We start from the raw sequence: 72,089 nt of genomic DNA, 5'->3' as shown, positions 1-72,089 counted from the left end.
ATCCTTGCATCCCTGAGATAAATTTCACTTGATATGGTGTATAATTTTTTTGGTGTGCTGTTGAATTTGTTTGCTAGTATTTTGCCGAAAATTTTTATTGTAGGTTTGTCAGGGATATTGGCCTGCAGTTTCTTTTTTTGTTGCACCTTTGCCTGGTTTTGGTATCAGGGTAATGCCAGATTCATTCATGAGTTTGGAAGAATTCTCTCTCCTGTAATTTTTTTCTAATAGTTTGAGAAGAATTGATGTTAGTTTTTCTTTAAGTGTTTGGTAGAATTCAGCAATAAATCTATCCAGTCCTGGATTTTTCTTTGTTGGGAGATTTTTTATTTCTGCTTCAATCTGGTTACTCATTATTGGTCTTTTCAGGTTTTCTATTTCTTTCTGGTTTAATCCTAGTAGGTTGTAAGCATCCAAGAAATAATCATTTTCTCTAAGTTTTCTGATTTGTTAGCATATATTTGTTCATGGTAATTTCTAGTGATCTTCATTTCTATGGTATCAGTTGTAATGTTTCCTTTTACATTTTTGATTTTATTTGGTTCTTCTTTCTTTTTTTTTAGTCTAGCTAATGGTTTGCCAATTATTTTTATCTTAAAAAATAAGTTTATTTTTGTTTGTTTGTTTTGTTGACCCTTATGATTTCATGGTCTCTATTTTGTTTATTTGTGCCCTGGTATTTATTATTTATTTCCTTTGTTTTTTTTTTTTAGGAGTTTGGTTTATTTTTGCTTTCCTAGCTCCTCAAGGTGCATAATTAGGTTGTTATTTGAAATCTTTCTACTTTTTTTGATGTACAGGTTCATTGCTATAAAATTCTTTCTTAGTACTGCTTTCTATCCTGGAGAATGTTCCATGTGTTAATGAGATGAATTTGTATTCTGCGGTGGTTGGATAAAATATACTGCAAATGTCTGTCAGGTCCATTTCATCAAAGTGAAGTTTAAATCTGATGTTTCCCTGTTTATTCTGTCTGGATGACCTACTCAATGCTGAGAGTGGAATACTGGTGCTTTTGGATGATTCATATCTCTTTGTTAATTTCTCACTCCAATCATGAATTGTATTTTTAATTTTGTTAAATTGTCTATCTCTTCTCTTATATCTTACTGAGCTTCCTTAGAATCATTATTTTTAATTCCTTCTTTGGCATCAGATTTCCTTTTCTTTGGGTTTTTGAAGAATTATTGTGTTCTTTTGGAGGTGACATGTTGCCTCATTTTTCCATGTTTCTTGTGTTTTTACATTCATGTCTGCATATCTGGTGAAACATTCACTGCCTCCAATTCTATAGAGTAGCTTTTGTACAGAAAGATTTTTCCTGTAAATGTGTCCTAATTATGAGTTTTATAGGATGCTTTGGCTTTGGTTCTGAGTGGGTGCAGTAGTATAGTCTCTGTGTGATTTCTTTGGCTGCAATCAACATCAGAGTGCCTCTATGGTCTAAAATGGTTTTGGAGAAAATGGCATGACTTTGCTAAGGGCAGGCCAGTTTTTGAGCCATTGGTGGGCATGCATCTGGCACAGTACCTCTACTAGTTATGGAAATTGTGTTGATGAATGCAATGGACACTAACAAGGTTTGTCTTCAGTTTCTGAGGGACAAAGCTGTATAGAAAAGCACAGCCAGCAATAATGGGCACTTTGTGAGCTGGTCTTCATCATCTTGGGGGGAACTTGAACCTGTGATGGTTCTGCCTCAGAGGAGGTGGGGTCGATGGCCAATTTGGGTGCTCAGTCCTTGCCTTATTTTCAACTGTAAATAGAATTACTGTCTATTCTAACATTAAGCATGATGACAGTTATTAAGGTGCCATAAATATTTATATCATTAATAAATTATTCTTTTTTGCTAAAAGTATTATCTTTAATATGAGTGGATATCAAGTTTATCAGTTACTTTTAGGCCATCTATTAAAATGATCTTTGATTTTATTCTCATTACCTATTAGGAGAATTAATTACAGTTGACCTTTGAACAACATGTGTTTGAATGGCACACATCCACTAATATGCAGGTTTTTTCCAATAAATATTTTGAAATAATTTTGCAGATTTGTGATAATTTGAAATAAAATTTACGAATGAACTATGTAGCCTAGAAATATGATTTAAAAATCTAGGTATGTTATTAATGCAAAAAATGTACATATATATTTGTCTGTTTTATCATTTGCTACCATAAATTATACATAGATCTATTACAAAATTAAATTTATCAAAATTTATGCACACAAACATAGACTGCATGTAGTATCATTCACAGTTGAGAGATATGTAAGCAAACATAAAGATGCAGTACTAAATCATAATTGCATAAAATTAACTGTAGTATATTACTGTAATAATTTTTTAGCCACCTCCTGTTGCTTTGGCAATGAACTCAAGTGTTTTAGTTTCTGCCTAAAACACCATGGAACACTAATTATCTCCACCAGACCAGTTTAACTTTCCATCAAATTGTGTATCACAGTAGAAAGAGATATTTTGTTGTCCTTGCATATTTTTCATTGTGTTTAGTGCAATACCATGTATTTTAAATATCACCATGTTACCCATATGAAATGTGACTAATGATGCTGGAAATGCTCCTAACAAGCAGAGAGAAGTTACGAGATTATGAGAAAAAGGTGAATTGCTTGATATGTGTCATAGATGGAGTCTCCCACTGTGGTTGTCCAGAATTCAAGATAAATGAATCTGGCGTAAGAACCATTGTTAAAAAGAAATAAAATAAAAAAGAGAGAAAGAGAGAGAGAAAAAGGAAGAAAATTTAAAAGCAATCACTGCAGCTACACCAACAGGCACAAAAATCTTGCAATTTTGGTGAAATATCTTTTTATCTTGTATTGAAAGTGCAGCTTTTATGTGGATGCAGGATTTCTATAAGAAAGGTATACCTATAGACTTTAATATAATTTGAGAAAAAGTTATTATCTGGCAACTTAAAGCAAAAGGAATATAGAAGATTAAAAGTTGGAGAATTTAATTCCAGCAAAGGATGGTTTTATAATTTTAGAAAGAGGTATGACTTAAAAAATTTCAAGACAATGGAAGTAGCTTCTGCTAACCAAGAGGCAGCATATAAATTAAGATGCCTGAAGAGGTTTTCAATGCAGAAGAAAGTGCTCTATTCTGGGGGGAGAAAGCAAAGCAAAACAAAACAAAAAACACTTAATAGAGATAAAAGAGAGTGATTATCAGTATTTAAGGCATAAAGGAATAGGCTAACTCTAATATTTAGTATGAATGCAATCAGGCTTAGGATCAGGACTGACCTTATCTATGAATTTGCTAACTCTCAAGCCTTGAAGAAAAATGATAAACACCAGTTGTCAGTCTTTTGGTTGTACAACAAGAAGGCATGAGCAATGACAACACTTTTCTGGAGGGGTTTCATTAATGCTTTGTCATGTTATGCTTGACTTTATGGGATTTAAAACAGAGCCAATAAAGGAAATCATGAAAGAGATTGTGGATATGGAGAAAAAAAAAAGCAGCAGTTTAAAGGATTTCAAGATATGGATCTTGAGAAATTCAAGATCCAACAGATACTACACCAGAAGAATTAGCAGAAGATGATTTGATGGAGATGAGTGCTTCCAAACTAGTGCCAGACAATGAGGAAAAAGCTGTTGAAGAACCCATACCAGAAAATAGATTGACACTAGAAAATCTGGTTGAAGAGTTTGGATTATTAAGAACTGCTTTTGATTTTTTTTTTTAATGACAGTGGCCCTTTTATGATATAAGCCCTTAAACTAAAGACACTAGTAAAAGGATTGGTACCATATAGAAACATTTTTCAGAGAAATTAAAAAGCTAACAGACAGAAATTACAATGTATTTGTATAATGTTACACGAAGTATACCTGCCTCTCCTGCCTCCCCTTTCACTTCCTCTACTTCTTTCTCTTCTGTCACCTTTGAGCTAGCAACACCAACCCCTTGTTTTCTTCCAAGTCCTCAGCCTACTCAACCTGAGGACAATGAGGATGAAGACTCTTATGATGATTCACTTCCACCTGATGAATATTAAATACATTTTCTCTTTCCTATGATTTTCTTAATGATATTTTCTCTAGTTTATTATAAGAAAACAGTATATAATAAATACATATAATGTACAAAATAAATGGTAATAAACTGTGCTTCTGGTTAACAGTCAGCTATTATAGTTAAGATTTGAGGTAGTCAAAAGTTATATACAGATTTCTGACTATGGTGGGGGTTGGCATCCAACCTTGCATGTTGTTCAAATGTCAACTGTATATTGATTCCTAACATTAAATCAGTTACGTTCTCTCTCTTTTTTTTTTTTTTTTTTGAGACGGAGTTTCACTCTTGTTACCCAGGCTGGAGTGCAATGGCCCGATCTCGGCTCACTGCAACCTCTGCCTCCTGGGTTCAGGCAATTCTCCTGCCTCAGCCTCCTGAGTAGCTGAGATTACAGGCACGCACCACCATGCCCAGCTAATTTTTTGTATTTTTAGTAGAGACGGGTTTCACTATGTTGACCAGATGGTCTCGATCTCTTGACCTCGTGATCCACCCGCCTCGGCCTCCCAAAGTGCTGTGATTACATGCGTGAGCCACCTCGCCTGGCCCTTACACTCTCTTTTTTATATACTGCTGGGCTAATTTGCTATTATTTCATTTTAGAATTTCCATCTGTCGTCATAAAAGAAATAGTTCAACCAGCCGCCTGCTCAGGAAAGTCAGGAAATCTATAGCAAAAAAAAAAAAAAGTTCTACTTTTTGTCAGTATCTTATGCCAAGGTTTGTTAATATGGTAATTTCATTGCTTTGTTTAGTACCTATATTAATTGGAAGTTCTTCCCTTTTTAATTTTATGGAACATTTTTTTTTTTTCAGATAGGATCTCGCTTGGTTCCCAAGGCTTGAGTGCAGTGCCACAATCATGTCTCACTTTAGCCTCAACCTCCCTGGACTCATGTGAAGCTCCCACCTCAGCCTTCCACGTAGCTAGAACTATAGGCATGCCCAACCATGACTGGCTAATTTTTTTTTGCATTTTTTGTAGAGACACGATTTTGCCACATTACCTAGGATGGTCTTGAACTCCTGGGCTCAAGTGATTGGCCCACTTTGTCTTCCCAAAGTGCTGGAATTACTGGGATAAGCCACCCTCTGGCTCTGAATAACTTTTTAAACATATAATTTATTATTTTTTCTTGAAAGCTCTGAATAATTTAAGTGTAAAATAGAATGGATCATGTAACTTTTGAAAAAAACTTCTTTTACAGGATTTAAAATTTTATGTTAATTGATCTATTCAGATTTTCTCTTCTTGACTCAGTTCTGAAAATTTTAATTTTCTATGGGAATCAAGAATTTCAAAATTATTATTATATAATTTTATATAGAACATTCACTTATACTTAAAAAAATCTGTTTCTATCAAGAAAAAGAAGTAAAGGCCATCCAAATAGGAAGACAGCAAGTCAAACTACCCGGTTTGCAGACAATATGATTTTATATCTAGAAATCCCCTTAGTCTTGGCCTCAAAGCTCATTCAGCTATAACTTTTGCAAAGTTTCAGGATGTGAAATCAGTATACAAAAATCACTGGCATTTCCATACCAACAGAAGCCAAGCCAAGAGCCAAGCCAGGAAGAAAATTCCATTCACAATTGCCACAAAAAGAAATAAATACCTAGGAATACAGACAACCAGAAAGGTGAAAGATCTCTACAATTAGAAATATGAAACACTGCATGAAGAAACCAGAGAAGACATAAAAAAATCGAAAGATATCCCATACTCATGGATAGGAAGAATCAATATCATTTAAATGGACATATTGCCCAAAGAAATTTATAGATTGAATGCTATTCCTATCAAACTACCAATGGTATTCTTCACAGAACTAGAAAAAAGCTATTTTAAAATTCATGTGAACCAAATAAGAGCCCCTCAATAGCCAAGGCAATCCTAAGCAAAAAGAACAAAGTTGGAGGCATCACATTACTTGATTCAAACTATAATGCAGGGATACAGTAACCAAAACAGCATGGTACTGGTACAAAAACAGAGACATAGACCAATGAAACAAAATAGACAACCCAGAAATAAAGCTGCACATCTACAGCCATCTGATCATTAAAACAGTCAACAAAAACAAGCAATAGAAAAAGAACTCCCTACTCAATAAATGGTGCTAGAAAAATTGGCAAACCATCCATAGGAGAATGAAACTGAACTCCTACTTTTCATTATAAACAAAAATTGACTTAAGATGGATCAAAGACTTAAAAATAAAACCTGAAACTATAAACTCCCTGCAAGAGAACCTAGGCAGTACCATCCCGGACTTAGCAACAGGTAAAGATTTCATGACAAAGACACCAACAACAATTGCAACAAAAGCAAAAGTTGACAGATGGGATCTAATTAAACTTAAGAGCCCCTGCACAGCACAGAAACTATCAACAGAGTAAACAGACAGCCCATAGAATGGGAGAAAATACTTGCAAACTATGCATCCAACTAAGTTCTAATATTCAGCATCTATAATCAACTTTAACAAATTTACAAGAGAAAAACAAACAACCCCATTAAACATGGGTGAAACACATGAACAGACATTTTTCAAAAGAAGACATACATGCAGCCAACAAGCATATAAAAAAAGCCTGAATATCACTGATCATTAGATAAATGAAAATCAAAACCACAATGAGATACCATGTGACACCAGTCACAGTGGCTATTAGTAAAAAGTAAAAAAATTACAGATGTTGGTGCAGTTACAGAGAAAAGGAACACTTCTACACAGTTGCTAGGAGTGAAGTTATTTCAACCCTTGTAAAAAGCAGTATGGTGGTTCTTCAAATAGCTAAAAGCAGTACTATCATTAAACCCAGAAATCCCATTACTGGGTATATACTCAGAGGAATATAAATCATTCTATTATATATGCACATGTATGTTTATTGCAGCACTATTCACAATAGTAAAGACATGGAATCAATGTAAATATGAATCACTGACAGACTGGATAAAAAAATGTGGTATATACACCATGAAATATGATGCAGCCATAAATAATAATGAGATAATATCTTTTGTGGAAACATGGATGAAGCTAGAGGCTATCATCCTTGGCAAACTAATGCAGGAATCTAAAACCAAATACTGCATATTCTCACTTATAAGTGGGAGCTAAATGATAAGAACTTATGAACACAAAGAAAGATACAACAGACGCTGGGGTCTAAATGAGGGTGGGTGGTGGTAAGAGGGAGAGAAGCAGAAAAGATTGGGTACTGACCTTAATGCCCAGATTATGTAATAATATGTAAAACAAAACCTCATGATACCTGTTTATTTATGTATCAAATCTTCACATATACTTACAAACATAAAATAAAACTTTAAAAAAAAGATCACCGATGGACTAGGGGGAGGACTCAAGATGGCGCTGTGAGAACAACCCAGGATTGGAGCTCTCGTTGAATCCGCAAACGGTGAGTCGGAGCTGCATCTCCAGACTGATCTTTGTTGCCCACAGAATGCGGAAACTCCCAAGTATAAAAAAGACACGGGATGCCAGGCAGTAGGTCTGCCTGGCGAAGCAGGCAGCCGGGGCGGCGACGGCCGGCCCTACCCAGCAATCCCCACAGGGCGCGCTTGTCTGGGTGCCCTGTTGAACCGGCAACCTGAGACTTGAGAGGGCTGGACTTGAGACTGAACGAGACTTGGACAGTAGGCCAGCCCAGGGGATTGCAGGGACAGATCGTCTGGGATACCCAGTGGGACAAACAAAACCGCGATTTCAAACTATCCCGAGCAGATGGTCCAAGACGCTCTGTGGGGGAGGGGCGTCCACCACTACCGAGGCAACCCGCCCCAACTGAGATACACGCCCACTGCTGACGCAGCCAGCCGTTGCCAAGGCAACCCGTCCCTACTGAGATACACGCCCACTGCTGACGCAGCCTGCCGTTGCTGAGGCAACACGCTACAACGAAGAGACTCGGCCGCAGGGCGTGGCGGAGACCACAGCAGAGCCTGCAGGAACAGGGCGAATCACACAACAGCAGGGCGGAGCCTCGGCAGCCAAACAGTGGCTAGTCTGCCTTCTAGCTGGGCAGAACACCTCATCGGACATCGAAAAATAAAGCCTGAACACCCCAACACAGAGCATTTGAGAAAAAAAGGTTTTTTTTTTAATGAGCTCTGTTGCAGCAGAATCAAACATAGCAGCCTAACAGCCCTGAATGAACAACAGAGCTCACAGCTCAGCAATAGAGCTCCAAAAAAGTACAGACTGTCTCCTCAAGCAGCTCCCTGACCCCTCTATATCCAAAAGACTGACATTTGGCAGGCATCATCCTGGGACAAAGATAGCAGAAAAAGAAAGGGGTAGCATCCCTCACTGTGCCACAGCTGCTAGAGGTGCACCCCAGACAAGCAGGGCCTGGAGTGGACCTCAGCAGTCATACAGCGAAGGGGCTAGACTGGTAGAAGGAAAACCAAGTAACAGAAATACTTCATCATCAACAATCTGGGTGTCCACTCAGAGACCCAATCGAAAAGTCAGCAACTACGCAGACGACAAGCAGATAAACCCACAAAGATGGGAAGAAACCAGCGAAAAAAGGAGGAAAACACCCGAAACCAGAACACCTCGCCTCCTAGAAAGGACCAAAACTCCTCACCAGCAAGGGAGCGAAGCTGGACGGAGAATGACTGTGAGGAAATGACGGAATTAGACTTTAGAAGGTGGATAATGAGAAACTTTTGTGAGCTAAAAGAACATGTATTAAATCAATGCAAAGAAACTAAGGAACTTAAAAAAAATATGAGGAAATGATAACAAGAATGGATAACTTAGAGAGGAATATGAATGAATTAAAGGAGCTGTAAAACACAATACGAGAACTTCGCGAAGCATGCACAAGTTTCAATAGCCGAATTGACCAAGCAGAAGAAAGAATATCTGAAGTCAAAGACCAACTCAATGAAATTAAATGAGAAACCAAGATTAGAGAAAAAAGCGCAAAAAGGAATGAACAAAGTCTCCAAGAAATGTGGGACTATGTGAAAAGACGTAACCTACGTTTGATAGGTGTACCAGAAGGGGACGAAGAGAATGAATCGAAGCTGGAAAATACTCTTCAGGACATCATCCAGGAAAACTTCCCCCACCTAGCAAGACAGGCCAACACTCAATTGCAGGAAATACAGAGAACACCACAAAGATATTCTGCAAGAAGAGCAACCCCAAGGCACATAATCGTCAGATTCAACAGGGTTGAAATAAAGGAGAAAATACTAAGGGCTGCCAGAGAGAAAGGTCGAGTTACCCACAAAGGGAAGCCCATCAGACTCACAGCAGATCTCTCGGCAGAAACACTACAAGCCAGAAGACAGTGGGGGCCAATATTCAACATTCTTAAAGAAAACAACTTTCAACCCAGAATTTCATATCCAGCCAAACTGAGCTTCAGAAGTGAAGGAAAAATAAAATCCTTTGCGAACAAGCAAGTACTCAGAGATTTTGTCACCACCAGGCCAGCTTTACAAGAGCTCCTAAAAGAGGCACTACACATAGAAAGGAACAACCAGTACCAGCCATTCCAAAATCACACTAAAAGTTAAAGAGCATCAACATAATGAAGATTCTACAACAACTAACAGGCAAAACAGCCAGCTAGCATCAAAATGGCAGTATCAAATTCACACATAACAATATTAACCCTAAATGTAAATGGACTAAATGCACCAATCAAAAGACACAGACTGGCAAATTGGATAAAAACCCAAAACCCTTCAGTGTGCTGTATCCAGGAAACCCATCTCACATGCAAGGATACACAAAGGCTCAAAATAAAGGGATGGAGGAAGATTTACCAAGCAAATGGAGAGCAAAAAAAAGCAGGAGTTGCAATTCTCATCTCTGATAAAATAGACTTTAAAGCAACAAAGATCAAAAGAGACTAAGAAGGCCATTACATACTGCTAAAAGGATCGATAAAACAAGAAGAGCTAACAATCCTAAACATATATGGACCCAATGCAGAAGCACCCAGATACATAAGGCAAGTTCTTAATGACTTACAAAAGGACTTAGACTCCCACACAATAATAGTGGGAGACTTTAACACTCCACTGTCAATATTAGACAGATCAACCAGACAGAAAATCAACAAGGATATCCAGGGCTTGAACTCAGACCTGGAGCAAGCAAACCTGATAGACATTTACAGAACTCTCCACCCCAAATCCACAGAATATACATTCTTCTCAGCACCACATCATACCTACTCTAAAATTGACCACATAATTGGAAGTAAAGCACTGCTTAACAAATGCAAAACAACTGAAATCATAACAAACAGCCTCTCAGACCATAGTGCAATCAAGTTAGAACTCAGAATACAGAAACCGACCCAGAACCGCACAGCTTCATGGAAACTGAACAACTGGCTCTTGAATGTTGACTGGGTAAACAATGAAATGAAGTCAGAAATAAAGAAGTTCTTGGAAACCAATGAGAACGAAGACACAATGTGCCAGAACCTCTGGGACACATTTAAAGCTGTCTCTAGAGGAAAGTATATAGCAATAAGTGCCCATATGAGGAGAATGGAGAGATCCAAATTTGACACCCTATCGTCAAAATTGAAAGAGCTAGAGGAGCAAGATCAAAAAAACTCAAAACCCAGCAGAAGACAAGAAATAACTAAGATCAGAGCTGAACTGAAGGAGATTGAGATACGAAAAACCCTTCAAAAAAATCAATAAATCCAAGAGCTGGTTTTTTGAAAAGATCAACAAAATAGACCACTAGCCAGATTGATTAAAAATAAAAGAGAGAACAACCAAATAGATGCAATAAAAAATGATAAAGGGGAAATCACCACAGATTCCACAGAAATTCAAACCATCATCAGAGAATATTACAAACAACTCTATGCACATAAACTAGTAAACCTGGAAGAAATGGATAAATTCCTGGACTCCTGTGTCCTCCCAAGCCTAAACCAGGAGGAAGCTGAAACTATGAATAGACCAATAACAAGGTCAGAAGACGAGGCAGCAATTAAGAGCCTACCACACAAAAAAAGCCCAGGTCCAGATGGGTTCACAGCCGAATTCTACCAGACACACAAAAAGGAGCTGGTACCATTCCTTCTAAAACTATTTCAAACAATCCAAAAAGAGGGAATACTTCCCAAATCATTTTACGAGACCAACATCATCCTGATACCAAAACCCGGCAGAGACCCAACAAGAAAAGAAAACTTCAGGCAAATATCCATGATGAACATAGATGCAAAAATCTTCAATAAAATATTGGCAAGCCGAATGCAACAGCAAATCAAAAAACTTATTCACCATGATCAAGTAGGATTCATCCCGGGGATGCAAGGCTGGTTCAACATATGCAAGTCTATAAACGTAATTCACCACATAAACAGAACCAAAAACAAAAACCACATGATTATCTCAATTGATGCAGAGAAGGCAGTTGACAAAATTCAACAGCCCTTTATGCTAAAAACCCTCAATAAACTCGGTATCGACGGAACGTATCTCAAAGTAATAAAAGCTATTTATGACAAACCAACAGCCAATATCATACTGAATGGGCAAAAACTGGAAGCATTCCCTTTGAAATCTGGCACTAGACAAGGATGCCCTCTTTCACCACTCCTATTCAATATAGTTCTGGAAGTTCTAGCCAGAGCAATCAGGCAAGAAAAAGAAATAAAGGGTATTCAAATAGGAAAGGTGGAAGCCAAATTGTCTCTATTTGCAGACGACATGATAGTATACATAGAAGACCCCATCACCTCAGCCCAAAACCTCCTGAAACTGATAAGCAACTTCAGCAAAGTCTCAGGATATAAAATCAATGTGCAAAAATCACAAGCATTCGTCTACACCAATAACAGACTTAAAGAAAGCCAAATCAAGAACGAACTGCCATTCACAATTGCTACAAAAAGAATAAAATACCTTGGAATACAACTCACAAGGAACGTAAGGGACCTCTTCAAGTAGGACTATGAACCACTGCTCAACGAAATCAGAGAGGACACAAACAGATGGAGAAACATTCCATGTTCATGGTTAGGAAGAATTAATATCGTGAAAATGGCTATACTGCCCAAAGTAATTTACAGAATCAATGCTATCCCCATCAAGCTACCATTGACTTTCTTCACAGAACTGGAAAAAACCACCATGAACTTCATATGGAACCAAAAGAGAGCCTGCATAGCCAAGTCAATTCTAAGCAAAAAGAACACAGCGGGGGGCATCACACTACCGGATTTCAAACTATACTACAAGGCTACAGTAATCTAAACAGCATGGTACTGGTACCAAAACAGAGATATAGACCAATGGAACAAAACAGAGGCACCGGAGGCAACACAACATATCTACAACTTTGATAAACCTGACAAAAACAAGCAAGGGGGAAAGGATTCCCTGTTTAACAAATGGTGTTGGGAAAACTGGCTAGCCATGTACAGAAAGCAGAAACTGGACCCCTTCCTGAAACCTTACACTAAAATTAACTCCAGATGGATTAAAGACTTAAACATAAGACCTGGCACCATAAAAACCCTAGAAGGAAATCTAGGCAAAACTATCCAGGACATAGGAGTAGGCAAGGACTTTATGAACAAAACACCAAAAGCATTGGCAACAAAAGCCAAAATAGACAAATGGGACCTAATGAAACTCCACAGCTTCTGCACGGCAAAAGAAACAGTCACTAGAGTGGATCGGCAACCAACAGAATGGGAAAAAATGTTTGCAGTTTACCCATCTGACAAAGGGCTGATATCCAGAATTTACAAAGAACTCAAACGGATTTACAGGAAAAAAACAAACAAGCTCATTCAAAAGTGGGCAAAGGATATGAACAGACACTTTATGAAAGAAGACATATATGAGGCCAACAATCATATGAAAAAATGCTCATGGTCACTGGTCATCAGAGAGATGCAAATCAAAACCACATTGAGATACCATCTCACGCCAGTTAGAATGGTGATCATTAAAAAATCTGGAGACAACAGATGCTGGAGAGGATGTGGAGAAAAAGGAACACTTTTACACTGTTGGTGGGAGTGTATATTAGTTCAACTATTGTGGAAGACAGTGTGGCGATTCCTCAAGGCCTTAGAAATAGAAATTCCATTTGACCCAGCAACCCCATTACTGGGTATATATCCAAAAGACTATAAATCGTTCTACTATAAGGACACATGTACACGAATGTTCATTGCAGCACTGTTTACAATAGCAAAGACCTGGAATCAACCCAAATGCCCATTGATAATAGACTGGATTGGAAAAATGTGGCACATATACATCATGGAATATTATGCAGCAATCAGAAATGATGAGTTTGTGTCGTTTGTAGGGACATGGATGAATCTGGAGAATGTCATCCTCAGCAAACTGACACAAGAACAGAAAATGAAACACCGCATATTCTCACTCATAGGTGGGTGATGAAAAATGAGAACACATGGACACAAAGGGGAGTACTAAACACTGGGGTCTATTGGGGGGAAAAGGGGAGGGCCAGTGGGAGGGGGTGGTGGGGAGGGATAGCCTGGGGAGAAATGCCAAATATGGGTGAAGGGGAGGAGGAAAGAAAAGCACACTGCCATGTGTGTTCCTACGCAACTGTCTTACATGCTCTGCTCATGTACCCCAAAACCTAAAATCCAATAAAAAATTAAAAAAAAAAAAGATCACCAATGTTTTTACAAAAGTAAATTAAAAAGCAAGTTTTTGGATTTATTTATTAATTTTATTCTTTTTTTGTTTTCTATGTCATTTCTTATGTCTGTAAAAGTACATTTCCCTCCAAATATGTTTCTATAGGGCCTAGGATTTGTAGCAAAAGCTATTAGTTGCCTACCCAATATTCATGCTCAACTTTTAAACTAAATAACAGAATTCTGATACTAATTTGGATAGCAATATGTCTTTTTTGAAAGCTGAATTTCCCATTCTCCTTTCAAGTTAAGTATGACCATGTCACAATCTTCTGGCCAATGATATGTAAATAGAAGGTGGTGAGTGAGACTTCCAGATAGGCTTTTAAGGGAGTTAACTTTGCCTTTCCTATTTCCTTCTGCTGGAGTATGAATGTGATGACCAGAGTTTCAGTAGCCATCTTGTGATTTTGAGAATGGCATCAATATTCAAAAGATTGTATAGCAGAGGGTTAGCAGAAGGAACTTGGGTCTCTAATGTCTTATGAGACCTCTAGACCAGACTTGGAATACTGGCCTCTGGATTTATTTTTTCATATTGGAGAGAAATAAATTTGTCATCTCATTCTGTTTCACCACAATCTATTGTCCAACCTAATAGCCACAATTACACTTTGAAAGTGAAAATCAGATTATGGTTCTCCTTTGTCCTAATTATTATTTGTCTTCACTTCTAATTTGGTGATTATTAATATTGGCTTCTTTGGTCTGATGCTTTTGGTTTAATATCTTTTATAATGCTTTAATTTTTCACCTTTTTCTGTCATTTGGTTTTAGATGTAATATAAATTGATTAGTATAAAATTTAACAGTTTAAATTCACTATTTAATAATGAGTACTTTCATTGAATACTTAGTATGTGCACTGTGCCAACCACTTTTACATGTTTATTTTTCTTTGTTGTACCTTGAAACAGTCATAGATTTTATCATAAGTTATAAGGTATACTTTTTATCATCATTTTATAGATAAGAGAATTGAGGCTAACAGAGGTAAAGTGACTTGTCCAAGATAAGGAAGAGAAATAATTTGAACTGAAATATCTCTGAGTCCCAACATTTGCTCTGCCGTCTTAGAGAGTCCATGACTTGTACACACGTATTGCACAAGTACTGTTTCATTACTATTTATGATTATCTTATAGTATGTGATGTTTTTTGTTGTTTAATATTTTTTTCCATTTTGTTTCATTCAAGTTTTCCTCTAACTTCTGTAATTCATCTACTGAGGACTGGACTCACCAATATAGTCAGAGAGTCTCTGGAAGAGCAGGAATAGTCCATTCTAGACTAGAGAACTTGGAATAATCACATTGTTACCAAGATGCCTGCACATGGGGCCCCACATGTTGTTGCAAAGAGGAAGGAGAAAGCAAAGGGGACACTCTTGGGCTCTTGGGTGGCTTTCTCCTTTTGTTAAAAAATTCGGAAGAGTAATTCCTAGAGGTCTGAGAAATTTACATTTGAACCTGCCTTCCAGGTTGTTATGGAGGACATACTTTTTCAGAACAGAATTGACATTTTATTTAACAGTTTGTTAGCTGGAATTGTAATTTTAAAATATTTGAAAAGATGGTTTGCCAGCTTCCATGTGTAATCTTCTTTAAATTATTTCATTAGCTTTGGGGGTACAAGTGATTTTTTTGTTTCAAGAATGAATTATACAGCAGTCAATTCTGAGATTTTAGTGTAACCATCACCCAAGTAGTGAACATGGTACCTAATGTGTAGCTTTTAAATTATAAATTTGGGTTAGTGATCCACCTCACTTTGAGAGAGTTATTGGGAAAGGTAGATCATCTGAAGAAACCCAGACTTCCATTTTGGTGGAGGAGAAGCTATAGTTGCCAGAAAAATGGCTCCCTCAAATAATTCTAATACTCTCAATCCCTAATCCCCAGGATCTGTGAATATGTTATTTTACATGGCAAAAGGGACTTAGCAGATGTGATTACATTTAAGAATTTTAAAGTAGGGAAATGATCCAGGATTATCTTGGCGGACTTAATCAAAATCACACTGGGGCCTTAAAAGGTGAGAGTCTTTCATAGTTTTGGTCAGAGAGAGATAACAACGTGAGAAGGATCTAATACCCTGATTCTGGGACATAGGGCCATGAGCAAGGAGCAGAAAGAAGCTTCTAGGATCTAAAGGTCCCCATTGCCAGTCAGCAAGAAAATAGAGTTCTTTATCCTACAACTCTGTAAAACGGAATTCTGCTCATAGCTAAATGATGAGGACACAGATCTCCCTAGAACCTCCAGAGAGGAACACAATCTGCCAGTTCTTTGATTTTTAGCCTGGTGAGAATCATACTGGACTTCTAACTTAAGGACTGTAAGATAATAGATTCATTTGGTTTTAAGCCACTACATTTGTGATAATTTGTTAGACCAGCAAGATAAAACTAACACTGGAACCACTGTGGGAATAAATTAAGGCATTAAAGTAATTTCCTGAACAAAGAATGGGAATTTTAGGGAAAACATTAAAAATATCTAGGGGGATACTGTCATAGGCTTCTTGAATTTCTAAAAAATGCATGGATAATTTATTTTTTAAGTGTCATACCTTCTCTCATAAAATTACATTGCAGTATAAGATTTCAAATTGTATATGTTAAAATAAAAATGATGTAATATGAAAAATTTGAAATATCAGTTTGACAATTAGTCCTTAAAATTTTTATAAGCTAAAATTAAGACTGTTTTTTATATTAATAAAATTTCACAAACCCACTGCTTTTTGTAATTAAAAAACACTAAATAAATAACAAAACAAATTTCATTTTTATTGCCATAGAAGATTGACAAAAATCAAAGTGATTAATTCTTGGCTTCCAGTTTACTATTTAAATCTAGAAATATTCTAGAAATGACTTAGTTTTAGCCTCAGGGTAAAGTCCAGCTCATATGACCTCTTGAAAACTGCTCAAAAGAAAGAAAAAAAGAAACAAAAACCAGACAAGAAATAAAAAAACCCTGCCTCTCTGCACCTTCTGTGATTTCATAACAAAGATAAGTTCCAATCCATCCCATTTCCATTCTAGTCCTGTATGCCCCACTGGTTTGGGAAAAATTGTTACTGACAGGGGGACAAAAACACATGTGAACTTGCCTGCATTTTGCTGAGGTGCAGAAAAGATCTTTCCCAGAATTTCCTTCTGGCAAAAGCAGATTCTTCAATTTACATAAAAGTGACTGTGTTTTTCCTTTTACAGGTACTTTTTTGATTTACATTCTTCCTTATTGACTCACTTCTTCCTGGTGTGTTAAAAATCACTCCTCAAATTCTAGAAAGACTGAGAGTCCTCTCTGGCTCTTTTCAAGCCATGCTTCTTCCTGACCACACTTTTTCTCATCAAAGGCTGCTTTCACTGTCATGAGTGGCCTAGAGAATGGGCTTCTGCAGGGGAGGTCTCCGTGGACCTATTCTCTCTGCATATGGGGGAAGTAAAAACTTACTTATTACACAAGCCCCTCTATGGCATTTTAGTATACCTAAAATATTTTAAATATTGTTTTTGTTAAAGAAATCAAATGTATTAAAAACAGCATTCTAGATAGGGGAATGTCAACTTTAAGAATAAAGAATGAGGATGATTTAGGGAGGACTTCAAAAGAAATAAATGCAGTAAGCTTTTGTATATTTAAACGGATGGGGAACACACAAGATAGTAATAAAAGGAGCATAGGTTTGAAATGAGACAGAACTACCTTTCATGTGAACACAGTTCCATAACCTGTTAGCTCTGTGATCTTTGGCTTAACACTTAACTTCTGTCAGTCTCAGGTTTATTGTTGCTGTTGTCTCCATCTGTAAAATGGCGATATCTACATTATAAGGCAGTTGTTGTGAGAATTAAAACAGAATAATTTCTGACACATAACAACTGTTTATTATCCTGTATGTGCGTTGAGGATGGGAACTATGTCTTCTTACTTTTTCTCATGCTAAACACAGCAGCCACTGGTAGACATGCAAAAAATATACAATGAATGACTGCAGAAGAGCAGCCGTGCAAATAACCTAGAATATCTGATAACTGGAATGAATGGTATTCGTAGTGGTGGAAGTTTCCATGTGCCTTTCCCTGGAATGACATATACATGATTCATGGTTAGCCAGTATTTGCACTTAGATTGCACTGCTTGAGAATACAGAGGTTGAGCAGAAGGCCACTCAAGACCTTGCTGAAGAATTAAGGGGCAACTTGCCCAGGACTAACAACCCTTATGCAAATTAAATAGAAGTCAAGAATAATGCTAGTCCTTTTATCAGGATTCTCTTTTTAAGTTTTTAACAGTAGAATCAATGAATTCAGGTTAACACCTATGCAATATTATACTGTAGTTAGAGCTTTTCTTTTGGTGTATTCAAATGAAGTATTTGTAAGTTTTAGGGCATTTTTAGCCCACTCTGGGATTTTGATTCTTTTCTCCACAAAATCTTCAATCTCAGAGTATGAAAAGAACCCTAAAATCCAGAATTGAGCAAAGATTAATTGCAATGGCAGCTTTAATTTATAATGTCTAGATCCCGTGGTTCTTATAACAGGCTATTACTTATTTAAAACACTGTAGTGGGACTATCTTTAAGCTAATAGTTGGAGATCTTTTATTTAATAAATATGGTAACCCAAAGAATAAGATAAACTTTACCAGTGATTAGTAAAGTGATTGTTTTGAAAACAATATTATGGGTTATTATTATTATTTTTAATCTGGCTTGCTGTGGGTTGCACATAACCAAAAATTACTCATAAATATTTTAAAGCCATATATGTTGAGGACATTTGATTAAATCTAAATGATACACTTGTTTTAAAATGGCATATTTAAGCCTCCAGCTACGAGGGCTCTTTAAACCTTAGAATGACATCTTGTTTTTGTGGATCAGTTGCACCAGAGAATAAATATGAACCATGCGTAATTTTATTAATCTATTTATGTTGCTGCTTTTTGTCTGAATTATCAAAATATTCATGGCTTTTAAGAAGCCTAATGTCTTGCTGTTCTTTTGTTTGCAATAATTTAAGAAATTCATATCATATGTCACTTGTAAGTGCCTACTGTGAGGGGGAAAGTAATTAAAAACTTGTGATGACAAATATTTCCGCTCCTGATAGCATAAACCCAATGGATTTAAGCAATTTAACAAATAATTTAGCTTGTAATTTTGTAGCAACAAATATAATGAAGAAGAGAGTCAGATTATATTTTTAAAATAAAATAGAACAAACATGTTTTTATTTAATAAAGTTGATTCATAAGCTGTATTATCATCACTAGCACACTAAGGAAAGTAATTGTTAAATAATTAAATATAGAGGCACTCAGTAGTACAATATTGCATTGTTTTAATCAAAGTATCAGCTCCAATAATATAAATAACAATCTGTTAAAGACTTGAGACAAGGAAAGCCAAAAAGTTTTAGGGGACAGAAATGGTGGAAACATAAGGGGTAGAGATGATTCAGTGGTTAAAGCTGAGCTAGGGTTTGGAAAGAAAGTACAGAAGGTAGGCAAGATAGAGGGAAAGAAAAGAGAGGAGCTTTACAACACAATATTAAAAGAAAATGTGGTTTGAAGTCCAACATGCATTGGTTGAAATCTCAGTTCCACTGATTACTTGCAATATGACATCAGAGACCTACTGAGCCTGTTTTCTCATTTGTGAAATGAGGATAATAATGTTTGCCTCTTATAGTTAGTTTAGGTATTAAGATAGATAACTTGCATAAAACACCAACACAGTACTTAATAAATGACACTTTTTGTGACTTTGGTACAGCATTCCATATTTATTTCGTGTGATCTTAATGAAGAATTATCTTTGGATTAGTTCTTACTCTTCAGGAACTTACATTCTGATAAACAAGAGAATGTGTACACAAACAATGACTATAGCATGAAAAATGGGAGTAATGAACTCAGCTTGGATAAGCAAAAGGAATCTGCACAGAGAAGGAGACACTTAATAATTATTTATCCTATTATTGACTATCCAAGGTAAGCATCTGTCTAGTCTGCTCAGGCTGCTATAACAAAATACCAAAGACTAGGTGGCGTAATTACCAGACATTTTTCTCATATTTCTGGAAGGTGGAAGTCTGAGATCAGAGTGCCTGCATGATCAGGTCCCAGTGAGGGGTCTCCTTCTGGTTGCAGATGAACAGCTTCTCACTGTGTCCTCACATGGTATTCCCTCACTTGGCAGAGAGTGGAGAGAAAGAAAGATCTCTTCCTCTGAGAAAGCCACTAATCCCATCAGGTTAGGACTTCACCTTAATGACCTCATTTAATCGTAATTACCACCTACAATCCCTATCTCCACATAAAGTCCTACTGGGAACTTGGGCTTCAATATATAAATTGGTGGGGGCACAATTCAGTTCATAGCATCACCTAGTGCAGGCACCAAGGCTTTAGGATTAAGGGACAATGGATGTAGAATCTATGGAGGGAGTCTGAGCATTAGAAGTCAGAAGCCTGGACAAGTTGTCTTGTCACCAGTGATTCTTTACTAGAATTGGAATTCTCCACAATAAGGTAGAAATTTTTCTCTGACTGAGGAAATTTTGCACATTTCCAATTTTTTAGGGAAAAAGAGTCTCCGAGTGTGGCTATCTGGGGCCTTGTGGGATAGCTCAGAGAGAGCACATGGTTGGATAAATAATGATGATATAGAAAAGGATGATAGAGAAGCAGGAAGAACTGCTATCTCATCCATTTTTTATTTTTCCATGGGGCCTGATACACTCAGCAGGTGTTCAACACATGCCAGTTTAATCGAATTGATAGAAAATCCAAATACCTAAAAATAAACTTTAGTTTTCACCCCAGTGATGACAGAGAGTATCTTCTTTTGGGAAAAATAAAATAAAATTTCTGCTTACTGTTTCAAGAAGGGTTAGGTATTTGTTAAAATAGCTAATTCATCTCTTCTACAGAAGCTTATAAATGTTCAACTCAATGAAGAACAGGCGTAATGACAGCGCCGTGGTCTAAATTCCATTTCCACTTCCTCTCTGTATGCATGAAAAGACTGCTTTGTGCAGCCTTGTTTACAGCTAGATTGGATCCACACAACCAAGTACTGGCCCATAGGATATGGCGAGGAGTGATACAAGCCACTTCCAGGCCTGCCTCTTAAATAAACTTGGGGTGGCTCTGAACCTCTCTCTTCACTGCTGCAGGTGGCATGCTGTCTTGGAGACCACACATTCCATATTGTGAAATTGTTCAATAAGCAAAAGGTACAAAGGGGCCTCATCTAACCTCTTTTGGCTTTGCACATGTGAGAAGAAACTTTTTATTGTGTTAAAAACATTTAGATATCAAGTGTATGTTAGCCTGTTCTGACTAATACATTACCCTTTCCATGTGTGAGGAAATTTATCTTTTACTTACTTTTACTTTGTTTTCAAAATAGCTTGTCTCAATCCACTAAATTAATGAATCCTAGTGAGTTGTGATCTGTAGTTTGAAAAACACACTTTAAGAGACTGCTAGAGTTCAGATAAGGTAATGAAATGCTTGCCATAAAAAATAGATGTACTGAATCAGATTCCTAAAGACTTAGGGGCTGTGGTTCAGACTAAACACAATGAGATGGTTCCACTCTCTTCTTAGATAGCTAATATCTCATACTTCTTTTCATTGATTGGTAACAATGGGCTCCAACTCTAGAGACTTGTCTTTTTAAAAATGCAGCAAATACTATTCAAACAATGTAAATATTAATAATTCACTTCATAGAAAGAACAGAGTAATGAGATATCAATATTTAAATGACTGTTTCTTTTCTTCTGGATCTGTGATGTCACAGACTTCCTTGTCCTGTTTTATTTTCATGCACTGTCTTCTTCAGCCTAAGTTTTCCATCTTTCACTTCATATCTGTGGCTTCCTGGAGCAACATAGCAGTGCTGCATCCCCAGGAACTATACCTGTCTAGTTGCTCTTTCTCCTTGAGGTTTGAATCTTTTGAGATAAACTAGAAGCCAGTTAGATATTAACCTTTCAATTAACCCAAGTACTTACGCTCCCTGTAAGAGAGGTTGTTTCTGATTATTTATTTTTATGTAATATGTTACTCTAGTAAGAGGATATTGAGCTTAAAGAGAGACCGCAGATCTCTATCACTTTTGAAAATGTAGGTAGTCTGGATACCCTAGTGTATTTTAGGTTTAGATCTGTCTCAGCCCACCTTTCCATCTCTGGGTTTCAAATTATTTTACATCCTTAGGAGGCTTTTTATCTACCCTGTCTCTACTTGAACAATTAGAAAGGCTTGATGACAAGAAGCCAAGCAAACTTTAGGAGCCCAGCAAACTTTCTGCTGATAAACAGTTACGTGAGAATGTTTTGTTGTTGTTTTTTTTTTTAATCCCAGCTACTAAGGAAGCTGAGGCAGGAGAATCACTTGAACCCGAGAGACAGAGTTTGCAGTTAGCTGAGATCACCCCACTGCACTCCAGCCTGGAAGACAGAGTGAGACTCCATCTCAAAAAAAAATACAAAACTTTGTTGGGGTGTGGTGGCTCACACCTGTAATCCCAGCACTTTGGGAGGCCCGACGAGTAGATCATTTGAGGTCAGGAGTTCAAGACCAGCCTGACTAAAAACACAAAAATTAGCCGAGCATGGTGGTGGGTTCCTGTAATCCCAGCTAATGGGGAGGCTGAGACAGGAGAATTGCTTGAACCTAGGAGGTGGAGGTTGCAGTGAGCCAAAATCGTGCCACTGCACTCCAGCCTGGGCAACAGTGAGACTCCGCCGCAAAAAAGAAATTATCCAGGTGTGCTGTCGGGTCCCTGTAATCCCAGCTACTCAGGTGGCTGAGGTGGGAGAATCGCTTCAACCTGGAGGAGGCAGAGGTTGCAGTGAGCTGAGATCACACCACTGTACTCCAGCCTAGGTGACAGAGCAAGACTCCATCTTACAAAAAGAATGGGGCTTGGGACCTTGGGAGAGGCAGTGATAAGCTACAGGAGGGCAAGAGGGGAAATGCATGGTGAAGAAAGGTTGTCCAGCCTTGCAGATAAAAAGTCTCTCAGGTGATAAAAGGTATCTTGAGGCAGCCCTCCTTCTGATACAGATACTTTACTAATGTAGATTTCCTTTATAGGCATAACATTTATTTTACAAAAGGCAAGCTTTTCAGAGCTACTCCTGTGTCTGCAGTTTTCTCAGAATAACCAGCTCAAAATATGCCACCAAAGAAGTATATTTTAGGAGGGCATATTCTAGTCCCGCAGAGTGACATTTGAGACAGTATGTCCTGAGCCCCAACATCTATTTCTCTCAGCTTCCCTGAAAGTCTTTTTTAAATTTTTATTTATTTATTTATTTTAGAAAGGAAAGAAGAAAAGAAAGAGAAAAAAGGAGTGAAGGAGAGGAAAGAGGAAGAAAAAGAGGGAGAGAGAACGGGAATATTACTTTATTCTAAAAATGGGTATTAATAATGGCCGATCAATATTTTGTGTATTTACAGTGGAGAATATATATTTTGTGTATTTAAAATGGAGAGCTCTATAAATATTTATTAAGTTTACTTGTTCCGGATCTGAGTTTAAGTCCTGGTTGTCCTCATCAATTTTCTGTCTCGTTGAGTCTAAATCTCTTTATGGGTCTTATGTAACTGGGTGTTAGGATCCTTAGCTCTTATTGTTGCATTGATCCTTTTATCACTATATCTTTGTTGCTTTGAAATCTATTTTATCAGATTCGAGAATGTTTTTTGCATTAAAACATCTTGACATGTCAACATAACATAGCAAAAGAAAATGTAAGACACATTTAGAACTAGCTTCTTCATAGGTTCAAATTCCCTGATGTTACTTAGCATGGGGGAAAATGATTAGTGTTTCAGTAAATGTGGTCATGCTCTTATATGAAGATTCCATAGTCTATGGACTTGCAGAGCAGGAATAGTAGAGTTCTTATAGTTCAAAAGTATATAAAATTCACTAAGTGCCAGACAATAAGCAAAAGGTACAAATAATATTGTAATCAAATGTGCTTTTGTCATTTACAGCAAGGCAGACTCTACTAAGAGTGGAAATGATGTATTTATATCACACTTTTAAGAACAGAAATCCTATCAGAAGTCGTGAAATTTAAAGTACTATCTTTACGGAATGTACTTGATTTACAATAAATTAATCCCAACTACTCATTTCTACCTTGATTATAAAGAATGATTAGTATTTAAGACCACAGAAAATTGACATGAACTAGAAACAAAGATAATAGGTTGTTGGAGCCATGTTTGCTGCTGACATTGGCAAAGAAGTGGGAAGCATCAGAGTTTTAAAGAAGTGGGAATCACCTGAAGTACAAAAATAAACCCTGGAAGTCTATGGTGTTTCCAATGTGGAGAGCAAATTGAGAAAAGAATCAAAGGTTCTTGAAGCCATGCCAAACAAATTAGGCATTTTTCCTTTTTCTTAAGCAGGAAACCATCAAAGAACTTTTAAAGTGGCGTAGAGGCCTGATACAATTTTTGCTGTGTCCCCACCCAAATCTCATCTTGAACTGTAGCTCCCATGATTCTCACCTGTCATGGGAAGAACCCAGTGGGAGGTAATTGAATCACAGAGGTGAGTCTTTCCCATGCTGTTCTCATGACAGTGAATAAGCCTCATGATATCTGATGGTTTTATAACGGGGAGTTCCCCTACACACCCTCTCTTGCCTGCCACCATGTAAGATCTGACTTTGTTTCTCCTTTGCCTTCTGCAATGATTGTGAGGCCTCCCCAGCCATGTAAAACTGAGTGAATGAAAACTCTTTTCTTTCATAAATTACCCAGTCTCATGCATATCTTTATTAGCAGCATGAGAATGGACTAATACAAGGCCTGATTAATTTAAGATTTAAATAGCAAGCAGCCTCCTTAGAGATGCATTGGGTGTCTCGATAGGAGGAAAGGAAGTCAGAGAGTATAATAATCTAAACTAGGGCAGGGAAGTAGAAATAGAGAGTAGTGAGTAGAAAGAATATATGCAAATGTAGAATTACAGAGCTGGGGGAGCTGAATGTAAGAGTGAGGGAGGAGGGGAAGTCAAGAAATAATTACAGCATCTCTTTCATTGTAACTAAATAGATTCTGAGACAATTAAAAGAACACAGTAAAGAGGCAGGTTTGCAGATGATAGTCAGTTAAGTTTTGAACCTTTTGGGTTAAATTTTCAAGTAAAATAGATCCAATCTATAAGTCATTGAAAGCTTTGATAAAGTTTAGCTTTGATAAAGTCATTAGACAAGAGCTACTAGAGTAGAATCACAGGATAATAAAAATGGTGCTACAGTTTAATTTATTGTATAACACTATATAACTTTTAGGAAGAACTAGATTAAGAAAAAAATCTATCTCTGAGAAGTTAGTGATGTTCGCATACTGATAACAATAGAAAAATTTAGGAAGCAACAAGAGAGGGGAGATTAGAAATCATGAAATGTAAAGAACACAGGTCTCCTAACTCAGATGACAACTTTGTCTCAATAAGAGGAAGTTTCCTTCTTAAGATAAACTAAATTGCATAGATAAAAAGCATGGTGAGTGGACCAAATGGAAGTACCTTCATGAAATTTATAGAAAGACACCTTCTTCTATCCCAGTGTTGGACCCCAACCTGGGATATAGTCCCACATGTTGGGGTCCAACACTTATACATAGAGTGCAGCCTGAATTTCAGCTCCCATTCAGCACCTTGGCCCAGCTTCCATTGCAGCATGGGTGTATGTATGATTGGTGCTGGAGGTGACTGACTGGACATGAGTAAAGGAAGACAACCATGTTGTGTTTTACTTCAAATATGTAAAGAACTCTCTTGAGGAAGGAATATTATACTTTTTCTAATGACTTTACAGGACAGAATTATAACCAGTAAGCAACTATTTAGACATGACAGGTAAACACTTTAATTAAAACATCTGAAAAGCATGACTGATTTTCTTCGGATACTGTGAGTTCAGTTACTGAAAGTAATAAAATGGAGTCTGAACACCCAACTGATAAAGGCTCTATAGAGGTATTCTTTTAAAAAAGTACTTTCAAGCCTGTGATTTCATGATTACTTACCAAATAAGCACTGTGACCAGTGAATCTATGATCACAGTTAAGAGCTGACAATGCAATGGAAAAGGAAGAACTTCACTTGGTTTTTGTAAAAAGAATAGTCCCCCAACTACACAGATTCAGGAAAAAAAAAATAGAAGAGCCTCAGAAAACATTTAATTTTTGGTATTTATGTCCCTGTATAACGTTTACCACAGTTGAATGTGATTTTACCATAGGTGAAGATAACTTTAGCCCAAAAATCCTACTTGATAGATTATTTTAGCTTTAGCCTAAAATCCTACTTGATAGATTATTTTAGTATGAAGAGTTGTAGATGAAATCCTGATTGGTCTTTGGCTAGATTACGTGCCTGCATTCCCCACATTTTCTGACATAGCTAATCAGATTGTTAGTGTTGTTTTGTACTTCTGAACTCAATTGCTTTGACTGGACGTACTTTACAGCTAGGACATCATTTTTATTTCAAAATGGAGGTCTTCAGTCTGGACCTGACTTTGTTAATAAGTATACAAGCATAAAGTATATATATTTAACTGAAACAAGAAAGTAATAATAATAAACATCAAATGCCTTGTTTTCATTGAATGTTAACTTGGCCAACTAATTTAAGGAAAATGAACTTTTTTCCATGAAAAATGTAAGTTAATAGAAATTTTTTTTCCCCAAATACTTCAGCAGTAGAGAATGCTGAGAACAGAAAAATAGAAAGAGCCCATTAAGAAGGACAAAGAGGTAGACCTGAGCTAGCTGGTTACATACATAGCTAATGTTATTAATTCTGTCTTTTCAAAAGATAAATAAATAGAAGGTCAGGAAGATAAAGATCCTATTTCCTGGTTCAAAGTGTTGCTGAGCGTCCTGGAGCACACTCTACCTTCCAAACCATAGCTTTCACTGAAGATTAAACAGTTTCTGACAAATCAGAATATCTAAGTTGATGTTTTTAGCAAAGTAGAGCTTAGGGTCTAGCAATTATGTAACAATTGCTATTTCTGGTGATAACAATTTTTATAAGTCCATGAGCCATTTTCATTTTTTTTCCTGAGGATTGTTTTTTCTAGTATTTGTGCTCATTATTTTTTGGTCCGTAGGTGGGAATTAAGTACATTAATTCTTTACCTTTTATATAATTTGAAAATATTTTTCTTAAGTTGTTGCTTGCTTTTACATTTTTATGTTTTTCTATTTTTTTGTATCTTTGTTTTCATTTTGTTTTGGAGACTTAAACAAAATTCTCAGGCTTAATTGATGTTCCCGCCTCAGCCTCCCAAGCAGCTTGGACTATAAGCATGCACCACCATGCTCAGTCAATTATTTTTATTTTTCGTAGAGACAGGGTCTCACTATGTTGTGCAGGCAGGTCTGGAACTCCTCAAGCAATCCTACCACCTTGGTCTCTCCAAATGCTGGGATTATAGTCCTGAGACACCAGCCTGATCCTGTTCTTTTCCTTTTTTAAAAATAATTACATATTTATTTATTTGTATTTATTGTAATTTATTTTCTAAGAAAATTTGGAGAATACATACAATCACATAAAAGGAAATAAAAATTACCTAATTCTCCATAGATGGCTATTGCCAACATTTTTACTACAAATTTATCTAGTTGTTATCATATAAATATAAAAATATACATATTCTGTATTTAGGAAAATGGGATATTGCACATTCTGTTTATAACCAATTTTTACTTTTTACTGAATAATAGATAAGAAAATACTATAATGTTATTAAATATTCTTTTACAGCATGGTTTGTTTAATTTATCTCCTTTGGAAGATTTTTGGTTGTTGGCAATTTTTGCCACAGTAAATAGAGATGTATATCCTGGTAAATAAGTCCCTCTACTAGCAGAATTAAATTAAAGAACTATAATTTCTTGTGAAAAAGGAGACATCTTCTAAAGCTGCTGATGCATATAAACGATCTGCTCTCCAAAACAATTTATACTGGTACAGTAGTTTAAGAAGATTCTAACTTCTCTGTACTCCCAACAATACTTAGTATTTTTATTAAAAACATCACCACCAGAAAATAGCTTTGCCAATATGTAGGTTAAAATGAGCATCTTCAGTGCTTCCCTTTTCCTTGACATTCATTCTTTTAGTCATTCAACTAGTAATTATTGAGTACCACCATGGACCAGGCACAATATTGAGTTTTGAGAAAATAATAATAATTCTTCCCTTTCTGAAACAGTACCCTCCCTTTCTTGAGTCCAAGAAAGTCTTAACATGGGCTTTTCCTCTCCAGTATCGAAGAATCTCAAGAATATATTGTATCTCTCCTATTTCTCAATTATATCTACTCAGGACATTCTAGTTGGTTTCTATTCTCATATCACCCCTATGTTAAGTGGTAGTTCCATCTGAGTGACCTTTTTTCTTCTTTCTTCTGACACATTTCTGATTTTTGTTGAGATCAGTGTATTGCAGAGAGTATGGACAAGCCAGTTAAACAAGAATCCTGTGGTAGTAGTTGTGAGATAAAACTGAAGGGTGATTGGGTGTTGTAGAAAGACGGTAGATTTTGCGTCAGAAAGACCTTAGTTCTCACCCACGCTGTGTAACCTTGGGAAAATGACTAATTACCTCTTTTGGAAAGAGGGGCTTATAACACATCTCATAGAAAAAAAACTTCTAAAAGAGTACCAGCCACCTGGTAGAAGGATGAATTTTTGGTTAATTTTGGTCAAAATTTGTTTTCTATTTGGTCCGTCCTCTTTCAACAGCCTTTTCACTAGTTTTGTTTCCCCTTGTCTTCCAAGGCATCCCTAGCCTTCCCTAGTGGCCCTGGAAAAATCATAATTTGGGATTACCAACCTGTGCTTTCTTTCCTAAAAGATGTCTTATGTTATGACACCATCTTCACCTTGTTCTTGCATAAAATCCTGTTCTCACTGGACCCTGTTTTCCATAGTGATTGACTAGTTTTCAGGAAAACCATGAATTTCTTAAGGGCAAAAAACATGTCCTGTATTTACTGTCTTTGCATCCTTGGTGCTTACCTAGTACAGTGTCAGATTGTGAGTCCTTGATGATTATCTTTGAATGAACGACCAATGACTGCTCATGTAAACTTGGATGTTAGGGGTTCATGTGTTAAATCTCAAGAACCTATATATTCTTAAGATGTTCTTGCATGTTGTTTTCAGATATGAGGAAATCTTTTGGTTCTGTGTATACACATACAGATATCCATCAATAGATATGTATATATGTATGTGTGATATGTGTGTATACATATATGTATATCTCATTTTGATGTCCTTTTTAAATTTCTTTACCTGAACACATCCTACATACCTCAAAATGCCATTGTCCCTGTAAGGCCTCTACAGGTCTCTGACAAAATAAATCACTCATTTATCAATGCTCTCCAAGCACTTTGCCCATTTACTCCCATTGCCTTCTCCTTTGGTAGTCTCTAATCTCTTATTTCTCTTTGGATTCTTAATAACCAAATACTGAAAAGACATGTTGAAAAAAGTGTTCAATAATCATTTGGCTAAATGAGGAGGGAGGCTAGGCTTACTCATTCATGTGGCCTTAAGATTTAGTTGTATAAAGGAGAAGCCAGTTTAAAATGAACTTAAAAGCCAGATGCAGTGGCTCACACTTACAGTCCCAGCACTTTGAGAAGCCAAGGCGGATTGATTGAGGCCAGAAGCTCAAGAGCAGCCTGTGCGACATAGCAAGACCCTCTACATCTAAAATATTAATAATAAAATAATAATAAAAGGAACATCAATTTAGAAGATAGTATAGAGAGAGGTACTGCGTAATAAATAATTAGTGGTCCGGGAGATGAGGAAATAGAACAGAGTTTGATTAGTGAAGTTTATAGATGTATGTATAGGAGCCACCTTTCCCCCTCTCCAGCTGCCTCTAATCTCCTACTGGTGCTAGTAGGAAATCCACAAAAGAAGGCAGCACATTGCATGGAATTTATATTACAGATAATGCATTGCCCTTATAGACATACTACTTTCAATTGATGATAAAATTCCAGGAACCATGGCAGAGCTAAGGGCAGATATTTATACCTCTAAAGCACACTTGGAGACCTCTGCATAAGAATGGCCCTATGGAGATAAAGTCCATGGACATTGCTTATTTAACTCATTAAAGGAAATAAGTGGGTAACCAGAGCTGCAATGGAAGGCAGAGGAGTAAATAAGGACCAGCTTCAGAACCAAATTGGTTATCTTGAAAATCTATCACTTTACTTTTGCAATAGCACATAACTTTGTATTACAAGTCAATTCAAATATCATGCTTTTGATTCAACCTTTCAATCCAAGGATGATGTTCCTTACAAAAAAAACTAGACTTTAATTTCCTAAGCCTTTTAGGAGATGCTTAATCTTCTGAGACAAATCTTTTGTACTTCTGAGAAATTTTCATTTATCATATATGGCCTTAGACTATCACCGAGTCTGCAGGCTTTCTCCCACTCTCATCTCCATATTTTATACCTGAATACCCATCTTCCACATCTCAACCTTGAAACACTAGACAAAACCACACTCAAGTTATCAGTGGAGGAAATTTAACTGAGGAAAATTCTCAGGAACTCCATTAATTGACAGATGGACACTTTCTGAATTCCCCCCCCCCGCCCCGCCCTCTGCCTGCCTTCCTTACCCCAGGGTAAAAAAAGAGTGAAAATAAGCATTATTGAAGAAAAAGGATTTAGATTTGGGAAAATATTTGTTTCTCTTAATATTTCTGCTTTGATTCCAGGAAAAAGAATGAATGTCATTGTTTCAAATACAAGGAAATTTGTTGGTTTTGAATTTGCTACCAGTTATACACCCATGTGTGGAATCAACACATATAGGAAAGAAAAGGAGTATAATTTCTTAACTAAAAAAAAAATAAAACCCATGAGACAGCAAGTGATATTCAATCCTATTAAAGAGACTAAGCACAGACCTTTAAAAAAAAAGTCCTTATGTTCTTTGCATTGTGATTGTGTGATATGGCTGTACAATTCAGGAGGACTGGAAATTACAGAACATCTGCAATGAAATTGGTTTTCTGTGGAAAACTGATGAATCACTTACTGCCAATGACTAGAAGGAAAAGCACTTGTTTATGCCCTTATGTAATGCATTTTTATGAGGTGAAGTTTGCTGTTTATAAAAAATATACTTTATGCTGGTGTAGATGTAAAATAATAGAATTTAGAATCCAGAGCAATGAATTATTGCAAAGACAGTCACCAGCAGAATATTATCTGCTTACAAAACACCAAAATAGGGCTATTACTTCTGTAATGGAACTAAAAAAAACTAAAAACTTCATCTACCCAGTTGGATTCTAGAAGAAAAATGTATTTAAAGAGACATAGCTAAAATTGACAGCTCTGAAATTGCATGTATTTTCAAAGAAAAGTTATTAATTCTTATTGTGTTCCTGAATTCCAACTGTTTTTTTTTTCTCAAAGCAAGAATGCCACATAACACTTTAAATTAAAAATGGCAATCCTGAGATACACTACAAACTTGGGATGTGGCTTTTCTACATTATAGACATGCATATAGAATTGTCCCTACACTATTACCATAGGCTACTCTGCTCAATCTTTGGGAAGGGCTTAATGGTCAAACTCCAAACTCTCTTGGTTTCTACAGATATTTACAGAGTATTTGTATTGTGCCAGTCAGTTTTGGCTGTAGTACCACAAAAATAAGAAAGATACAGCCTCTGTCCTTACTGAGCTCAAAGGCTATTTTGCTGTTTGAGAGAGTCATCAAGTTGAAACTGAGGAATATTCCACTAGGTCTGAGAAGGAAAACTAAGAAGTAATGCTCGCAATATTGGATGAGGGTCCTTGCTCTTAAATATTTTTTGCCCTTTATATTTAGTCTAGAACTAAGTAATTTTAAAGTAATTAATTATAATGTCCAATAGTGAAAAAGAACTGTAGTACTGTATTATCATTGTTGACTAGAAAGGCACTCTTACAAATTGGTGTGGTTTTAAAATAGAGGCTGTCAGGAGAGGATGGTATTTGAGTGCATGGTGATATATTTACTAAGGAACCATTCTGAAAACCTCAGGAACAGTAAAGATATCAGCTCCACTAATTCAGAATTGTGACTATTTATTTTATATAGTTTCTTGAGACAGAGTGTTGCTCTGTTGCTCAGGCTGGAGTACAATGGCACGATCTCCGCTCACTGCAACCTCCGTCTCTCAAGTTCAAGCACTTCTCCTGTCTCAGCCTCCCAAGTAGCTGGGACTACAGATACATGCCACCATGCCTGGCTACTTTTTGTATTTTTAGTAGAGACAGGTTTTGTCATAATGGACAGGCTGGTCTCGAACTCCTGACCTCAGGTGATCCACCCACCCTGGCCTCCTGGAGTGCTGGGAATACAGGCATGAGCCACCACTCCTGGCCAACTGTGAGTATTTAGATTAGGTCTCAGTTGAGATTCAATACATTGTCTCTTATTGGCAGCCAAACCATAACAATACTCAGAAATGTCAACATTTTTGTGTTGATATCTGGAAGAAACACAAAATCCTAGGTCAGACCCCGTATCTTAGACACTTGGTTGTGGAAATATAGTGACTTAACAAGCTTAGGCAGTTGACAATATTCAATATTCATGTCAATTGTTAAGATCTGGTGTGTTAACTCTAGATTTTTAAAGTAACTAAATTACATATTTGTATTTAGAAATATTGTACAAATATTTTGGAAAAGTAGGAACTTTTATTCCTTTTTGCCAACATGCTTCTCTAAGTGATTAATATGTACACATTATATGGAGTCAGATATTTAATATGTAATTTAAGACATGAAATAATTCAGACTTTCTACTACAGCTGTGATTGGCTATAAAGGCAGGTTTTATTTAATGCAAAAATAGCTATATAGTAATTTAAAATCTTTTACCTCCTAAATCAAAAGACTTGTTTATGAGCTGTGAAGATGCTTTATCTTTGGATTAACTGAAAGAAAATTGGTCATGAGACTTTAAAGAAATAACCTGTTTTGGTCTCATTAAAAATAATTGTATGCTCATTGTAGAAAATTTGTGAAATACAGAAAAGCATAAAGAAGAAAATCAAAATTTGGTTACTGAGAGGTATTTGTTGTTAGTAAGACTTATTATGTGCCTCTTTATCTCATTAGTAAGATTATATTCTACTTAATTTAGTATCCTATTTATTTAATTTTAATATTACATTATGAGCACTTTCACATGTAGTTAAAATTATTCATAAATATTTTTTGCATGAAATTCCTTCCTGTAGTATTTATATTACATTATCTTAGTCAACTAAATTGCTATTCTATTTTATTTATTTGCCTATTGTTGAGCATATATGTTGTTCCACATCTTTATTTATTATGAATAGTATGGCACTAAACATTATCATTTCCTTCAGATAGATCTTTTGAAGTTAATAAACATGTCCACCACCACCAGACTTTGAAGATCAGTTTTACTTAATTAAGTAGATATAAAATTTGTGGGTTCTGAGGTTTCGGCATAGACATGAGTTGAACCTGTTAATAAGAATATATTATTCTGTGCTAATGAGAAGTAAAGTGAAATACCTACAGAACACTATACTTACGGATCTCCTGGCCTCAAGATTCACTTTGCTCAACCTTGTTTGACTTGTTATAGTTCCAGAAAAACAATTTAATTCAGAGTAGGTAAAAGACATTATACAAAATGGTGCTTACTTTATTTTTTCCCAACATTTGAAACCATAAGCTTTCTTTATTTTTTATTTCTTTTTTGTTTTTGGAAAATACAAGAAATAAGAGACCACCTGAAAACGTAGAGGGCACATTCTCATATTCTGTCTTGTTTCATGATTTACATACTCTTTGAAAGAAAGAGACATAAAATAAAGTTGATTTGGGTAAAATTCAATATCCTTTCATGATAAAAATCTTCAAGAAACTCTGCATCAAAGAAAAATACCTCAAAATAGTAAGAGCCATTATGAAAACCCCACAGTCAACATCATACTGAATAGGCAAAACCTGGAAGCATTCCTCTAAGAACTGGAATAAGACAAGGATGCCTACTCTCACCACTCCTATTCAATATAGTACTAGAAGTCCTTGCCAGAGCAATCAGGCAAGAGAAAGAAAAGGCATCTACATAGAAAAAGAAGGGTGAAACTATTATCTCTTTTCTGATCATACAATTCTACGTCTAGAAAACTCTAAAGTCTCGACCAAAAGGCTCCTGGAACTGATAACAGACTTCAAAGTTTCAGGATACAAAATCAATGTACAAAAATTAGTAGCATTTCTATACACTGTAATATTCAAGCTGAGCACCAAATCAAGACTGCAATCCCATTTATAATATAAGCAAAAATAAAAATACTTAGAAATACATCTAACCAAGGAGGTGAAAGATCTCTACAAGAAGAGCTACAAAACACGGCTGAAAGAAATCACAGGTGACACAAATAAATGAAAAAAGAATTCCATGCTCCTGGATAGAAAGAATAAATATTGCTATAATGGCCATACTGCCCAAAGCAATCTACAGATTCAATACTATTCCTATTGAGCTACCAATGTCACTTTTTAAGATAACTAGAAAAAACTATTCTAAAATTCATAGGGAATAACAACCAAAAAGAGCCCAAATAGCCAAAGCAATTTTGAGTAAAATGAACAAAGCTGGAGGCATCACATTACTCAATGTTGAACTATACTATAAGGTGATGGTTACCAAAGGAGCATGGTACTGGTACAAAAACAGACACATAGGCCAATGGAACAGAAGAGACAGCCCAGAAATAAAGTCACACACCTATAGCCATCTTATCTTTGACAAAGTTGGCAACAATAAACAATGGGGAAAGGACATCCTATTCAATAAATGGTGCTGAGAAAGCTTTCTACCCATATGTAGAAAAATAAAGCTGAACCCCTACGTTTCACCATATACAAAAATTACTCAATATGGATTAAAGATTTAAACATAAGACCTCAAACTGCAAGAATCCTACAAGAAAACCTAGGAAACACCATTTTGGACATCAACTTTGGGCAAGAATTTATGACTAGGTCCTCAAAAGCAATTGCAACAAAAACAAAAATTGACAAGTGGAACCTAATTAAACTGAAGAGCTTCTGCACAGCAAAATAAACTATTAACAGAGTACACAGACAAGCTACAGAACGGGAGAAGATATCTATAAACTATGCATCCAACAAAGGTCTAATATCCAGAATTTATAAGGAACTTAAATAAATCAACATGTAAAAAAAATTAAAAATAGGCTAAATAATATAAACATATACTTCTCAAAAGAAACTACACAAGCAGCCAATAAACATATAAAAAATGTTCCATATCACTAATCAGAGAAATGCAAATCAAAACCACAATGAGATACCATCTCACACCAGTCTGAATGGCTATTACTAAAATGTCAAAAAAGAACAGGTGCTAGTAAGACTGTGGAGAAATGGGAATGCTTACCACCACTCTTGATGGGAATGCACATTAGTTCAGACCCTGTGGGAAGCAGTTTGGAGATTTCTCAAAGAACTTAAAACAGAACTTCCATGTGGCTCAGCAATCTCATTACTGGGTATATATGCAAAAGAAAGTGAGTCATTCTACCAGAAGACACATGCACTCCCATGTTCATCGCAGGACTATTCACAATAGCAGAGACATGGAATCAACTTAGGTGCCCAGCAACAGTGGACTGGATAAAGAAAATGTGGCACATACACACCATGGAAGACAATGTAGCAGTAGAAATGAACAAAATCAAGTTCTTTGCAGAGCACAGATGCAACTGGAGGACGTTATCCTAAGCAAGTCAGTATAGTAACAGAAAACCAAATACCATGTTCTCACTTGCGAGTTAATGGGTATTCATGGACAGAAAGATGACAGTAATAGACACTGGGGACTACTAGGTGGGGAGAGACAAAGAGGGTACGAGTTGGAAAAAAACTATTGGGACTATACTCAGTACCACTGTACTCCAAACTTCAGCAAGCATCATGCAGTATACACAGGCAACAAACCTGTATATGGCACCCCCTAAACCTATAAGTTGAGTTTTTCATTTTTGAGACAGTCTTGCTCTGTTGCCCAGTTTGGAGTGTAGTGGTACAATCTCAGCTCACTGCAACCTCCACGTCCCTTTTAGGCAAATCTCCTGCCTCAGCCTCCTGAGTAGCTGGGACTACAGACATGCATCACCAAAACTTTTTTCTTTTTTTGTAGAGAAGGGGTTTTGCCATGTTGGCCAGGCTGGTCTTCAACTCCTGAAGTGATTCACCTGCCTTGGCCTCCCAAAGTACTGATATTACAGGCGTGTGCCACAGTGCCCTGACTGCTATTATTTCTTTACAAAAGAAAAATACTTGCTGATTTGTGGTGATGAGTATAAATGTACACATCATTGTCCACTTGGGGGAACTGGTTTTTAGAAGGTTGGGAATTGGCTTTTTTGAAAAGCATCATTATCTTCCTGGCTGATCCAGGAGAAAATTTAAAAAATAATGGTTGTGGATTTCTGAGGAAACAAAGCAAGGTAAAACCTTTTTTTTTTTAAACGTTGCATTGGCAAAACTACCTCTTCAGCATTTTTGTTTAACTTTGGATTCAAAAGCGTCTTACCAATAAGAATACATGTTATATACATCATTAATAAAATATTGCTATAATAAGCCATATATGAATGTTGCATACAACTTTAGAGTTTGCATTTAATCCTGAAGTGATCACCTCCTTTCATGTCTATTTACACTATTTTCCCATTTACTAAGTGGGGAGGGGGCTCCTTATATAGTGCTTCATTGTTAGTAAGTTAATACCTGTTGCTTCTGGGATGTTTTTTGTGCATTAAAAACTTCAAAATAAAAAAAAAAAACAGATAAAGCTAGTACTAGCTGTAGAGAACCATAGATCATCAGTTCTATATACAACATGGCCAATTGGTTTGGCTAAAAAGTATGTTTAGAACTGTTTTCTTGCTGAAAATACCTTGTCTTAAGCAGTAACAACACTTACCGTTTTCTGCTAAAATTGAATGTTTCAAATAAATCAAATTTTTGCCTTAAGTGCTAACCCATTTTGAAGGCTTCTCAAACACAGCAATACTAATTTCCCTGCCTTCTTAAGCAAATTATACAGAATATTGGATAGATTTCATTGATGATACAAGGTCATTTTTTAAAACCACAATTACTATTCATAGTTAGTCCTCAGAGCCTATGTGTCCCTACTCTAAATGTTACTAGATTCAAGTCTTTTACTTAAGTTTTTCTTCTTTGATACCAAGTTGTTCATTATTGCTTGTTATGGTATAAACCATGCTTGCTTTTACTAGTTTCCCTCCTCTCTTTTATCTGTTATTTTTAATCTCTTGGTGAAAGTTTATTGGAATTCTATTCAAAATAAAGCAGCCTCTTACTGGGGACTTGAAAAACTGTCCCATGAGTATAGCTTTGGTGATAGAATCTAAGAAAATCTATTTAGGTTTCTTCAGGCTTTATTTCAGATTGCAGACCATTTCAGACAGTGATACTGTTAATGTACTACAAACCTAATGGAAATAACAATCATGGCTCATGTTGACTATTAGCAATAGCTTTTGACCTGGTTTTTTTGCTTTGACTCACAACTCCGCACAAATTATCCAGAGTGATCCTTAAAAATGTAAATCTTATTATGTTGCATCTCTGCTTAAAATCTTCCTCTGGCCTCCTCAGACCTGGAATAAATCCAGGTATTTTCCCCTTGGCTTCCATGACCTCACCTCACCTACCTCATTTCCTACCTTATTCTATGGTTCACTGGGATTGCTTGCTGTTCCTCAAATAAACTCTCATCTCAGAGATTGGAAGTCTGTCATTTCCTTATCCTAGCACCCTTCTCTGCTTGGCTTTCTCCCTATTTTCTTCAGATTTCTTTTTAAATTTCACCTCCTCAGAGATGGCTTCCACAAGCATACAATTCAATACAGCAACTCGTCACTCCCCAAATCTCAGCCTGTTTTACTTTCTTCAGAGTGCTACTAACATTTGAAATTAACTTACATATGTGTTTATTATTTATCACCCATCTAAGGGTGTAAACTCCATGAGAGCAGGGGTTTTGTTTTATTCATGAATGCATTTCCTGAGTACAGAAAAGGAATGTCTCTAGGGGCTCAACAGATAATTTTTGAGAGACTACTTTAAGTTATTTAATTCGCATTAGAATTCTAAAAGTAGACATTATTGAATGGCCATTTCATAGGTGAACAAATTGGATCTTAAAGAAGTTAAATAAACTTGTTCCAAATCCAGTCACTAAATACTGAAAGCAAGGGAGCTGAGAGCAAAGGAGTAGGTCATGCCTTGTGTGAGCTCTGATTGATATCTAATTTAGATATGATCAGTGAAGTCGCTTGGGTCCTTTAAATACACAAGTAGCAAACTTGATTTGAGAGCAAGTACATGAGAGAGAAAAGAAAAATGTTAAGTGTAAATGTTTTTCTTTTCCCAAGGAAGAACATGAGCAACTGATCGTTAGGTACTTGAGGCTAACATGGAAACATAACATGGACCTAAATCCCACCAAGTTTTCCTGAACCTTGAACCTGGAGGCTGCTGGGGAGTAGAAACAGTTGCATCAGAGGTAGAAAAACTTTTCTGGCAATGCCAGAGGCAGAGACCGAATGAAGTCGCTGGGGCTGTCACAGCAACTTGGCCAGAAGGTCTGGTATCTGCAGTGGGACAGAGCTACTCAAGAGATACTTTGGTGTGTAAGTCAGTCATAAATCTACACTACCTGGCATTAGTGTGTTGTCAAGTGCACTATATGCAAGAAAAACAAAAAAAGGAAACCATAAAGGAATAAATTGACAGTATTAGACATGGTATATACTAAGATATGCCACCCAGCTCCTCCTGCAAGGATGGACATGGTGCCCAGCTACAGAGTGTTGTCAGTAGACTGCCTCCAGCTGTTGGCTACTGCATGATCTGCTTCAGCTGCAGAGCTGTCATGCTTGAGATCACATCCTTCCCAGAACTGCCCACATCCAGTGACTGAAAAAGGCATAGGTCAAAAGGCCTATTTACTTTGGCCTAATCATGACATTGTGACAGATGACACTAGCTCAGAGGCCCCTCTGGGTTGGCCAACTTTTCTAGGTCTGCATTAGAATACTCTCATTTCTTCTGCCTATTCCTGCTTCTTTGCTCTTACCCTTCACAGGCATGGATCTCTGAGAGTTATACATATAAATCTCTTGTATTTCAAACCCCTTTCAAGGTCCCCTTCTGCAGAACTCTATCTGTGACATTAGGTTTATTCATTCAGCTAATAAAATGTTTCTATTGCTACATTAGAACTAAAAGGCTCTGGCTATCTAGTGACCGAAAAAGTCATAGTTACTGAACTCATGGGGGTTATCACCTAGTAGAGGTGACAGATGTTAAGTAACAATGAAAAATACTAAAAACCTATATTTTACTAAGTGTCATTATGGTCTGTGGGAAAAAATAATACCCTCTAATATTGACAAATCTATCAGCTAGCATATATGTGAAGTACTGTTTTCATGTTAAGATTTTGACAATATGGATAACTACTTAGAAGTTACTCTTCTATCAAAATAACAATAAAATTGTTGATATAAGAAAATTTTGTTGACTTTATTTAATCCTTTCAAATCTGCAATCTTACACAATCATCCAGTTACTCATGAATGTCCTATCAAACTAGATCGCTAGTAAAACGAGACTGCATGTGGACTTCTGAAATAAGGCAAATGTAGAGGCTTAACTAATAGAGATCTATCTGCCAGCATCCACCTTTCTAAGAGCACCTCAGTTGCCTGTGGTGAACGGCCTCCTCCAGGACTCCTTTAGATTTATGCGGTATATGTGAGGAGTGTCACCTACATTTAAGTAACAAGGAGCAGTATTTTCCATCCCCTGGCTACAGTGGCTGGTTCAGGAATGTGCACATAATCCAAGGCAGACCAGTAACAGTGAGTTCCTAGACTTCTGTTGGAACTATAAGGCAAGAGTATCTCATGCCAGCGGGATCAGAAAGCTAGCAGAATATAAGCCTTGAGCTTCTAGCGGCCATCATTCTGTGTGAGAATGAAACTGATTCAGAGCAATACTGACAACAGCAGAGGAAAGCACTACTATTATATCCTACTTACTATGTGTCAGGCATTGTTTTAAGAGCTTTATATACACTAAACATGTAATCCTTACAATGTACAGATGTGAATAGATGTGGAATATTGCCCTAGGTTACACACAAGTGAATGACACAAGTGGGATTTGAATTCTAGTGGAATCCATGTCCCTCATGCCACGTATACGCCTCATTATAAAAATGAGAGCCAAAGGAAAAAGCCTGTATCAAAGAGAACCATCTGAGCACCTACCTCCACACTGGGCCTGCAGTGTGCAGCTGGACTTGTCACCTAATTAAGTCAATACATGACTTTTCTTTTTGCAAAATCAGTCTGAATTGGGTTTATATTGTGGCAATTGAAAGAGTCCCAGGGGGGTAAGGCTGCAGTTAACGATGATCACCACTGCACTCCAACCTGGGAGAATGGGTGAGGCCCTTTCTCAAAAAAAAAAAAAAAAAAAAAAAAAAAAAAAAGATGTTTGTATATATTTTTATTTTACTTTTTAAAAAATAACTCAAACTCCTGGGCTCGGCCTCACTAAGTAGTGCTGGGATTACAGGCATGAGCCATTGAGCTCGGCCCTAAAATATTTTTGAAGAATATTTACGCATATGATAATATGCTATTTTTCAAAAATAACAAAACTACATATTCATTATAACAATTTTGTAAATAAGAAATGTACGTGGAACAAAGCCACAAATACAGCAAAATATAGTGATGATCTCTCTCAAAACATTGTGGGAAACTTGATTTTTTATTTTCTCCTCAATTGTTGATGTTTTCTACGGTAATGTTTTAAAATTACAGGAGGCAAAAAAATGTCAAACTCTTAATATGTAAAATACTCTTAACTCACACTACAAAACCACTTGGGTATCTTATACCAAAGTGAACCTAAATTAAACTTACAGTGATTCAATCACAGAACGTAAACTCCATGAAGGTAACTTCCTTTTTCCTGTTTAATTTACTGCTGTACCTCCAATGGCTACATCAGCATCTGGCACCTGAGTGCTTTTTCAATGAAAGGTGAAGAGAAAAATGAACTGGCAGTGTATTTCCACCATACTAGTAAGACGTTTATTACCTAAGAACTGTTTTTTTTTTTAGACATTCTAGTGTTTAAAACATGACATAATTCAATGGTCAAGCTAATAAATCTATACCATTTTAAGAGTCTGCATTCAGTTTTAAGTGAAAAAATGGAGAAAAGGAGTGAAGGATACAGAATTATCTTGATATGTACTGCTATATTATTATCATTCTAAAGACCTCTTTTGTTTCATAAATCTACTGAGAATGAAAGCTGTGAATTGAAGGCTAGAGAAAGAGAACTGTAAATAGGGCTGTTCATACTAGTTGCCCCCAGTAGTTCCCAGGACTCACTTCTAAGCTGCCTTAAGTAATTTTTACTTTCTGAATACAGGAAGCCAACTGTGGAGGAGTCAGACAGTTTAGGACTGACTCCTTAAAAACTGGCTTCAGAGAAAAGCATAATTACAACTGAGGCATCAGGTCTTAAGGTTTAAAACAACAGTCTTATGGTTGTCACATTATCATTATTATGTCATCTCTGAAAATAAATGCACATGCATCCCAGAGTCTCCAAAATCTTTATTTTTAGAGTCCAATCTCTTTTTAAGAAGTAGTAAAATGAAGGAGCATTGTTAGTAGTCACCTAACAAAAGCTGTCCATTATTCTTGACATTAGAAATTGAATGCAATGATTTAAGAAACATAATACATTAATATTTACATAATATATTTAGAATCACATGGTTTTCAGTGATTAGAATTTAGTCATGCCTGGAAAGAAGCAGAAGACAGTGGCTATGCAGCACATTCCTTATAAAGGATACATAAATGGTATACTTAGGATGACTAATATTAAGACTTTAAACAGTGCTTGTTTTTTCCCTCAGAGGAAGCAATTTTAGTTTCTAAAGAGCATTTACTTCTGACATCTCAATTCCTGATTTCAGTGGCTGCAGACTGTGTACTTCTGTGCCACACTTAGGACAAGTAAAGTACATGTCAAATAAGAAACTACTCTTAGCACAGAAATAACAGAAGATATGCTCACATCCTATGGTGTGAGGCAAGGTGGGCCACTCCCCACACAGAGAACATTCTTTGCCACTGGTGGCTAATACATTGTCACTATTAGGTGCACCAGTAAGAGGGATACACCATGAAGATAACTTGGCTTTCAACTTCTGGACATTGATAAGTGGTAAGAGAAAAATCAGAAATTCAGCAAAACCATGCCAGAGAAGTTCCCTATTCATGTATTCAAAGCCAACTTCACGTATGTTTTGAGGCATGCAAAACACAGAATGAATGCCTAGGAGACGTTCTGTCAAAGTTGCAAACTTTCCCCTCTGAAGGAAAATCAAAAAATTAATCAGCCCACCTAATTTCAAAAGTCCAACCACAAAATTCACACACTGCTTGACTTTCCCAAATGATGCTAAATGATGGTTTCGAAGCAAATCGTAGCATCGTTCTTCTAACCACCTCCCACCAATTGTACAAACAGCATACCAAATTTTTTGATTTTTACTAGGTGGCTGATATCGCAGGTTAGGGGAAAAATCATTTTTGTATTGAATATTCAAAACTGACTGTCCCACTGTGGCATTTTTGGAGTAGATGGTGAATCTCCACAAGAAAAGCCATAAGCATGCTTTCACCTCTGGTTCAAAGCGAGCTAATAGCCCAGGTTTAAATCCATGAAAGCACTGAGTAAACTGGGACCACACTAGCTGCTCCAGGGCCTTGTTTAGTTCAAGCGCATCCAACTGGCTTATTCTTAGCACTCTGTTTGTACTCTTCACATTCTCTTTTTTGGAAGTCATGTCTTCTCTGAAGGTCTCTAGGAAAAAATACAATCCAAGAACATTAGCAAAGAGTTAAAATCTTGTACGATCTCCATAAATTATGCCTGGAAACTGTAATACACAAATTACATAGGACACATAGGAGATGAGCCTTTCAGTAGTCTAAAATAGTACAGGGAATCATCACTTCTTACCTGAAACTTCTTTCTGTCTTGTCTCTCAGAGCCTTTCTTTTCTCCCCCTGCCTTTTTTTCTTCTTAATTTATTTTTCTTTTTTCTTGGCCCTCTTCATCAAAGAAATGATAATAAAACAACAGAACAAAACAAAACCTGTACTCTATTTCCACAAATATACTTCTAAGCAATACTCCTTGGTCAGATATTCTAGCAGGGAGATATTCAAATCCTGAAGCTAACAGAAAGGAGGCTGAATAATATGACTAATGAAGAGATATAGGAATGTAGTAAGTACAGCTACATAGAACATTGCAAATAGATGGTTAAGTCAAGACCTCAGTTTATTTTCCAGCACTTTTACTGATTTCAAAGGTATTATTTTTCAGTAAGCCATTTAATCTTTCTCAAATAAATTTTATATGTGTAAAGGAAGTTAGAAAAATAATGAATGATACGTGTTTATTATTCTAACACACTACTACAGAAAATAAATAGTACTAAATCTTAGCACGAAGCAACAAGAATGCAGAAAAATCATTATTCAGGTACTAAAAATGTATACATCATGCAGTACTCTAAGAAAACTGTGATATAAAATATATACCACAATAATTTCATAAATACATTAAGGAAACAAATTGGTGCTAAAGGGAAAAAATTTAACTGAAATACAAAAAGCTGATTAATGGTTACCTAGGTACAGCTTACTGCTTCAATACACACATATTATTATAAATACCTATTATGTGCAAGCTGATGTAATTTAAACACCCAGTTACTGCTATAGTCCAGGATACAGATCAGTTTGGATATTTTAAATATTATTAACTAACTGGAAAAAGTATAAGTGAGATCATACTTATAAGTGAGATCACACTTATATGCAGAATCTAAAAAAGTTAAACTCACAAAGACAGAGAGCAAAATGGTGGTGGTAGGGAGTGGAGGGGTGAGGGAAATGGGCGATGTTAGCCAAAGGATACAAATTTTCAGTTATAAGATGACTATGTTCTGGGGAACTCATGTCCACAATAGTGTAGTTAATAATGCTCTATTATTTCTTTGAAATTTGCCAATAGAAAATCTGAAGTGTCCTCATCACACACATACACACAGATGGTAAATAACTATGGCTGGTGATTGATTTGGTAATAAACTTGATTGTAGCAGTCACTTCACAATATATACAGATACGAAATCATTACATTGCACACTTTGAATATATACCATTATTTGTCAATTATACTTTAATAAAGCTGGGGGAAAAGAAACACAAAAAAATTAAAATGGGTTAGCACCACTCTGGGCTTGTTTATCATGTTTAGGCCTTTAAAAGGTCAATATGCTAACAGAAAGAACAGTTACAGAGGGAGACTGGATCCTGCCAGAGCTCACTGCCATGGTCTGGTCATGTATTCTTTGATAAGTCATTTCCTCTGACCTTGACCTATGCCTTGGTTTTTTCACTTATAAAACAAATGGCTAGAGACAAAATGACCTTCAAATTCCTTTCAAATCTATTCTATTATGATTTTTATTAAAAAGATGATACATGCAAATTATTAGAAGGTAAAAATAAACTTATATTTCTTGAAATTGGGAGTATCTTTGACAAGAGAAAATGTTTTCAAGAGCGAAGTTCTAAATTTACCCACGCATCCTAGAAGACTTAGTGGCAGAAGACTACATGTTTAACAAGTTTAAGTCCAGGAAACAAAAATGACCACTGATTAGGCTGTTTGGTTCTATTTTTCTCTCAACCCAGATATGTAACAGGAATGTTTCTCACCATAAATGCCAACCATCTTCTGGAGAGATCTCACCTTTTTCCCGTTCCTGCAACTCCCTCAAGACTGGACAGCCTATAGCTATGGCAATCGGAATTTCTGCTGCAAGTTCTTCTGTGAAATCCTTGCCTCATACTTGCCAGAAGCTACACACAAAAAAGAATAAAGTTAGAAAGATAGTTCCCTTTCCTCATTTGCAAATCAAATCCATTACCAAGGACTGTTGATACTTGCTCTAAAATTTTTCCTAACCCATCTGTCACTCCCTATTCCCTGCAAGCCTTTTCCTGAATACTGGCTGCTCTCCTCTCTTGTGGATTTCATCAAATTGGTCTGTCTTACCTTCTGCCTCCTTCAGTGCCTTCCCCACACTGCCGCTGTTCTAAAACACAAATCTCCCCAAACCCACTCCCAGCCTGCTTTCCTTCCTTACGCATCATATTCAGTCAAAAAGTACCCCCTTCTCTTGTTTACCATTAGACGTCACTGACTGTTCCCTTTGTGTGGAAGTCTGTTTCCATTCTTTAGCTGAAAACTCATATTAAGTTTTTAAGTACTGGCTCAGACATAACTTCCTTCTGACTCTCCAAATTTGGTTTGCTGCCCATCTAGTTGTTCCCCTGGCACTCTATTCTTTCTCTTTCTTGGCCTCTATGTACTGTACATAAACTACTTTAAAATTGTTTATTTCCTCCACTAGAGAATAAGTACTGTTGTAAAGTTTATTTGAGCCTCATCACGGTTGAATCATAACAACTATCCCAGTTCCTGGTACACAAAAGGCACTCTCTAAGCACTAGATAAATGGATAAATGAAAAGGATCAAAGTCTGCGATGTGTGAAGGATAGAAAATATAAATTCCCATTCATTACTCTTTAAAACTATGTCAAATTACCACATCCAGAATAGTGATTATTAATAACTTCACTAATTTCAACATGTTTATTGTGCATCTGTTATATATCTATTAATGAGAATTAGTGATATAATGATACAACAGACACTGTCTCAACCCTTGTGGAGCCTATAGTCTACTGCGAACGAGAGAGAAAAGTGAGGGTGTGCTATGTAAAATGAACAGGTGATTACAATCAGTGATATGCAAGGGAAAATTAGGGCACTATCTTTAAAACTATACATGAGAAGGTCAGAGAAGGCTTCCTGTGAGAGGCAATACCTAAGCAGCCACCTGAAGGATTAGCACATCAGCCTGGTAAAGGAGGTAAGAATGTTATTGCCAATGGTGGGAAGGGTAGGTACCAGACTAGATGTGTACAGATAAGGCTGGAAGGAAAGCAGAACACAGGTCCTAAAAGCCCTAGAAGCCAAACTGAGGAGGCTTTATTTTATGAAGGGTGATATGCAAACAAGTAGTAAGATTTACATTTTCTGGCCACCCAAAGCAAGAATAGATTAGAGGCTGAGAAAAAGACTGGAAGCATAGAGACTAGTTAACAGGTTGTTAGAATGATCTAGTGAGAAACTAATAATGGCCTAAATTAGAAAACTATCAAAGGTATCTTTGAAAGCAATAAGGTGGTAGAACTGACACTATCTAGAGAGAAATAAGCCAAGAAAACTGACTTAAGTAACTGAGTAATAGTGATCCAAGTCCCTGAAACAAGAAATACACGAGGCAATACAGGTTTGAACAGAAAGATAATAAATACATGCAATTTTAAAGATCTGGGGCTTCTGTGAGAAATGTAAATGGAAAAGTTTATATGAGTAAATATGAGAGAGAAAATATGGGTAGAATTTTAGAAGTCTGATGCCCCTCTGGTAAAACTAATCTATTTCAAATCTACTTGATCTAAGTAAGTGCTAAAATCAAGAAGGCAGTAATTTAAAACAAGATAGATCTTGTCTATTTGTAACACATTCAACTTTCTTTGTAACAATATAATCTTATTCTCAGAGTTTTTCACTGCTAACAGATATATATCTATGATGAAGATACATATATCTCTGGGCTTTTAATCCTTCTAAACTGGTCTTCAACATCACAGTTCTGTGGTCTCTGCTTCTCTAGTCTAAGGGTTTTCAAACTCGGGAGTTCATCAGCATCACATAAGAACACATACCTCAGACACTGCAGGTTAGGTTACAGACCTCTGCGACAAAGCAAATATCACAATAAAGTAAGTTACACAACTTTTTGATTTTCCAGTGCATATAAAACTTATATCTATACTATACTGCAGTCTATTAAGTGTGCCACAGCATTGTGCCTTAAAAACAATGTACGTATCTTGACTGTGGTTTTTTTTTTTTTTTTTTTTTGAGACAGAGTCTCATTCTGTTGCCTGGTGCCAGGCTGGAGTGCAGTGGCCTGATCTCGGCTCACTACAACCTCCACCTCCCAGGTTCAAGCAATTCTCTTGCCTCAGCCTCCTGAGTAGCTGGGACTACAGGCGCATGCCACCACACCCAGCTAATTTTTGTATTTTTAGTAGAGATGGGGTTTCACCATGTTGGCCAGGATGGTCTTGATCTCCTGACCTCGTGATCCTCCTGCCTCGGCCTCCCAAACTGCTGAGACTATAGGCACGAGCCACTGCGTTTGGCCAACAATGTACACATCTTAATTAAAAATCACTTAATCGTCAAAAAAGGCTAACCATCAGAGCCTTCAGTGAGTTAAAATCTTTTTGATAGTGGAGGGTCTTACCTTGATGTTGATGCCTGCTGACTGATCAGGGTGATGACTGCTGAAGACTGGGGTCATATCTGTGGCAATATCTTAAGACAACAACAAAGTTTGCGATAAGGATTGACTCCTCATTTCATGAAAGATTTCTCTGTAGCATGTGAAGCTTTCTCATAGCTTTTACCCATGGTAAAACTTCTTTTAAAATGGATTCAACAGTCTCAAACCCTGCCATTGCTTTATCAATTAAGTTTATGGGGTATTCTAAATCCTTTGCTGTCTTTTCAACAATGTTTACAGCATTTCCTCAGGTATAGACTCCAACTCAAGAAACTAATTTCTTTGCTTATCCATAAGAAGCAACTCACTGGATGCAGTGGCTCATGCCTATAATTTCAGCCCTTTGGGAGGCCAACGGAGAAATGCCGGGCAACATAGGGAGACACTGTCTTTATAAAAAATAAAAATAGCCAGGCATGCTGGCATGCACCTGTAGTCCTAGCTACTAAGAGGAGGCTGAGGCAGGAGGGTTGCTTGAGCCCAGGAGATTGAGAGGCTGCAGTGAGCTGACTGTGCTATTGTACACCAGCCTGAGTGACGGAGCAAGACCGTCATCTCAAAAAACAAGGTGGGGGAAAGCAACTCTTTATCCATTCAAGTTCTATTATGAGATTGTAGCAAATCAGTCACATCTTCGGGCTCCACTCTAATTCTAGTTATCTTTCTATTTCTACCACTTCTGCAGTTATTTCCTCCACTGAAGTCTTGAACCCCTCAAAGTCATCCACAAAGGTTAGAATCAACTTCTTACAAGCTACTGCTCATGTTGATATATTGACCCTTTCTCATGAATCATGTTCTTAATGGTACACAGAAAGGTGAATTCTTTCCAGAAGGTTTTCAATTTACTTTGCCCAGATCCATTAGAGAAACTGCTATTGGCAGCTATAGCCTTATGAAATGTAGTCCTTAAAAAATAAGATAAAAAAGTCAAAATTACTCCTTGATCCATAGGCTGTAGAATGGATGCTGTGATATCATGTATGAGAACATTAATTTCCTTGTACATCTTCATCTTCATCAGAGCTCCTGAGTGACTAAGGTGCATATAAATGAGCAGTAGCATTTTGATATATTTTTTTTAGCAGGTCTCAACTGTGTGCTTATTCAGTAAACCATGCTGTAAACAGATGTGCTGTCATCTCGGCTTTGTTTGTTTGCTTTTTTTTTTTTTTTTTTTTTTTTTCATTTATAAAGCACAGGCAGAGTAGGTATAGTGTACTACTTAAGGGTTTTCAAATTTTTAGAATGGAAATAAACATTGGCTTCAACTTAAAGTCACTAGCTACATCAGCCCCCAACAGGAAAGTCAGCCTGTCTTTTGTAGCCACATATTGGCTTCTATCTTGCTATCAAAGTGAAACATGGTATTTTCTTCCAATAGAAGGCTTTTGTGTACCTGGAAAATATATTGTCTAGTGTAGCCACCTTCATCAATTATTTAGCTAGCGCTTCTGGATAACTTGCTGCAGCTCCTATATCAGCATTTGCTGCTTTATCTTGCATGTTTATAAAAGTTGGTTATTTCCTTAAATCTTAGGAACCAACCTCTGCTAGCTTCCACCTTTTCCTCTGCAGCTTCCTCACCTCTCCGTCATAAAGAACTGAAGAGAGTTAGGAACTTGCTCTGGATTAGGCTTTGGCTTAAGGAAATTTTGTGGCTGGTTTGATTGTCTACCCAGACCACTATAACTTTTTCCATATCAGCAATAAGGCTGTTCACTTTCTTTAATTCATGTGTTCCCTGGAGTAGCACTTTTAATTTCCTTCAAGAACTTTTCCTTTGCATTCACAACTTGGCTGTTTGGTACAAAAGGTCTAGCTTTTGGCCTATCTTGGCTTCTGACATGGCTTCCTCATTAAGCTTTATCATTTCTAGATTTTGACTTAAAGTCAGAGATGTACAACCCTTCCTTTCGCTTGAACACTTAGAGGCCACTGTAGGATTATTTTAATTGGTCTAATTTTAACATTGTGTCTCAGGGAATAGGTAAGTCAAGAGAACAGGCAGAACACAGAATATTTACTAAATTCACCATCTTATACGGATACAATTATTGGTGCTCCAGAATATTTATTAAGTTTGCCATCTTATATGGATATAGTTTGTGGTCCTCAGAACAATTACAATAGTAATATCAAAGATCACTGGTCACAGGTCACCATTAAGAATGATAAAAAAAACTCTGAAATATTGCAAGAATTAGAATTGCCTAAATGTTAGACACAAAGTTGAGTACACGCTGTTGAAAAAAATTTGTGCAGATAGACTTGACTCAGGTTTGCTACAAACCTTTAATTTGTAAAAGCAATATCTTCAAACCAGAAGAAAGCACAGTAAAATATAAGGAGGTGTGAACTAGGCTATACCAAGTAGGTTTGTGTAAGTATACTCTATGATGTTTGCACAATGATGAAATCATGAAACTATGCATTTCGCAGAATGTACCCCCTTGATAAGCAATGCATAACTGCATCTCTTCCTCAGGTTCCTTAGTGATATTTGGTGAGAAAATGGTCAAAGGGAATGGTTTCTCAGAAGAATCATCTATTTCAAATCTCTTGTTTTTGGAGGAATCACACTTAAAAATATTCGGTAAAAACAGTAATTTTTAATGACTGCCAGAAAAGGAGACCTAAAATAGTCTTAAACCAATACAATATTTAACAATACTTATTATCAAAAAATTCTTTCTTATCCCTTCTGTTATAGTTTAACATTTCTTCCTTCCTTCTTTTTCTCCCCAGGCCTGGCCTCACTGTAGATTAGGAACAGCTGGGCTTGCTCCTCCGTACGTAAGGCTCTTTAACAGACCAAAAGACTATTACTAAACTGTTCTTCAGCCTTTGCTCCTCCAGATGAGTAATTTCTCTACTTTTTGTTTTAGGTTTTATTTTCCAACATTTTAGTCATTTTTCTGACTTCTTTTAGTTGTAAACATAGAACAGACACTGTCTATTACACATCATAGTTCATTAAAGTGGAATACTTCTCCCATGCTCTACATTCTTCTTTAGGCATCTGTGATAGAGTGGAAAAAGCAGATTTAAAATCAAACAGGCCTGAGCTCAAGTTCTAGTTCTGTTACTTGCTATGTGATCTTAAAAAAATTCATTAGCCTCGGATTCTTCTCCTAAAAGTAGGAAATAACAGCTACCTCACAAAGTTGTTGAGATTAAACCAGATAATGTTATGAAAGTGGTTTGGAAGCCACAAAGCTGTATTATTTATTGCATTATTGTTGCTTTGGCTAGGGATGGCCATGAAAAATAAAAGGCCCCAAACTAATTTTGGCAAATCTCATTTCAAAAGACTGAAACCTTCACTATTACTCATAGTAATGCCTCAATCAACCTGTATCAATTTTTTTTTCCATGAAATACTGACAAGATCAACAGAAATTGTGGCAGTTAAACCACAAACATGATGTCAACCTTATGTGTACACATGGAAGGGGCCAGGCCGGAGTTACCGCTTAACGTGCACCTTGTCTGAAAGGATGAAAGGATAAGACACAGTGGGGATTGAAAAAAGAGAGGGGTTCTCACATGACCTGCTCCCGTGATTATTTAGTCCCTATCAACATAGTTGTGCCTGTTATCTTGACGTAAAGAAACCTTTTGAGTGCACACTTTTAAAATTTGACCCTAGGGTGCTTTGCTGCACAGAACACGGTACAGGCAGTCAAAGACAAGCACCCAAACTTGTGTTCATCACCAGCATATTACATTCAGTTCTTCCTCATCTGCACTCCCACTCCACCCCTCCCTTTCTGGCAGGTACAGCCACGCTAGAATACTGTCTTTGGAGACGGGCAGCCAAGGAGTAGAAGAAAATGATGAAATCAAAATCATCAGAAGTTCAATTAGCCCAATTATGGAATCTTCTTCCCTCTACACAGCAGTACAGTAAGATTTGTTATAATAGGTATGAAGCACAAATGCCATAAATGACTTTAAATCACATAAAATTATTCCCAATATAGTGTAAGCAGTTTGTGTTTTAGCTAATTCTAATTCTCTGACAAATGGTTACTCAATGTAACCAATATAGACTGGACACATACCAAATACAAGGTATTCTCCTAGGTACCAGAGATTCAATCTAAATATTTAACTGTCAGCTTCCTTTTATTCAAGTATTTTTTAAAAAATAGGATGTTACTGTAATCAGGACTGGCCATTGATCTCTGAAGAGGAGAATGAATCCTAAAAGATAAAAAAATTATAAAGGATCACAAAACCTCCCAGGTAGAAAAGAGGAAAATGGTATGTGAGGCAAGGGAACAGGCTGTGTAAAAGCCTAGAAATGTGCAAGCTCCTGGCCACAGCCTAGTTGGGACATACAGAGATGGGTTGCAGTATGAGCTGCATCCTTGGTTATTTAACCCACGTCAAAGTGGCAGCATCCGTTATCTGGAAGCAAACAGACAAGTCATCTGCTATAACCAGAGCAGGACGGCAGGAGAAACTGGTTGAAGTGTCAACCTAGCCACACTGGACAAAGAACCTGTGTAAGGAAATTGTATTGATTCTGTAGGCATGAATAATCATTGAAGAGAAGAAACATAATGGGATATAAATTTCAGAAGATTAATCTGATGGCAGAGTTCAATAAAACTGAAGAAAAGAAAAACTGCCATTCTGGGAGACCAGATTTATAGGATTCCTGCAACAATTCAGGGGCCTATGATGCTAACAACTTACTGGAAAAGTCAAAGTAATTTAACTTACTTAAGAACCATGGAAATCAAGAGTAAGATTATAGTATCCTTTCACATTTTGGGGTCAAAAATTCCCAGTGCTTTCAGTAAACTAGTACTTGCCTGACTTCTGTTACATGGATTGCCAATACCCATGCCCAACCACTGGCAAGTCTATTTTGACTTTACTTTCAAGAATTTTAGTAAGCTTTAACAATTTCTATATAATTGGTTATTGTTATTGTAGAACAGTATTTAGTTTTATAAATGTTAGCTCAAACTTGAATATTTTAAAAAAATTACAAGCTAAGTCCTTTTATTAAAAAGTTGGAATTGCTTTGAATTGAAACAACCAGCATTAAATTTAATAAACTGATTTTTCCAAAATGCCAAAACAAACAATGCTTTTTCCTATTCTTCCTTTTCATACACAGTCTTACCAGCCACCCAATCCTTCAACTCTCGAACTATACTACCTTTAAGATTCCAAAATGCTAACCCAGGGGAGGAGAGAGCTACATTTATTGGCTATGCAAAGAGATATATAAAAATATGTAAATAAATTATAATTGGCAGTAAATAATCTTAGTGTTTAGTGAAGTATTCTACTGTGTTAAGGATATGTGAAAAAGATGCTTAAGGCAAAATCAAGACCAGATAAAAAGTACAGCATCTACTAGGGTTAGTGTGATTAACTTGTCACATAAATATGTATAAGACAAAATGATCTAGTACTAAAAACTATTAAAAGGGCCTCCTGCTGACATTTTATCACTAAACATGTCACAGTGCTTTTCTTTCACAGAAAAAAACAACTAAAAATTCATTTACTAAGAGCAGCAATATATAACTTTATCCCTTAAATAACTTATGCTTTCCTTTTGTTTTTCATACCCCACAATAAAAACTTTGCAATCTATATCATTTTCCAAAACCAAAACAAATGACTGTGTCTCATTGAGGTGAGGAAGAAGGAATTTTTCAGGATGTATTTTATAGTTTTATTGAGTATAGTACAAATTATGAATGAATATATTTTCTTTAAAAACATGTTATTGACAGAAATCTATCAATAATAATGTGGGTATTGTCAAGGGCATGTCAATATTAATGTAATTATGATTAAGGGGATAACATGGATTTTTGCTATAATACCAAGTAACATCTCCTACATCGCTGCTATCAATATACACATTATTATTGACCTGTTCCAAGACTCTCAGTATTAGATGTATTACCATTAGGCATATTTGTCAATGCATACTGCCTACAAAAATTCTGCATTTAAATTTACAGTCCTGTAAACTTTGTCAGCAGAAACATGTGACTCTCAAGTAATCTCTATGGTGTCATACCCACTCATGCACCCCCTGCCAGGCTATTCTTTTCCATCTCCACAATAATGAACTAAGTTTTAGAATGAAAATGTCACTGCCACACTATCTTAAAATGTTCTAGCAATCAAAGTGGATGAGCCCACGTTCATTGTTTTCTCTTTTTGAAAATGTTAAACTAGCATTTCATATTACGAGGTTATATGAATAAAATTCTATGACTAGACATCTTAAGTTTTGAACCTATAGCTTACTATTTTATTTCCTTTGTGTAGTCAGATAGATTTACTGTCCATTGTATTGGAATCAATACTAATAAATGGGACATGCATCAAAGAGGGATTTAACAGGACACCGATTCCCAGAACACATTTCAAACATAGGCAAAAGAAAGAAGGATATGGCTGAAACCCATTAGAACACTGTGACCTCTGGCACTGTGAACAGGCCTAACAACTGTAAGTTCAAATCCCATTTCTGATACAGACTTGCTAAGGGCCTTGTCACTACTTTCTTGTTCCTCTATTTCATCATACATAAACTAAGTTTTAATAGTTTATAGACATTCGATATTATAAATCCCAGTTGTGCTCATTTGGATATGGCAAAAATATGTGAATTTTAAAACTGTGTTATGTCCAATAGACCTCTAAGTTACTTTTAACTTCAATGAATACTGCCTCATCAAAATCTAAATATAATTTTTCTTTTTGAAGTGGTCGTGGGTACATGACAACACATTTCTAAAATGTATCTGAAAGATAAACTTCAAAGTCACAAATATTTCTCAAAAATACGGACAATGGTACGTAACCTGCCCTAGAAGAGGGGAAAAAACCCTTTTTTTTGTCCCATTTGGAGAGAGAAGAGGGAACTCAATAGAACTCAAAACTATAGTTAGCCTTAAACAATCAATGGAGTGCTTTACTTATCCCACATACAATATATTTATTCAAGTATCTAAAACTAGCATAAAATACTTTTTTAAAACCTTAGAAAAGAATTTCCAATACTTGGGCCTGCCTTTATATTTTTAAGATAACAGCATGGCACTTATATTTTTTTCTTTCAGAAACCGGATACTTCTGAGTCTAAGAGAGAATGCTTATTGTGAAAATAAAGAACAGATGTTGGAGCAAATAATGGAGAAAGCAGAGTTAAACTGCCTCGGATTAACTCTGTATTCTAGCCCAAGTTCACTAACAGATTGTGTGACTCTAGGTAAGTCATTTTACTACACTATACTCTTCATTGGTTTAAAAAAAAAGGGCAACTGTAAGAAGTTTACCTACTTATCTGGAATCTTTATAGAAACTGTTTTAGGAAATATTGGAAAGGAAAGGAGAAAAAAAAATAAAAGAACAGCTATTTACAATTGCAAAAGAGTAATATAGAACATAAGAAAAGTAGAGAAATCAGAGCAGGACAAGGGAGACAGAGACAGTATTCATGGAGAGTTACAGTGAAACACTAAGGAAGATAATCCCAAGGAACTTGTTAATTTACCAGATAAAAAACACAGATCATTTACCAGTTACTGAGCGCTAACAAGTGACTCCTATAGCTAATTACCAGAAACAAATTTAAACATTAAATCATTTAATCTTTATAATACTAATAAAGAGGTTCTGTTATTTCTGTTCTAAAACAAGAAAACTGAGGCGCAGAGATTAGCTAATTTGGGTAAAATCCCAGGACCAGAGTTGGCAGAACCAGCTCTACAAAAGTTTCCTATACTGACAATGTGGTGATGGGCCTAAAAGTTAAATATGAACACTTTAGGATGCTACCACAGGTCACACATTCGGCTATCTTAAAGAGGTCATGTACTAAGAGTATAGGCATAAATGATGGGAAAAATGCTACTGCAAGGATGAACAAACAAGACACACATGAAATGTATGAGCAGCTAGATCTTTAAATATTGTATAAATTTTAAAATGGGCTTTAGAATCTAATTGCTTAAGAATTCTAAATGACTTGAAAATCACTGAAACACATATTTAATTGAACATTTTATGGTATAAGAGAATGCAGAAATATCCCTACAGGAACAAAGAGCCATTATAAATGGAATAGGAGGAACTACCATGTGATATATATTATGTGCAAGGCACTATAAATTTTCTTTACATTCTTTATCTCATTTAATCATCACAACACAGTAAATACAGTATTATCATCTCCATTGTAAAAAGACAAAAATTAAGGCTTGAGAAGATTAACAACCCAACTAAAGTCAAGCTGGCAATTAGTAAATTTATAGTAAACACTAGGAAAACTGCAGAATACACAAAATATACTTAATAGAACAGATATTTGCTAAGCTTGGATCAAATTTAATCCCATAGAACTCAAAGGAAATCTTTTTCCCCCTTAAGATCATTCAAAAGACCAGACTGCCAGTCAAGCTGTCATGACCACAGATGGGGAAAGAAATTAAAGGAATGTGGTAAAGTTTTCCTTATCGCTTTGGATGTATCTTATCATATTCCCTCTTGCTGCCTCTATACATGTGGTCAAAGAACCATTCAAAGGGACTGTCAAATCTGAACAAAGGGAATATATGAGTGAAAAACCCAAGGTGTGAACATTAACTATTTTGAAAACATATATGCAAGTTAGAGGCAATGCCAACTCATTCATCTAACACTAAACTACAGTGGGCTGAGGTGGGCGGATTGCCTGAGGTCAGGAGTCCAAGATCAGCCTGGCCAACATGGTGAAACCCCAGCTCTACTAGAAATACAAAAATTAGCTGGGCGTGGTGGCAGGCACCTGTAATTCCAGCTACTTGGGAGGCTGAAGCAGGAGAATTGCTTGTATTTGGGAGGCGGAAGCTGCAGTGAGCTGAGACTGTGGCACTGCACTCTAGCCTGGGCAACAGAGGGAGACTCGGTCTCAAAAAAAAAAAGAAAGACAGTAGTTAGGCATAACCAAAATATAATCTGAAGTTCTTGGTTTTTATTAGTGAGAAGAAAGAAAATATAACTTGGATGGAATTTTATCTCATCTTATTGGCAGGCAGTAAGAAGGGAGATCTTTGATAAAAAGAAAATGTATTAGAGTAAGAAGCAACATAGAACAGGGTATTTTTGGTATTTTTATTGTATAGATGGGAATATGTTAGGGAGAAGATTAATATCACACACAGGGAAGGGCAGAGGAAACTAGACATCCCTTCCTTGCCTCCATTTCCATGTAAAGAAACCACAGGGCGAGGTTTAAAAGAGCAGGATTACAGACATAGGGCAAATGGGGCAATTTACGGCTTTTCTCCTGAGGTTTCTTATACATTCCACAGGAATGGAAAAGGAACACCAAGTATTTACAGACTGCTATCATTTCACAGAAAAGAGAGACAGAGAACATCCAATTTGCTTCTAGGATGTCCAACTCAGATCATCAAAAGAGCAAAAAATGAAGTAATTTAAGAGAGAACTTCTGGCCAGATATAAAGACTGTGCTTATTCACACATTTTCCTTGTGCTATAGTAATGTGAACACGTGGATGGTGTGCAAGAGGGAAAGAAACTTTACAGTTACTTGATATTGTGAGAAAAACATGGAGTCAGGACCAAGAACTTCACTACTGATGTGATGATGAGCAAGCCTGCTAATATTTTTAATGTTTAGCTACCAAACATGTAAAATTAAAAATACTTCTCTTCATTACGGCAAAAATCATTATGTGCAAGAAATATAAGCAAAGCTTTTATGGCTAAAAGAAGAAGGTATAATAAAGAGAAAATAATAAATTCTGATTCTGATCATAAATTTAAAAAGTCAAATTTCAAATTTGTTTTTATAAAATAAATTGAAACAGAATAGGGACATATTTGTAGCTTTTAGAAATAAATTAGCTGAGAATATATTATTTTTAAAAACTGTAATAAATAAATGCACACTGAATACAAATCAATAACTATCGTTAAAAAACAAAATTTTAATGCTAGAAGAAAAGGCAGATCATCTCGTTTAAGACATAAATGTAAAATTCTTAACAAAAACCCTGTTATTCAAGCAGAACACATAAACAGCTGCTCTTGTTAAAATAAGCCTGAGGGTGGGCTTGCTTTGTCTCTCCTTGCATGGCTCCAGAAACTTTCTACAGGAGTTCTCCTATGGAAGTTTTAAAACCACAGACTGAGTACTACCACTAATTTCTAAAAAATGAGAATATGGTCAAGAGGTAAAGTTCTTCAAAGGCAACCAGAGTCAGGACTAGAACCCAACCCTCTTGATTTAATCTAATATTCTTTAGTCTAATAGTCCAGTATTTGCTCTATGAGTTACTTCTATTTTTTTTTAAGAAGAAAATATGAAGTTCCTTTTTTTTTTTTTGACTTTGTAAATACTTCTTTCAAATCTCCTTCTGGCTCAAGATCACTCAACTGTAATCTTTCTGTAAACAAGTAAATATAAGTGAGATCAAATAAGTTTAAAAAAAGTCAGTCACCCCAAGTTCATTCTGTTCAGGATTAAGTAAAGGTAACATTTGTAGGGGAAGGTGTTCAGACTACAAGCTGTGGTGCTGAGAGAGCCCCCAGTATCCTTGTAATTGCCTGAAAACTTCAAGATAAAATATTTCCAAGGGGCATCATGGAAGTTTAACAGAATGTGTTAGACTTGGACGTTCAACAGCTTGTTCATTTTGTCAAAAGCCCTTTGACTGAATGTGGGAAATTTGTAAAACGGAACCTCAATAAATAAATAAATAACGATTTTTAATTTAAGAACCCAGAAAAAAATGTTCACGATTCTCATTCGGATTCCTTATCAAAAGTCAGTGTGAAATATAACTAATTTATCGCAAGCAATTTTATCAGAAACTGTTCATTATCTCTTCCTTCATTAAAAAAAAAACTGCTTTTACGTGCGCTTTCAACAATGTTAGAAACATAAGCATACTCAATTTTTTTGTACCACATATAACACTTTACATGAACCTTCAGATATTAAGTAATGCTTGGATGCTGAATTCTTTATAAAGCCGTTTATAAGAGGTAAATATCTTCACGACCGCCAAGTGGGAGAAAAATATTTCGAAGTTCGTCTCTTAAGTCACTACGTGGAATGCAAAGGAACTCGATTGCAGCAATGTGTGTGTTTATTTTTAATGGCGCGATCCTAAAAACATCTTCAGGAGTTTAGGTTTGCTTCACTGCCTTTTTCTAAATTCAGAGGCTTTGATTTACCTCTTCCAGGAAGACAGGAAGCCAATAAACAGGGAAAAAAGCAAAGGGCGACAATTACAAGGTCGTGAAACCCCACGGCCTCCCAGCTGAAAACAAGACCTCGGGTTTGCACTACGGCTCTCCAGGGCAGACACTGACCTTAGGAGTCTGCGAAACGCCCACGCTCCACGTAACTTTCTCTGAAACATTCTCTGGAATGCTTGTCTTTTCCTAGCCGAATCCGGATTACCAAGGCTTCCGGAACTCGCGGGCTTCCGGAGCGACGCAGGAGCCGGAAGTAGCTAAAAAAAAAATAAAAAGTTACACCAACTAGAACTGCGCTTTAGCGCTGCGGAAGGCCAGAGATGGCCAAACAATCCCGAACGCAGACAAGCCGAAGAGCCGAAGGGCCGAGAAGCCGAGGCGAACACCCGTGCTCGATGATTGGTCGGTTGCCAGGAGGAAATCTGTCTCTGATTGGCAGGAGAGTCACGAACCGGTCAGGCCCGGGTCAGGGGCCGCAAGTGAAGAGGCTACAAGTGTCAAGGGGCCTAGGGGAAGCCGGGGCTTGTGAGGGCAGGGTTTTCTCGGCCTGCGGCCGCCGCCACGAGCCTCCGGCAAGCGCCGCCGAGTGGCGGCCAGAAGCCTCCGCACCTCTGGGGTTCCTTATTCGCTGTAGGAGGAGGACCGGCTGAGGGATGGCCTGATTGGGAGGGAGCCCTCGGAGAGGTGGCTTCGTTGGGCCTGGGGCAGTTGCGCGGCTCTTGGAGACCTCCCGGTCCTAAGGGCCTGTGTGCACAGGGAGGGTAGCTTGTTGATTTCTGCAGGCTCAGGAAGGCAGGTGGCTGGCCCGTCAGTTATCTGCCCTGCAAAGCGCTCCCTGGAGACCCTGTAGAGCAGACCGGACGCGCTCTTGCCTTCCGAGCAGCCCGCGCCTGGCCTCAGGTTTCCCGCCCCCAGAGGCCCTCAGATCTCCCCGGTAACACTTAGGAACTTGAGCAGCCAGGTCTCTGACCCCTGGGAAATGGAGGGAGAGTTTCTGGAAGTGGGGTCTGAGGGAAGAGTGCTCACCAGGCAGTAACGTGTAGTCGGCGTTGAGGATCGCCACTGCCTTCTAGTTCTGAGGTATGGATGGCAGCGTCTCTGGAGAGTTCTAAGGTTTGGATGAACGCAGGCTCTTCAGGATTCCAGCACAGAGTAGGGTTTAAGACCTTCCTAGTTCTTGCCCCCAGACTCGACTCCCTGTCCCTCCAAGGAGCGCTCAACTTCTACAGAAGCTCTGTTAGACATTCGAGGGAGAGCTTATCCTGTAGAAACAATGTTATTAGAAAGGTTTTTTTCTTGTTTTTTTTTGCTTGTATTTTTATTTCAGACACTACCCGTGGAGCAGCAGGCTTGCTAAACTCATCCTATGAAATATTATGGCCAGATGAAATAAACTTTATTAATGAACTCTAATGCTGTGCAAATTGTGCAACAATGGTACAAACGAGATAAGAGTAAAAGCTGTAAGTTGATAGGGTTTGGGAGTGGATTTTCTAGAGCTACAGCTGTCCTATATAGCAGTCACTGGCCACCTAAAAAGTGGCTAGTCTGAACTGAGTTCTGCTCTAACTGTAGAACATGCACCAGATTTCTAAAGCATGGTCTGAAAAGAAAAAAAGTGTAAAACATTTCATTAATTTTATACTGATTACATGTCAAAATGAGAATGTTTTGGAAAATTTTAAATTATATATGTGGTTTTCATTATATTCCTTATAGATACTGCAGTTCTAGAAAGTAAGAAAATCTCGTTGAAGAAGAGTACACCTTTCCTTTAGCAATTGTGAAGAAAAGCAACCACGCTGTACCTCTCAGGGAGCCTACAGATGTACTGTGCTTCACTTAATTTTTCAGGCGGGGGGAATGCACACAAAGACTTCACATAAACGACATTTTCAGAAAACAAGATCTGGTTCATAGAGCCTTATGTAGGTCATGTGAACATCACACAGTATCGAATGAAAATAATACAGGTATCAAGAAACTTGAAACATGTTTAATGAATCTCAAGAATGTGGGGAAATGTATAACACTTAAAATTCTGTTAAAAATGTTTAAAATCAATTCTAGATTTTAATGTTTAACCTGTAGATACGGTATACCTTGTTAGTTTTCCCATGAGCTAGTGAGCTGAGGTTCCAGGGAAGCTTTATTTGCAGTTTCTTATACTTTAGAGATATATTTATTTTTCATTCATGTATTTAACAAAAGCTTGTTGAGGCCCGGGAGTTTTGCTAGGTAGTGTTGATAAAAATGTGAAGACAGAAAACAGACATGGCTCTTATTCTCTGAGGACTAATTCATATTAATTCAGAGACATTGAATAAGTAAATAATAACCGCAGCATAGAATATTTTGCTTCTTAGTAAGTGCTTACCTCTGTAAATGCAAAACATGAGTTATTTTAAACCTAGAATTTATATATTCCTAGTGACACGTTAAGAGTCTTTATTAGTGGCCCAGAGCGGTGGCTCATGCCTATAATCCCAGCACTTTGGGAGGCTGAAGTGGGCAGATCAGGAGGTCAGGAAATCGAGACCATCCTGGCCAACATGGTGAAACTCCATCTCTACTGAAAAATAAAAAACAAAAAACAAAAATTAGCTGGGCATGGTGGTGGGTACCTGTAATCCTAGCTACTGAGGAGGCTGAGGCAGAAGAATTGCTTGAACCCGGGAGGCAGAGGTTGCCGTGAGCCGAGATCACACTGCTGCACTTCTGCCTGGTAACAGAGCAAGACTCCATCTCAAAAAAAAAAAAAAAAAAAAAAAAGTCTTTATAATATAACTTGGCTGTGGACTTTAAAAAATTGGGGAAAAAAAAATCAAAGTTAATTTGTTCATTAACTATGAGAAGCTAAAGAAGAAATATTTAAATTGAATCTTTTTATCTTTAAATACATAGAAAATATGAAAATATTTTATAATATATCCTCTTTAGCCTTTTAGCAACTTTTAGATTCTAATAATTTAATAATGGAAATGTAAATAAGACATTGCTTCATGCCCCAATTAGTTTTAAAATGCTGACTTTAAGAAGTTAAATTTATTTTAGAATATTACATAATTTGTAAATCAATGTTTGAATCTTTTAGGAAAAAGTTAGGCATAGATCTTATATTAGTTGACTATTAATACTATTTCTGTAACCAAGTTAGAAGCTCAAAACACCACCAATATATTACCTTACAGTTCTGTAGGTCAGAAGTCCAACATGGTTCTCAAAGGCCTAGAATCAAGGTGTCCAAAGGCCTGTGTTCCTTTCTAGAGGGTTAAAGGAAGAATCTGAATTTTTGCTTATTCAGCTTGTTGAACAAATTCTGTCCCTTGCTGTTGCAGCTGTTGTTCTGTTTCTTTGCTGACTGTCAGCTGAGAGCTGTTTCCAGCTTTTCTAGAGGGCACTCATAGTCCTTGGTTATGGCCATCTTCATCTTCAAAGCCAGTGTCAGTGGATTGAGATCCTTTCATCCTTCTAAACATTTCCTTCCTCTTCTTCCGTTGTTGTACCTTTCCAATTACAGCCTTTTAAGAATCCATTGATTAGACTGAAACTCCCTCTCTCAAGGTTCATAACTTTAATTACATCTTCTATTCCCTTTTGCCATAATAATGTAACATATTCACAGGTTACAGGGATTGGGGAATGGATATATTTAGGAGCCATTATTGTTCCTACCTTAGATCTCAATTGGGGCCATGCAGTATATCCACTATTTCATACCACTATTCTCAATACTTTATGTTAGAATAATGATATTGATAATAGGTGAATTTTATTGGTTATGTAATATGCTTAAGGTACTTTTCTGAGCCCTTTTACTGAATTCACTCGTTTAATCCTCAGAACTACCCTAGGAAGCAAACACTGTTATTATTCCTGCTTACAGATAAGGAAACAGGTACTGAGAGCTGAAGTAACTTGTCAAATTTCTTACAGCTATTAAATGGCGAAATGGTGATTTGAACCTAGGCAGTCTGGTTCCAGAGCTTGTGCATGCTCTGAACCTCAACATAGTAAAGATAATTTCTACGTGTCTGTATTTAACTAAACATGTGTTGATCGTGGCTGTTAGTTCAGGTTCTGACATCACATTGTGGATTCAAATTCCACCTACTCATTACTGCATGACTCATTACTTAACCTCTCTGTGACTTAACAATAAACTAAACTGAACCAAATAATACTTGAAAATTAAACAAATACTATATGTAAGGTACTTAGTACACTGCCTCTACATACAGTCTTCGATTTCATAATGATAGGGATGTGTTTTGAGAAGTGTGTCATTAGATTATTTTGTTGTGTGAACATCATAGAGTATACTTAAACAAACCTAGATGGTGTAGTCTACTATATACCTGGGCTATGCTGGATAACTTTTTGCTCCTATGCTACAAACCTGCACAGCATGTTACTGTACTGAGTACTATGGTAAGTATTTGTGTATGTAAACATGTCTAAACATAAAAAAAGTACAGTAAAAATAATAGTAGTATCTTATGGGACCACTGTTGTATATGTGGGCTGTCATTGACTGAAACATTATTATGCACTGCAAGCAATTGCTAGCTATAATTAATGATGACAATTCAACTTTTACAAACAATATTTATTGTATTTATTGTAAGAAGAAATGTCTCCTTTAGATATCATTTTCTTCTTGTGAAACAAAAAACTGAAAATTAAAATTTTAACTTTAATACACTACAGTGCTATCTTTTTTCTCAGACTGATTTCTCATCACTCCAGTCTAGCATCTATCTTTCTAACCATGGTACTTTCAGTGTTAATTGATCGTGCATTCTAAACGCTTTGTCCGGATTCTAGTATCTGCAGGCTAATGTTCAACTCTCTAGAAGGACACCAGGACTTTTCACACATTCCAGAGACTCTCTCTTGCCAATCCTTTGCTGGATATTTATACAGCCATCAATTCTAACTTCTCACTGTTCTCATTTGCTATTATTCTTTGAGGGAGACCCATGTGTGTGGAGGAGATTGTTGGGGTATGGACAATGACATATCCTGGGTCCCTGTCCATAATGCCTGCTAATACCACTCCAAATTCACTCTCTCTCCTAATAATCTTTCCTACAGTTGCCTTAATTCAAACTCTCATTATCCCTGCACTTTAAGTGTTCTCTTAACAAATTGGTGGCTTCCAGCCTCACTGCCCTTCAGGCTCACTGTCCTCTTTGCTTGCTGGAATGATCTCTACAAAACTCTATGTGTCACTCTCCTTCTTCAAACCATTTGGTGTCCCCTCTGCCAGTTACTACAAATATTCCTCTTTTTTTTCTGTGCCTCTTGGCACCAGCTACATGCTTCTACTGTAACTCATAAGGTATCCCACAGTTGTTCATTTAAATAATTGTCTTCCCTTCTAAATCAGGAACTCATTGAGAATAGGGCCATAAGAGATGATTTTGTTTGAATGAATTTATATTATTTCATGATAATATAAATTATTGTATTATTGTGTCATCTGTCTTATGTCACTAATCTGTGAATTCTTTAAGGGGGGACTCATTGTTTTATTCATTTCTCTTTTTCCTCTATTCCTGTGGCATAGGAGGTACTTAGTAAATAATTGGTCAATGAATGATTTGGGAAAAAATAATCCAGAATATATACAATTTTTTAGCCTGCTTAAATCAAAATAAATATGTAAAACAAGTTTGGGGAATATATATGGTTTCATTATGATTATTATATACAATTCAGTTATGATTTTAGAAGCAGCACAACTCAAGTACTCTGGAGCCGGAGTGCCTGAGTTTGAATTCTGGCTCTGCCACTTGCAAACTTGGGGGAGTTTGCTTGGGAAAGCTCATCAATATTGTGTCTGTTCTTTGTCTGTAGAAGAAGGATGATAATAGTAACTGTCTCTTAAGTTAATACAACTAAATGAGTAATATTTATAAAGTGTCTATAACTTTAGACACTATCACATCTACCACATAGTAAATGTTCTATAAGTGTTTGTTAAATAAAAACATCCAATGATTAAGAAAACGTAGCTTTGTACTTTGTAATGGTGTTTTTGAACTAGAAGTTGTTTTACTCAATGATTTTTAATACTGTACATTATATAATAATCATATATATTTCTTCAATATTTAGAGAGTACTTGTGTGTGATTTCTCTCAGGACAAACTTACATATTTTCTCTTTGTATTATTTTTCTGTTGCCCTTAAATTACCACAAACTTAGTTGCTTAAAATATTATTGTTCTATAGATCAGAAGTCCAACAATAATCTCACCAACCTAAGATCAAGTTGACAGCAGGGCAGCAGTCTTTTCTGGAGTGTATAGAATCTGTTTTCTTCACTTTTCCCATTTGGAAGGCTGTCCACATTCATTGGCTCTTGGCCCCTTCTACCTTCAAAGCCTGCAATGTTGCATCTCTCTAATCATTCTGGCATAATCACATCTGATTCTCTGACCACAACCAGGAATGCTTCTCTGCTTTTAAAGGATTCTTGTGATAAAATTGGACCCACCTGGATAAATCATGTCAGCAAGAACCTTAACTTAATTACATGTGCTAAGTACCTTTTCTTATGTAAATTAACTAATTCACAAGTTCTGGGGATTGGAGTAAGGACCTCTTTGGGGGACCATTATTCTGCCTACCACACTCTTGTACTGTAAATGAGTCACTGCTGAAAGGTAATAAGTTGACCCTTCTGAAAATGAAGATAATATTAGAGATTGTTAACAGTAATGTCTGTATCATTTGTGCCTCTGTGGCTGTTGAGAATGAAGTTGCATTAGCAGAATGCTTAGGTGCTGCAGGGCTCACCGATTATGTCTTTGACTCCTAAGATTTTTATTCTACTAAGGAGAGAAGAGTAAATTCATATTTGTTGCACATCTGCTGTGTCCTAGGTAGCCTACAATGAACTACAGATACTTTAATCCCATCTAATTTCTACAATAACTATGAGGTGTGGTAGGAGACCTTCTGAGATGACCCAATGATCTCCGTCACATAGCACTCACACCCTTGTATGATCTCCCTTCTTGGAATATAGGCTTGACTCAGTGACTCTTCCCATGAACAGAGTAGGACAATAGTGATAGTATATCATTTCTGAGATAGGGTTCCAGAAACTATGACGATTCTCTTGCTTACACTGTCTCTCTCTTGCCCTCTTATTTGCTTGCTTTGATGAAGCAAGCTGCAGTGTGGTAAACTGCCTTTGAAAGAGACCCACATGTCAAGAAACTGAGCATCAACTGTGACCAACAGCCAGAAGGTAACTGATACCCCAAGACCAACGGCTTGTGCAGAATAAATTCTGCCTGCAACAAGAGCATGAATGGAGAAGCAGATGCTTCCCTAGTTGATCCTTGAAATGCCTGCAGCTCTGTGGACACCTTGATTGCAGCCTTGTGATAAATTCTGAATCACAAGACCTTATATGCCTTACCCATAGGACTTACGAGATAATAAATGTTTTTCAAAGTAGTAAGTTTGGGGATAATTTGTTATGCAGCAGTAGATAATGAATAATAAGGTAAATACAATTTTTTGGTGATGACCTCAAAAATTTTTTTTACTATTATATACATATTTATGGGGTACATGTGATATTTTGATACATGCATACAATGTATAATGATCAAACTAGTGTAATTTGAATATCTGTCACCTCAAATATTATTTTGTTGTGTTGGGAACATTCCAAATCTTCTAGGTATTTTGAAATATACATTAAGTTATTTACATATGTAAATAATATATTAATATACTTATGCCATATATATGTATATGTATGTATATATGCCATAGATTTGCCATATGTATATTAATTATATATATGACATGTTTTCTTTTATACATTTATTCACTGATAGGTACCTGGATTCCTTTCTTACCTTGGCTATTGTAAATAGTGCTGCAATAAACATGGGAGTGTAGATAATCCCTTTGATGCACTAATTTTCTTTTGTTTTGGATATATACATAGCAGTGGGAATGCAGGATCATGTGGTAGATATATTTTTAGTTTTTCAAGGAAATTTCATACTGTTTTTTACAGTGGCTGTGCTAATTTCCATTCCCACCAATAGTGTATGAGTATTCCCCTTTCTCTATGTCTTTGCCAGTATTTATTATTTTTTGTCTTTTTGATAATAGTCATTTTAACTGGAGTGAAGTAATGTTATTGTGATTTTGATTTGCATTTCTCTGATTATTAGTGATGCTGGATATTTTTTTTTCACATATCTGTTGGCCATTTATATGTATTCTTTTGTGAAGCTCTATTTAGATCATTTGTCCATTTTTAAATCAAATTATTTGTTTTTTTTGCTACTGAGTTGTTTGAGTTACTTATATATTCTGGTTATTAATCCCTTGTTGGATGGGTAGTTTGCAAATATTTTCTCCCATTCTGCAGGTTGTCTCTTTATTGATTGTTTCCTTTGCTGTGCAGAAGCTTTGTTTTAGTACAGATAAGAAAACAAAAACTTGAAAAGATTAGGCAACTTCCTGGGTCACTTTATTTATTTTTTAATTAATTAATTATTTATTTATTTTTTTGAGATGGAGTTTCACTCTTGTTACCCAGGCTGGAGTGCAATGGTGCGATCTCGGCTCAATGCAACCTCCACCTCCTGGGTTCAGGCAATTTGCCTGCCTCAGCCTCCTGAGTAGCTGGGATTACAGGCACGCGCCACCATGCCCAGCTAATTTTTTGTATTTCAGTAGAGACGGGGTTTCACCATGTTGACCAGGATGGCCTCAATCTCTTGACCTCGTGATCCACCTGCCTTGGCCTCCCAAAGTGCTTGGATTACAGGCTTGAGCCACCGCGCCCAGCCCTGGGTCACTTTATTATTAGTAGAAGTTCTTTCCACTCCAAATAATGATGGTAATAGTAATAAAATTAAGGTATTGGTAGTTGCTTATGTTTATTGAGCACTTTCTAGGTATTAGACACCTTTCAATGTGTTTTATATGTATAATCTTAGATAATTACAACTTTATAAAGTGGGCACTATAATCATCTCACTGGATAAATGATGAAATTGGATCTAAGAGAGGTTAACGTATATTTCAAAGATCTACAGTAAGCCAGTATATTGGTAGGATTTGAACTCAGGTTATATGGCTCTTGAGTTTTCACTCTTACCTCCATAATCATTATTCCCTAAAGATCCGATGAGGCAAAAGGTGATGGTCCAGCAGGAAGAAATAAAAGGTTTACAGTTTGTCAGGCAGATGAGATTGTTCCTGACCAAGTTATTAGGAAATGCTGTGGCACTAGGAAGGTATCTGACTAGGCTCTCGAAGGCTGGGCAGAATTTAAGTTTCTGGCTGTTAGATTAAAGAGCATATCAGCTGAGCAAGACAGGTGGAGAAGCATGAGACACAGGAAGACACCGGCTCACAGTGTCTAGAGCTGGGGAGGAATGGGGAAAAGTGGGAGATGAATTTAGAAAGATAGGGGCCTAGAGAGAGTTATGCAAAAGAAAAAATGAATGTATGGTTTATAAAAAATTGACTTGAGGTTTGTGACTAGTAGTTTAAATCAACTATGTCTTTTGTACATGTGCAGATCATGCAGGGTTGTTGCGTAGGTACATATACAGCAAGGTGGTTTGCTGCCTCCATTCCCCTGTCACCTATATCTTGCATTTCTCCCCATGTTTTCTCTCCCCAACCTCTCCACTCCCACTGTCCCTCCCCTACCCCCTACAACAGACCCTAGTGTGTGATGCTCCCCTCCCTTTGTCCATGCGTTCTCATGGTTCAACACCTGCCTATGAGGCCTGTGAGTGAGAACATGCGGTGCTTGATTTTCTGTTGTTATGTCAGTTTGCTGAGAATGTTGGTTTCCAGATTCATCCATGTCCCTAAAAAGGACACCAGCTTATCATTTTTTATGGCTGCATGGTATTCCTGGTGTATATGTGCCACATTTTCCTTGTTTAGTCTATCACTGATGGGCATTTGGGTTGGTTCCAGGTCTTTGCTACTGTAAACAGTGCTGCAACGAACATACATGTGCATATGTCTTTATAATAGAAGGATTAATAATCCTTTGGGTATATACCCAGTAATGGGATTGCTGGGTCAAATGGCATTTCTATTTCTAGATCCTTGAGAAATCGCCACACTGTCTTCCACAATGTCGAACTAATTTACACTCCCACCAACAGTGTAAAAGTGTTCCTATTTCTCCACATCCTCTCCAGCATCTGTTATCTCCAGATTTTTTAATGATCCCCATTCTAACTGGTGTGAGATGGTATCTCAATGTTGTTTTGATTTGCATTTCTCTAATGACCAGTGATGATGAGCATTTTCATGTCTGTTGGCCACATTAATGTCTTCTTTTGAAAAGTGTCTGTTCATATCCTTTGCCCATTTTTGAATGGGTTTGTTTGTTTATTTCTTTTAAATCTGCTTTTAGTTCTTTGTAGATTCTGGATATTAGCCTTTGTCAGATGGGTAGATTGCAAAAATTCCCATTCTGTTGGTTGCCGGTTCACTCTAATGATTGTTTCTTTTGCTGTGTATAAGCTCCTAAGTTAAATTTGATCCCATTTGTCTATTTTGGCTTTTGTTGCCATTGCTTTTGGTATTTTGGTATTGCTTCATGACTTCAAGAGTCATGAAGTTCTTGCCTATGCTTATGTCCTGAAAGGTTTTGCCTAGGTTTTCTTCTAGGGTTTTTATGGTGGTAGGTTTTGTTTTAAAATCTTTAATCTATCTGGAGTTAATTTTAGTGTAAAGTGTCAGGAAGGAGTCCAGTTTCTTCTTTCTACACATGGCTAGCTAATTTTACCAACACCTTTATTAAGCAAGGTATCTTCCCCATTACTTGTTCTTGTCTACTTTGTCAAAGATGAGATGGTTGTAGATGTGTGGCGCTGCCTCTGAGGCCTCTGTTCTGTTCTATTGGTCTATATCTATGTTTTGATAGTCAACTGTATCTTAAACCATTTAGTGACGCTATTATAGAGATAATATTTTGGGTAAATTTGAAACACAGAATCAGATTGTATAAATTGTAAGAAAATATGAAATTTAGTTTTAGTAGAGTACAAAAGAAAACTACACTGAGCATTTTGTTTGGATAAACCTCTTGAAACATTAAAAAATGTGTTTATATTTAGTTTCAGCAAAGCTGCATGAATCATTATACATCAACATGTACAGGCATTTTTTTATATAAAAATAATATTATTGGTGGTTATATTCAAGGAAAATAAACATTTCACTAAAAACAGAGATTATAAAAATAAAGAAAAAATATCATTATGATTGTGTTTTTGGTTACCTGGGAGTAGGCCTTAAAAACAGAAGTATTTTTTCTCAAAATATCATTCAGATTCACTGGATGAAAATTTAATTTTTTAAGATGTCTGTACTGTTCATCTTTGCTTATGGTGTGAGCTTTCACTGTAGACAATTTATTATTACACGGAGAGGAATTTTTTCTCTTAAGCCAGATTGAATTTTCTTTGCAGGGAGTAGATGAATCCAGGAGAAGTGTTTCCACAGCTTATATCTAGCCAAAAGCAGTGGCCATGGAGGAATATAGAGCTCATTGAATAATGACAAAAGGAAAATATGTAATATCTTTTTCTATAGTTTCTCTTTGACCTTGACATATCTCACAATTCTCCTATTCATAGAATAAAGCAGTTTACATTTAGATTCCTAAATTTGAGGGTTTTACCTCTGTTTCACAACAGTATAAAGCAGGTAGTTGATAATGTAAAATATATACAGAGGCCTGACTAATTTGTTTCTGAAAGTTGTGTGACCCTTGGAAGGTCTCTTAACTATCAAGGCCCTAAGTTTCTTAATCTCTCATCCATTTGACATGTCTTCTAAAATTATTGTTTTGTTTTGTTTTAATGGATTAGGATTCTACAGACCCAATTTTTTATGGCTGCAGTTTCAATATAATTTTGAAGTTAACATGTGGGCCTTTGTGCTGTCTGCATGTATTATTTGAAGTCATCTTTTCTATGTCTGAAGCTTTACAGGAAAAACATAATTACATCCATAAGAGAGGCTAAGTCCTAAATTCCTAGCCTAGCCCACGTTTGGCCCCCGCTCTCTCTAATTTGGATCTTAAAATTTAGGAGAGGCTATTCCCTCTACCTCTTAGGCAGACTCATTCTGTAGTATCCCTAGAGGAATAATTTTGAAGTCATTTCATTTTAAAATATCTCCCTGTACTGTATGTATGTATTTAAGTATTTATACTGTATATCTTACTGCTATAACGGAGGAAGCCAGTGAGGTAATGAGAAAAAATATATGGAAATTATTTGACCTGACATCATTAACCTTAACAGCCTCAGCATCCAAAACCTAGCTTCATCCCCACTCCCAAGGCTCCCACCCCTGGAAGACTGTAGTGACTGTTAGAGGTAGAACATTTCTTTGAAAAGAAGCCTTTGGAGTAATAAGAAGAACTCTGGATAGGGTATTTTGAACAAGAGTTCTTCACTCATTACTTCAGAGTTTCAGGATGAGTCTGAGGTCAATATTCTTATATCCCTCAAAAAATGTGAGTAGAATAAAGGATTATACACATATAACAGAATTTAACGATTTCCAAATAGAAAGTATCTAGAAGTCCTGGTTTTTCTTAAGTTTCTGAATTAATGAATTTTTCCTCTTCATTTTGGAAGGATCTAATGATTAAACATTGTTCCCAAGTATTTCTGGGTCATAGAAATTCTCTGAGAGTTGGGTAAAGATTATGCTGTAGAGTTACAAGAACTGTGCTTGAAGTTAAGGAGACCTGATTGCTTAAATCTCCACACTCATTGAGTTGAGTGTCCTTGAGCAAATAATAGAACATCTGAGGCCTTTAGTACCTCATGTAAAAATGAAAAATATGGGTTAGATAAATTTAGATAACTTTCCTGATTCTAAATTTATATGATTGTAAGAATAAGATGCCAAATGTCTATAGATACTTTGAATTAGACCCAGGCACAAAGGTGAATGTCAACGGATTACCTAGGCTTAGCTAGACATTATCCAGAGTAGTAGAGGAGCAAACTTAATTCACTTGGTTTCTAAAAACTTCTAAAGTGTTTTGGTTTATAATATTCTGAGGGACTATACCATCTTGGAGAGAGAGAGAGAGAGAAAGAGAGAGAGAGAGAGAGAGAGAGAGAGAGAGAGAGAGAGAGAGAGAGAGAGAGAGAGAGAGAGAGAGACTGAGTCTGTGTGTGTGTTTGAGATGGAGTCCCGCTTTGTCACCCAGCTGGAGTGCAGTGGCTCAATCTCAGCTT

General features: G+C 36.7%; 1 protein-coding gene and 1 long non-coding RNA gene across 8 annotated transcripts; one reads left to right on the top strand and one right to left on the bottom strand.

The window, feature by feature from the left end:
- Positions 1–41,631: 41,631 nt before the first annotated feature.
- On the bottom strand, positions 41,632–59,012 carry PEX2 (peroxisomal biogenesis factor 2). 7 transcript variants are annotated; one of them, XM_054246475.2, is made up of 5 exons: positions 58,924–59,012; positions 47,512–47,582; positions 44,876–44,985; positions 43,070–43,161; positions 41,632–42,910 (listed from the first exon to the last, which is right to left on the bottom strand). In XM_054246475.2, the coding sequence occupies exon 5, from the start codon at positions 42,891–42,893 to the stop codon at positions 41,976–41,978; it is 918 nt and encodes a 305-aa protein (XP_054102450.1). In that variant the 5' UTR covers positions 42,894–42,910; positions 43,070–43,161; positions 44,876–44,985; positions 47,512–47,582; positions 58,924–59,012; the 3' UTR covers positions 41,632–41,975. The 7 variants fall into 7 exon arrangements, with proteins under 7 accessions (XP_054102450.1, XP_008981057.1, XP_035132468.2 ...); XM_008982809.5 differs by lacking the exon at positions 43,070–43,161 and having other exon boundaries at positions 44,842–44,985; XM_035276577.3 differs by lacking the exon at positions 43,070–43,161.
- Positions 59,013–59,104: 92 nt separating this feature from the next.
- LOC144579729 (uncharacterized) lies at positions 59,105–63,514 on the top strand. The gene is made up of 3 exons (XR_013527938.1): positions 59,105–59,211; positions 60,137–60,272; positions 60,529–63,514. It is a non-coding gene; the product is annotated as an uncharacterized LOC144579729 (long non-coding RNA).
- Positions 63,515–72,089: the final 8,575 nt, after the last annotated feature.

The sequence above is a fragment of the Callithrix jacchus genome, chromosome 16 (assembly GCF_049354715.1).
Source record: "Callithrix jacchus isolate 240 chromosome 16, calJac240_pri, whole genome shotgun sequence".
Taxonomy (NCBI): Eukaryota; Metazoa; Chordata; class Mammalia; order Primates; family Cebidae; genus Callithrix; species Callithrix jacchus.
Note: the sequence above shows the minus strand (reverse complement) of the source record. Positions and strands in the feature narration are given on the sequence as shown.